Raw genomic sequence first — 72,089 nt, forward strand, 5'->3', positions numbered from 1 at the left:
GCGAAAGACCATTTTTTCTAAAGACTGACTATTTCTAATCATACTTGATCCAGGCAGTCTATTGTTTTACCCACATTGTCAACATAAGCCTTTTGTTGCCCCATTTAACCTAGACCTTGTGGAGTTGCCTTTTCTGTGATTTCTACTCCGGGATTGAACTTTATAGTTATCATTATCATGAGGAAAGGTGTATCACCTATAAGCTTTCAGTGTCAGTTCACTACCTTTGAAGAAGTGTCCTGTATCTTTAGATTTGTCTTTGAGCGTACATCAACTTTCTTCTCTCTAAGTTGAAAAAGTTCAGTCATGTGGATGTTAAAAGAAAAAAAAAGAAGTCATGTCTGTCAATCTTTCTTATATGGAGTCAGTATTCTGTTTTCTATCAGAACTGATGAAGAGCCCAATGAGGTGTGTCAAAAATCATCAATGTACTTACAGTCCTCAATTCAATAAAATTATTGATTTCGTATCTTTGATACTCTATGATTCACTCTTAGATCTAATGTTTAAACAACTAAAGACCCCCTTCTCGGATGAGAATGCAGACGAAATTCACCTCGAGATCTGAAAGATGGTCGAACGAGAGGAAGAGCGTCGAGCATAGCCACTTAAAGAAGAAATCAAAGCCATTGATAGTGGTATCGAAATCCGAAACTCGGGATGGATGGATTGGAAAAACTTTATCTCCTAAGGAGCGCAAAGAATTGATAAACCTGTTTAGAGGGGTTTGAGGTAGTTTTGCTTGATCCTATAAAGGATAAACCAGGGGAATGCCCTGTCGTTGATCAAAGCAAGACTTCATCTGCTTTAGACATCCAGTTGAGGAATAAAATTTTAAAGAGATAAGCGTCAGGCATCCTGTGGAGCTGATGAGATATTGAGAGAAGATTTTCAGACAGAGTTGTGGAATCTTGAGCATAAATTCAAGATCTTTGAGACGGGAGTGGAGCACAGTGGTTGAAGTTTTGCCAGAAAACCACCAGACTCCTCAAAAAAAAAAAAATTTTCAAAGGCTTTGAACCTTAAACAAAAGGGCTTGTACATCAAATACATCAGGAGGCCATCCTTGATCGTTTGAGCTTTTATAGCCAAAATCCTAATGTTTTAAAATCCATTTGTAAACCCTTTGGGCCAAAAGCAAAATTAAAACAACTTCTTTTCAAACACATTATAAACCCGGGGCATTTATGCACCCGAACTACGTCGGACCTGATCCCCATTTCTTCAGGGGTACGTAGGCAACTTGATTAATTCAAGTTCGGTCAAACCTTGGGATAAAATTCCTTTTCAAAATTTTGAAGCTAAATGCTAAACCATTCTTTGAAAAATCCCAAAGCGAACTACGCGGACCTGATCCTCCATTTTTGGGGTACGTAGGTAGTCTGGCTAGACCAGATTCGGTTCAAATCTTTAGAACCTTAGGTATTCAACCCTTTGGAACCCAAGCTCACCTAGAAAGTCCTTCTGGTGAAACAAGCAAAGGTTCGAGGCGAATGAAAAGAAAAACAGAAAGAAAAGAATGAGAGTCTGAAGACCCGCTAGGTTGAAAACCCGAAAGGGCGGCCTAGAGAAAGGTGAAAGTCATTTTTCTTGCTAAGTCAACAAGTAAAGGGATTGACTTACCAAAAAGTAAGGGTAGTGGTCTGCTGGATTGAAAACTTGAAAAGACAATCTAGTCAGAGGCAAATACTTCCCATGAAAAGTTGAGTTGAATAGAAGCAGAAGGAGTTCATCAGTTACGTAGAATTCCCAAGTTTGAGTACAAGCAAAAGTTGAGATAAGTAGTCTTTTAGACTGAAAGCTTGGAAAGCAAAAGTTGAGATAAGTGGTCTTTTAGACTGAAAACTTGGAAGACATTAATTTTGACTTCTTCCGAAAAGAGAAATCAAGGAGGCGGAGAAGCAACCTCTACATAGGGTAAGATCCTGGAATCCGAGTAGTGTCAACAAGACTTACTTTAATATCTTTTTAAACTAGGGGCATTGAAACCGAGCAATCCGAAGGTGGTAATAACCATGACGGAGATCCCGATGGAGGAAACTAGAGCCTCTTGGCATGGTTTTTGAGACTACTCTAAGAGTGGCTGACCTTACCATTTAAAAAATAACACATTTTATCTAAGGATGAATCAGAATTTAGTCAAGTCCCTTTAATATTGTAAGTCTTCTTTGAAAGAGTCCTCAGGAGTCTGTTCCTTGTTTATCATTATTTTCTTTTAGAATCAAAAGTGTTTGGCACTGAAGAGAATGGGTGTACACCTTCCAAAATGTAAAGAAAAATCTAGAGTAGATCCTGGTTTAAGAATCAAAGAAGGGCAAGAGATTTTTTATTCTGACCTGCCTGAAACATCAAAGCCTCAAACACTGAGCAAAATGAAGAATTCTTACGTTCAGCCTTTGTAGAGTTGGTTTTACCACTATACCAAAGAAAGAACCCATACAAACTCACATTTTTCCTACTTACCTTGGTTCTGCCTTCTTAAGACCTTGTCATGGAAGCACATCATACTAGGGGCATCTTTTATGACTTGCGTCATAAAAGATATTACACAATGATAACTAGGATATCTATTCTTAGCAAATAGAAACCAGAGAAGCTTGAGCATACTCTTTGAGTTGAATTCCTTGATCAAATTGTTTCTTTTGGAGTCAGTTTCAAAAACTTCAATTTTCAACGGAGTATAGAATCTACTCCTGCATCCTTCAAAATTCATCAGGATGTTTTCACCTGTTAAAGAGAGTCGGCACCTGAAAATCTCATCAATCTACTTGAGTTTTGCTTTCAGCAAAGATCATGCGCTCCTAGTTATTCTCGGTAAGAGATGACTGGCCCATTATTGAAATCAATCAAAGATGGTAAATTCTTCATTCCTTTTGAAGGTTTTTAGTAAGGATAGAAATTGATGGTTCCGTGTTCCACGGTTTGGTTTTTCTTCCATGGTTTTAGAAAGTTTTCAATAAAGGAAGAAATTACTATATTCTGTGTTATACGGTTTGATATTTTCTTCCATCATTAAAAAAAAAAAAGAACTCTTTGAGTGATTAGTGTGTACTTATATGATTTGGTACTCTTTGAGTGTTTGATTTTGTTTGCTTTGACAAAGTTTTAATTCAAAAAAAAAAAGAAAAAAGAGAAAAGAAAAAAAAAAAAAAACTCTTTGAGTGTTTTTAAGAGATGAGCATTACCGAACCTGTGTTACACGGTTTGGTCTTTTTGAAAGGTTTTAATAGGGGAATATTTCCGATCCTGTGTTACACGGATTGGTCTTTTCTTCCTTCTCCCGGGTATTTAGTACCCTGATGATTAGTATTGTAATGTCAAGAAGTGACTTACCTAATCATCGTTCCGCAATGTGCAGCTTCTTAACGAGTTAGGAGTCATGTGTATCTGCGAAGAGGTTTGTAGGGGACTGTTTAGCAGGACCTACGAATTTGGGTTTATGTGGAACTGTTTAGCAGAACCGCGTGATCCAGAGTGATTCGCTACCTTGAAAGAGAGGAGTCAGAGTTACTCGGATAGTTAAACAGATTTATTTTCAGTAATGATCTGTATAACTATCGCTAGGCTTGAGACTTAGTCTCGCCTCTGGTACTTAGTACCCAGATGATTAGTAGTGTAATGTCAAGTGGTGACTTACCTAATCATCGTCCCGCAATGTGCAGCTTCCTAACGTGTTAGGAGTCATGTGTATCTGCGAAGAGGTTTGTAGGGGACTGTTTAGCAGGACCTACGAATTTGGATTTACGTGAAACTGTTTAGCAGAACCGCGTGATCCGGAGTGATTCGCTACCTTGAAAGAGAGGAGTCAGAGTTACTCGGATAGTTACACAGATTTATTTTCAGCAATGATATGTATAACTATCGCTGGGCTTGAGACTTAGTCTCGCCTCGGGTATTAGAAGTTTGAGTTTAGCTTGAATATTCGATTACCCTAATAATTGGTCGAGTCTTTGACTGATCGGCATGATTTAAAAAAAAAAAAAAAACTCTTTGAGTGTTTGGTTTTGAACTTGTTTTGGACGAGTTTCAATACATTGGTCTTTGGCCTATTTTTGCAGGTTTCTAAAAAGAAAAAAACTCTTTGAGTGTTTGGTTTTGAACTTGTTTTGGACGAGTTTCAATACATTGGTCTTTGGCCTATTTTTGCAGGTTTCTAAAAAGGAAAAACTCTTTGAGTGTTTGGTTTTGAACTTGTTTTGGACGAGTTTCAATACATTGGTCTTTGGCCTATTTTTGCAGGTTTCTAAAAAGGAAAAACTCTTTGAGTGTTTGGTTTTGAACTTGTTTTGGACGAGTTTCAATACATTGGTCTTTGGCCTATTTTTGCAGGTTTCTAAAAAGGAAAAACTCTTTAAGTGTTTGAGTTTGTGCTTGTCTTAGACAAATTGCAACGTGGTTTCTAAGAAAAAAAAAATGAAAGCTCTTTGAGTAATTGAAGTGATTGGTTTGTTTGTTTGGTTTGTGCTCTTTGAGCAATTGTTATGTTTACTTTGGCTTAGCCTGATATATAAAAAAATGGAAACTCTTTGAGTAATTAAAATGATTATTTTGTTTGTTTGGTTGATGCTCTTTGAGCAATTGTTATGTTTACTTTGGCTTAGCCTGATAAAAAAAAAATGTGTGTTTGTGTTTTTTGCAATCGTTCGTTCGTCTTTTGTTAACTAGTTTAGATAGTTGAGTCATGAGTATTAGGGAGAGACTATCTCTTTGAGATGTCTTAGTTACAGAGTTAAGAGTCAGTGAGAGGCTATCTCCCTATTGTTGGTAGAGTTTTATCTTTGTGAATATCGTTTTAAAACTGAAAACCTAAAAATTGGCTTTGTTTTCGGGTCAGTCAAAATGTGTCGTCTATTCAGCTTTGCCATTCGCGTGTTGCACACGCTCTGCCAAAGAGGGGCATCTGTAGACACCCCATTTTGACCGGACCCAAGTTCGCTATGATTGGGAGAAACCCTATCCGATCATTTCCGCCATGTTTCGCATTTTTCCGTTTAGTGTTGAGAGGTTGAGAGAGATTATTCATAAGAATCCAAGCGAGGGAGAATTTGGACCCGTTTGGTGGGCCCGCATTGAACATTTGTTTAAAATTCGAATCAACCGAGGGCCCACATTGTGGGGCCCACGTTGTGGGGCCCGCGTTGTGGGGCCCACATTGTGGGGCCTCAGTAGGGCCTCTTGTGAGGCCTCTTATGAAGAACAATAATGATGGATTCTCCACTAAAGAAACATGATGGGCCCTCCACTAAGAACAATAATGATGGATTCTCCACTAAGAAACATGATGGGCCCTCCACTAAGAAGAATGATGGTGGATTCTCCACTAAGAAACATGATGGGCCCTCCACTAAGAAGAATGATGATGGATTCTCCACTAAGAAACATGATGGGCCCTCCACTAAGAAGAATGATGATGGATTCTCCACTAAGAAACATGATGGGCCCTCCACTAAGAAGAATGATGATGGATTCTCCACTAAGAGGGACAACATGATGAGCTCTCCACCAACACATCTCTCTCTCTCTTTCTCTCCCTATATATATCTTCCTTCCCATCCATAAAAAAGAGGAGAAAAAAAGGAGAGATTTATCTTCCATTATCTTTTTCTCTTCCATTATCTCTTCCAATCACTCCCTCCAATCCCTTTCCCTATATTCTTCTTCCATTAGCTCTCCCAATCACCTCCCAATCCTTCCCTCTAAGAGAAAGTGAAGACGGCGGAACGGATCGGCGGCAACATTTTCTTTGCTAATTGAAAGGGTAAGACAAAGCGTATATCCGAGGATTACTTACCCTAGAGACAAGGAGAGCTAGCAAGGTTGGTATTCCAAAACCCTCTTTCATATATCTTAAACTAGAAGCATGCTAGGATTGAATTTGTGATTTATTTTTATTTTTTCTTATTGTTATTCAAAATATGTTTTTTTCAATCTCTGAGTGTTTTGAACATTAAGAAGTGTAGAAATCTGGAATTTCGAAGAATTTTGACTTCGTTTTGACCGTAATTTGACCTTTTGAACTTTACCCTCAAAGGGGTAAAATTCTAAAGATTGAATTTAAGAAGATGTCAACATAGATCCAAAATCAATGAAAATTTAAACATAACATAATTGTAAGATTTTGAATTAGTACGAATTTCTTTATGAATTCTTGATTTGATTTAAAGGGTTTAAAAATTCATTTAACTCTAGGGGTATTTTTGGAAAAAACCAATTTTCAAAAACTCTATAATGTTTTCAAAAGTGAAATTTGGATGAGATGCAAATTAAAGCTAATCTAATCTCCCGTGAATTTTTCAAGATTTTTGGTTTCTGTTGGATATTTGTTTATGATTTTTTACGTAAAATCATGCATGCTGTATTAAATCTGATAAAAATAGTAAATTGCAATGAAAACTTCTGAAAATATTTGTTTGATAATTACTACTGGAATTACATGTTTTCATAAAGTTTAAACTGATTTGGATTTGATTTACTATGTGTTTCTTTGTTAATTCATAATCTGGATGGATATTTGTAAAATCGTAAATTAATAGTAAATCATTTTTAAAATTTATGAAACTTTTACAGTAATCCTTTCTTATTGTAATACACATACTATAGAAATTTCATATTGTTTTGAATTGATTTGCTATACGTTACTGTGTTAATTCACAATCTGGACAGAAACTTTCAACATTGAAAAACTAATAGCAAATCACATTTAAAATCTATGAAATTTTTATTATAATCTTATATAATTAAGGAGAAGTTACTGTAAAAATTTCATCTTGTTCTGAAAAGATTTGTTATATGTTGATGTGTAAATCTACAATCTGAATTGAAACCTTTTAAAATCCTTGAGTAAATTGAATTAAAATCAAATTGTTTTAAAAATTTCCAGATCATAATATTCCATCACATATTCAATCATTAAATTATCAAAATAGAAACCTTAGGAATCACTGATTTCCTTTGTAAAATCCTGATGCTGTGATTAGTTTGTATGTTTTATTTTCTCATCACATTTACTCAAACTTAATCTAACAAAACCTGAAGGCATCATAGATTGCGCGAACTTATTGCACACACTTACATCACTTGCATCTAAACCCCTGCATCTCACATGCACACACGTCCTATTTTAGGAACCCGGAGTGTTATCTAGCATGGTTGACTGGGATTTCATCACCTGGTGCCTCTGTGCTAGAGAAGCATTCCACCCTTAGCCTAGTACCTTTATGGTACGTAAACGGATCTCTTGTTCACGTACTGATACGCCGGACACTGGTACAGTATATCGAACATGGATTCGCGCTAAGGGAACTCTTGGCCTTACCCCTAGATTAACCCACACATGCATGTAGTATACGAACACATGTGCATCACGTGTGTGAGCCTAGTTTAGGATATCCTACCCATTTGTGTCTAGATTAGGCCGTAGTCCATCTTCCAATGGCTACGATCGGTCCTAGGTACACAAACAAAGTCATGAGTCGAGATCCTTTCTCCACTCCGCTAGATTAGGGTTAGGGTTGATGCCTTCAGGTAACACTGATAAAATGTGTGAAGATTAAAAAACTTTTCCTTTGGGGTTAGGATGTAAATCCCATTCATTTCCAAAGATCTCATAGGATTAGTCATTCATGATCCATCCGTTGAAAGCAATCTTATGCTATCTCATCTCATCTTGATCACAGATTTTCAATCTTCTATTATATGATTCGATCGCGTTTCCATATCTTTTAGAGAGTCTTTTGACTCATCTGTCTTTAGCTGTTGTCAGTGGAGTCTTTGACTCGTGTTTTCTTTTCCTTTAGAGAGTCTTTGACTCATATATCCTTTAGTTGGTGTTAGTGGAGTCTTTGACTCGTGTTTTCATCTCTTTTAGAGAGTCTTTGACTCATTTATCCTTTAGTTGGTGTTAGTGGAGTCTTTGACTCGTGTTTTTCATCTCTTTTAGAGAGTCTTTACTCATTAATCCTTTAGTTAATGTTAGTGGAGTCTTTGACTCGTATTTCTTTTCTTTTAGAGAGTCTTTGACTCATTCGTTCTTTTGTTGTATTACTAGGAAGTCTTTGACTCATTGGTTCTTCTGTTGGCGTTATTTGGGAGTCTTTGACTCATTCCTCCTCTAAGTTGTAGTATTAGAGAGTCTCTGACTCATTTGTTCCCCTCTTTAGTGTTGTTAGTTCGGAGTTTCTCCTTTAGAGTTGTTGATTACTTCGCTTTTGATTAGAGGCTAACTCAGTCTTATTAGAGCTTTGCTTGCTTGGGATCTTGGATCGTTTTCTCTCTTCTTGGGACGCTATCTTTCTTGTTGTGGTTTGTCTCTTTGAGACGCTAGTTGCTTATTCGGGGTTTCCCCTTTTGCTTTAGGGCTTTGCCCTAGTTTATGGTATTACTTGCGTGTTCCCTTTAAGATTGAAAATATTTTAAGGTCCTGAGCATTGGAAAAGCTTTAAAATCCAAAAAAAATTAGAAATTTAAAACTCAAAAAACATTTGAAAACATCAAAAACCTTAAAAAAAAATCTAAAGTGTTGAGTGTTTTCTTTTATAAGCGTAGTTTGAGAGTTCGTTTCGAACTACGTTGGCTTGATCCTCTTCCACGAGGTACGTAGTGCAGCTTGGGATCCACATCCCAAGTCCAGCCAAACCTTTAAAAATAAAAATTTTAAATCTTTCAAAGTTACAAAAATATTCAAACCATTTTCAAAAAGATCTTCCTCTAGAGTTAGAAGTATGTCCTAGCTGTTTAGGTTGTGTTCTAGAGTTAGGAGTTTGTCTTGATTTGTATTGATATGGTATGTCCTGTCGTGTGAGTGTCCCTAGAGTTAGGAGGCCTCGAGTCGATCGGTTAGACATTTAGTCGAACCGATGGCTAGACTAGGCATATAGTCAGCCCGTGGTTTTCATTAGGTTGCACAGCCTAGTTACACATAGGATTGTAGGAACCACCTGCATTAGCCTAAGGCTAATCAACTTGCATTAGTTAGGGCATATAGGGTGTCCTAAAATCCACAATTCACTGGAATTTTAATAATCATACAAGAAGCTTTAATAACTGGTTCGGTCTTTTAGATCGAGTCTAGGATAGAGGGCTAGATGTCTTAGGCATCATAATTTAGAATAGGGCATCGAACTACGTGGGCTCCGATTCTTCCCGAGGCCGGGATACGTAGCGCAGCTAGGATGGATGGCCATTCTGGTCCGAGTCCAGTCCTGCATTAGAGTTAGGACTTGTCTTGTCCCGTCATACATAGCATAGATTTGTGTCTCATGTTTTGATATGTTTTCTTACTTTCTTGTACTGATACTATACCTTTGGTTGTAGCTTGCATGTGCGTGTCCACCAGAAACTTAGACACCCATTAGGCATGTCACTCATAACCTAGCTTTGCTTAGGTGACACATTTTTCATTTCATTTTACGTGTTTATTTCTCTATTCTCAGGAAATGCATGCTTAGGTAGACGATTCCTGAGGATTGTTCCCATTTCACATGATTTTTACTCAAACTTCTTTGGAATTAATGAAAATGGCATAAGAGACCAAGTGCTTGCACTCGGGCGAATTGGGGGTGCTCTCAGACCTTCCCCATTCGTAACCAGGCACGAACCCATATATATTTCTGGTTATCCATTGCACAGAGGATTTGATTTTAGGGTTCCATGGCCTATCCATGGATGGCGACTCTGAGTTATTATAGGTATGTCTCGGTTTCGAACCCCGGTTCCGGATCAAGACATATCCCTTTTTTTTATATCGCCACTCGTGCTATGCTATGAGGGTGGCATCCGTTTTGAGAGTTCCTTGGCAGAGCTCTCCTTCACACGTGGATGATCCAGAGGACGGTGCAGGGGCCTGTCTCCTCACCTCATCGTCCTCTCCGGATCGGGGTCCACACTTGCCAAAGGTCGTTTTGATAGTAAAAACATAAACTTAAGATCTAGTTTTTTATCATCTCTATTTTCATATAATAATGACGAAGTGTACAATGTGTACAAATTAACTTAAATGAGATCATCCAGCTCAATGTGTACAAACTCTTACGACTCTTCAACAAAAACAGTTGGCATGACTTGGTAGAGCACCCGTATTTTTAAAAAATGCTCTAACTCAACTCAACTCAACTAAACCTTTGTCCCAAACTAGTTAGGGTCGGCTAATAAATCCTTTAGAAAATTTTCATGAAGAAGGTGAAAGGATTTACCCGGCTCAAATTGACTAAGTCTAATCCCGACACTAGTTGAGTTTGTCTATAGGGATCATTTTCTGCATTTCTCTCCTATCCAATGTCATGCTCTCTGTTATGTTCCTAACCCTGAAATATTTCCTCACTGTTTCTACCCAAGTTGTTTTTGGTTTGTCCCTACCTCTTTTTACTCCATAAACTTCGCACGAGTCACTTCTTTTCACTATAGCATCCAAAGGCCTACGTTGGATATGCCCAAACCATCTTAAGCGGTGTTCTTTCATCTTCTCTTAAATTAGTGTCACCCCCACCTTTTTACAAACGTCTTTATTTTTAATTCGATCTAACCGTGTATGGCCGCACATCCATCTAAGTATTCGCATCTCTGCTACATTCATCTTATATATGCACATGTTGCTTCTTGTTAGCTCAACATTCTGAGCCGTACAGCATGGCTGGCTTTACAACTGTCTTATAAAACTTTTCCTTCAATTTGGTAGGTATTTTACAGTCGCATAGAACTCTCGAAGCATGCTTTAACTTCAACCAACCTGCTCTAATTCTTTGGTTAACATCCTCTTCAATCTCTCCTTCCTTATGTAGGATTGAACCAAGATAGCAAAAGATATCCCTCTTAGGTACCTCCTGTCCAGTCATACACTTACTACATCCTCACCCTGCCTCTTTACATTACTAAAGTTGCACTCCATATACTCTGTCTTAGTCCTGTCCAATCTGGAACCTTTGGATTCCAAAGTAGTTCTCCATAACTCTAACTTAACATTAACTCCTGCTTTGGTTTCGTCAATTAATACTATGTTATCTGTAAATAACACACACCACGGCACCTCGTCCTGGTGACATCTGAGTTCCGCATTTTTTAATTGAAAAAATGCTCTAGTAGATTTTTTTTTTTTAACTCCAAAAAGAAATGATACATGCATCCTCTTTTCCCTTATTTCCACCCCTTTTGCTTATCTATTCCTGAAAATGACTTTAATTTAAGGGATTTGCTAGGCACCATCGCAGAAGGCATTCCGCGGCTGCCCTGTCGCATGTGAGAATAAGAAAAAATTAACACGCAACAGCCCAGCTGCGAAATGCATTTTGGGATGGTCCCTAGCAAATCCCTTGATTTTAATAAAAATTAACAAAACCGTGTAAATATAGCTTCTTTTAGAAAAGACAAACAAAAGATCTGAAGCTGTTGAGAGGGGTGGAGATATCAATTTCGAATTCAAAACAATAACCAAATAATTTCCGGAAATCCCAAGGTGTTAATAGATTTCGGTGGAGAGATTGTGGGGGCTACCTTGGTCGTATTAAAATCTGCGCAAAATTCAGCCTTATACTTACTGTGTGAAGGGGTGAGATGAAGAACTAATATTTAATGTTAGAATAAGTCTGACATTTGCTACCAAAAAAAAAAAAAACTTTTACGTGTGTACAAACAAACACTTACGTCAGAGCCTCCTTTCAACTGTCAAAAAGGATTCACCCACATAAAGGCTTTACTTCCTTGGTTTTCTTGGCTACTCAAAGCCTCCTTTCAGCTGTAATTGAAGACATGAATGGATCATTGTATCTTAGATTGTAAGGGCTGAAGCCCCGCCTGTCGGCCCTTATGTTCTGGCCTCTTGGCCCCCTTGTAATGTTTCTATCTTTTTAATGCTATCTGGTAAGGGTCTTGCCTAACCCCAGCTTACCTATCAAAAAAAAAAAAAAAAAAAACAAACACTTACGTGTGTGTTCGAACTCTCATACCTCTTCAACAAAAACAGTCAGCCCAGGACCTCTTCCCTGCTTACCTTCTGAGAATAAGTGACAATAAATAAACGAATAGTTGAAATTTTCCACCTACAATTTACCTATATAAGTAATACATTCACTCTCTGTTTTCTCATCGTCTTAGCTCTCATTTCTTCTAATCTTCTCCACCATCAGTAAGAGGAAAAAAAAAAAAAAACCATGGCGTGTGCAATCAACGTAGTATCGACCCTTGCAATTATCTCTCTCTTGTTCTTCAACAATGCAATGGCAGAGGATATGCTCTTCAGTGGAGAAACCCTCGACACAGGAGCATTCATTGAGAATGGGCCTTACCGGTTTATAATGCAAAACGATTGCAACCTTGTGTTGTACATAAACCAGACAAGGGCACTTTGGGCATCAGGCACTAATGGTAGGGGCACCTCATGAAGGGCTATCTTCCAAGATAATTGCAACCTTGTTGTATTATCAGGTAGTGAGACAGTGTGGAACAGCAACATCTCTGGTGGGGTGAACAGTTGCCGTTTGATAGTTCAAGGGGACGGAAATGTTGTCATCTATGGCGCTGCTCTTTGGGCTACTAACAGTGTCCAAAGCAAGAGACGTTTGCTCTAAGGATCTCTTTTTTTGTATGTTTAGTCTTTAAGATATTATCTGTTTTTCCCTTCGCGAGGTGGAAATAAGGTGTGATCTCAAGGTTTGCTGCCCTTGGAGGCAAGAAACCCGAAAAGTAAATTGTTTGTATATTTTTTATGTTGTTATTGAGGGAAGTTTTATATACTTTCATATATTGTTTATAAAAATAAAACAACTAAATTTGTCTTTATGAATTTTGGCTCCAACATTGAGATTAAGAGATTGACGAGCAATAGTAGTGACTATTATATAGTAGTGACTATTATATAATAGTAGTGACTATTATATAATAGTAGTGACTATTATATACGTATAAAGAAACCTACATTGGGATTAAGAGATTGACCAGCAAGACCATATGCTGTGTTGATGAAGGGAAATTATATGATGGGTGGCTCTAGAAAGCCCTATTTTTCAAAAAGTACTGTACGGCCCACTCTATAGGAGGATCCAAACCGTCCATTTGTTGGGAAACAACATCAATAGGTTGTGCCCCAAAAATCATTTCCATAGAATGATCCTAACCCTCCAATCTATAGATCGTTGGGTTAAGATCATCCTATGGAAATGATTTTGGGGCACAACGCATTAGCACTGTCGTCCCTTGCAATTCTCTCTCTCTTTCTCTTCAACAATGCGATCGCCGAAGATATGCTCTTCAGTGGGGAGAGCCTAGCCACTGGGGCATTCGTCGAGAATGGGCCCTACCGGTTTGTAATGCAAACGGATTGCAACCTTGTGTCGTACATAAACAAGAAAAAGGCACTTTGGGCATCTGGCACGAACGGTAGAGGCACTGCCTGTAGGGCAGTCCTCCAAAACAATTGCAACCTTGTTGTGGTATCAGGTTCCGAGACAGTGTAGCAACATCTCTCGTGGGGGGAACAGTTGCCGTTTGATTGTTCAAGGGGATGGAAATGTTGTAATCTATGGTGCCGCTCTTTGGGCTACTAACACTGTCCAAAGCAAGAGACGTTTGCTCTAAGTATCTCTTTCTTTGTATGTTTAGTCTTTAAGATATTATCTGTTTTCCCTTTGGGAGTTGGAAATAAGGTGTAATCTCAAGGTTTGCTCTGTTTAAGTATATTTTTTTATATTGGCATATATCGAGGAAAGTATTTAAACCATGAAGTGTAAATTGTGGGCACCATTACATTAAAATTCGCGGTGTAAATTGTGGGCGCCATGTAATGCATGGGATAGGGGGAGATTGTGGGCCCCACCTAATTCCTCTGTCAACACCTTCCTATAGATATGATTTTTCCTCTTAGATCGAGGAATGTTTAATTTCAATAGGGCACAACCACATTATAATAATTCTATGTGGCGCACCTATATTAAGGCAGTTGCCCCCTCTGTTTTTTATCTGAACCATCCATTTAATAGCCCTTGCTTTAGATCCTGTGTGAGTGGGGCATAGTGGGCCCGGCCCTCTCATTATTTGATATTACAATTGCATGATTGGATTTATTTTTGGGCAGTAAGAGATCCAAGGTTCTAGATCATTTGCTCTTCATTCGTGTCATCCACAAGTTGGGGTCCCTTAGATGAAGGATCATGGAAATATCATGTGGGTGTGCTGAGGTCGGTCTTCTCATGCCCTTTAAAACATCCATTTGACTCCTTCACCCTAGCATAAAACGTTCATGAGATCTTGATCAGTGTGTACAAACTCTTGCGACTCTTCAACAAAAGCAGATGACCAGGACTTCTTCTACGTATACTACTTATTAGAGGAACATAGACATAGACTTGCATGCATCTTTAAATATATTAGAAATATGAAATAGGCGCCAATAAACTAATGCAAAGTTGAAATGTTCCACCTACAATTCACCTATATAAGGAATACTTTCTCGCCTTGATTTCTCATCTTTCTAGCTCTCCTTTTCCTCTTCAACTTCATTACTATCTCCTTTCCATTCAGTCAGAGAAGAAGAAAAAAATCATGGCTCGTACAATTGATGTCATTTCGACCCTTGCAATTATCTCTCTCCTGTTCTTCAACAATGCAATGGCAGAGGATATGCTCTTCAGTGGAGAAACCCTCGACACAGGAGCATTCATTGAGAATGGGCCTTACCGGTTTATAATGCAAAACGATTGCAACCTTGTGTTGTACATAAACCAGACAAGGGCACTTTGGGCATCAGGCACTAATGGTAGGGGCACCTCATGTAGGGCTACCTTCCAAGATAATTGCAACCTTGTTGTATTATCAGGTAGTGAGATAGTGTGGAGCAGTAACATCTCTCGTGGGGGGAACAGTTGCCGTTTGATTGTTCAAGGGGATGGAAATGTTGTCGTCTATGGCGCAGCTCTTTGGGCTACTAACACTGTCCAAAGCAAGAGGCGCCTACTCTAAGGATCACTTTCTTTGTATGTTTAATCTGTCACGCCCCGAACCCATAATTCTAGGTAAGGCGCACGTGACAGCCGCCGCACGCCCATAGGGTCGCCCCCACAAGCATGCAAGGCTCCTTTTTCGATCAACTATTCTCAACAATCAGAGTAACTAATAAATGCGGAAATTTTAGTCTCATAATGAAATACAAATATAGATTAGGTCCATAAGTCTAAATCCAACAATAATTATTTCAAGACAATCACCTTAATAAAATATCAAAGGTTTCTAAATTGGAACAATGAAATAAAGAACAAATCTCCTAGGCTCCAATCCAAGTGCCTGATCTCAGCAAATCTACTGCCGCTCCTCTGTATCTGAAATTTGTTAAAACCACATAATGAGCTAACAGCCCAGCCGGTTTTCCAAATCCAAGCCAGCTAATAGGAAAACAAAAACAAACTTGTGCGGAAAAGACGTAGCATGCCATAAAATTTAGCCAATGCAGAAATTGATAAGAATTAAAAAGATCATTTCTACATAAGCTATATAAGAAAAATACATGTTTTTACAAAACAGTTCCAACCACTCGGTTATGCAGTTTTTCACTTGGAAATTAATGACAAGAATATATATTTTCAAACACTTGATTTTGCATTTTTCCACTTGGAAATCAAATACTTAACAGTAATATATTTTCAAACATAACAGTCTTCTCTGTGGCCAATTTCCAACCTTATTGGCAAGTAGCGTAACCCAAGGCGAACACTCGTTCGCAGAACTCACAGGTCCAAAAGTGCGCAATGTCACAATATCAATAGCCAGAGGACTCCCTACTGGCCGCCCGAGATCAACCTTACGGGTAGATAAAATTTGACCGGTCTACGTGATCACGTCCAGTGTACTCACCCACTGGTAGGTTGGGCACTAGATTCCCACCAGAGATCAACCTTACTGGCGGAATCCATTCCATACCAAGACTGTATACAAATATAGAGAAAAGCAATTTAATGTCTGTAATTCCATGCTATAAATTTTGTAGATGTTTCAAGCCATAGGGGACTCCCCCCATTCCAATCTATGAAAACCATATCGTAAACAAAGTGCTGTTCAAATTGTTTGCTTCATGAATTCTAGTTTTCAAAATCATGTTCTTCATAAATCTTTTTATGTATAGGGATGAAAACATGTCAAGACTAAAGGATACCATGCATAATGATATTCAACTATGTAGAATGACATACTAAAAAAACGTTCAGTAAAAATCTTCTCCAAAAGAAGTTCCAAGTCAAAGTAGATATGCAAAAATTGTAATAGAAAGCTTTCAACTTAGCAAAAAATAAATATTTGATAATACACTGACATAGGGTAGGATCACCTACCTCTTGCACGAATTTCTGACTTTGTTTTGTTTTCTCTAGGACGACGTTGACGTTGACAAAAACTCCTCTTTTTCCCCTTCACATTAGTAAGTAAACCAAGGTCATTTAACTATCCTAATGTGTAACAGTCCCTATTAAATAAGATTTCATATTTGATTGTGCCTCTAAAAAGAAAAGAAATTAGGACGGCTCTAAAAACTCATTTCTAACACATCGCACCTAAACTCCAATCCCATTTGCTCAACCAAATTTATTCGCACCTAAACTCCAATCCCATTTGCTCAACCAAATTTATTTACTTAAGACTACTCTTTTCCTCCTTTTTGTTCTTGTCAAGGAAGGGAATTTGCAAAGCTGAAACTAGAAGGTGACTGAGTAAGAATATGAACTTACAGAATTTTGGCAATTATTCGTGATGAAGATCCACCCAACCGTAGTTGATCTCAAGACAAGAATATGAACTTACAGAATTTTGGCAATTATTCGTGATGAAGATCCACCCAACCGTAGTTGATCTCAAGACATATGTGATGGAATATGAGGTCTTGTAGGCCTTGATTCTTGGACACAAGGTTATGGCAACAAGATGGTGGAAAGTAGTTTATTTACCGGCAGCAATAGCAATTTGCAGAGGTTTCTAGGACTGTTTTGCAATGGCTTCTAGGACTGTTTTGCAATGGCTTCTAGGACTGTTTTGCAATGGTTCTAAAGTGGTGTAGAACTTGGTCTTGTAGGAGAGTTACAAGCATCCCAATGTAGGAGAGTTACAAGCATCTCAATGGCCTCAAACACCACCTATATTCCCTCTTTCTAAAGCCCACAACAACTACATCCAACACCTATATTTCTTCTTTCTAAAGCCCACAACAACTACATCCAACACCTATATTTCTTCTTTCTAAAGCCCACAACAACTAACCTTCATCAACACCACCCCTTTCTAAAGCCCACAACAACTAATCTTCATCAACACCACCCCTTTCTAAAGCCCACAACTACTAACCTTCATCAACACCACCCCTTTCTAAATCCCACAACAACTAACCTTCATCCAATGAGAGAAGAGAGTGGAGAGAAAAAGTTGTAGGCAAGAGAGTGGAGAGAAAAGGTTGTGGTGAGAAAGTTGTAGAGAAGAGAGTGGAGAGAAAAGGTTGTAGAGTGGAGAGAAAAGGTTGTAGCCTCGCAAGGTTCCAAACATCCTACACATTTCTTTCTTTTTCAATATTGAAATGATTGCTACCTTAAGATAAAATATTGAAAATGATTGCATATTTGATTCCTAATTTAACCAACTAACCTTCATCCAATGAGAGGAAGAGAGTGGAGAGAAAAAAAAGAAGAAGGTTGTAGTCTCGTAAGGTTCCAAACATCCCACACATTTCTTTCTTTTTCAATATTGAAATGATTGCTATCTTAAGATAGAATATTGAAAATGATTGCATATTTGATTCCTAATTTAACTTTAGTCCATTTGATATTATTACCCATATCAAAGAAAATTCACAACTTTTATTTGATACTAACACCCATTTCTAACAATTAATCTTGGCTTAATTTTTTATAATGACACCCATTATAAAAAAAAATCATATGTTCACTTTGATAAGGATAATTACCCAAATACTTGGGACCGGGTATTACATCATACCCCCCTAAAAAGAATTTCGTCCTCGAATTTCACATACCTGGTGCTTGAAAAAGCTGGGGGTACTTTTCCTGCATCTCCTCCTCAAGCTCCCAAGTTGCCTCTCGCTCAGAGTGATTTCTCCACTGTACCTTGACATAGGGAATGGTGCGTTTTCTAAGAACTTGGTCCTTTCGATCAACGATACGCACCGGGTGTTCCTCATATGACATATCCTCTCTGAGTTGCAAAGGGGCCAATTCTACTACACGGTCCGGGTCCGGAACATACTTCCTCAGCATAGAGACATGGAAGACATTATGCACCCCAGCCAAACTGGGTGGTAGTGCAAGGCGATAGGCAACTGTCCCGACCCTTTTAAGAATTTCGTATGGCCCAACATACTTGGGATTCAACTTTCCTCTAATGCCAAATCTGACCACTCCTTTAGTGGGAGACACCCTCAAGAAAACACGATCTCCAACTTCAAATTCAAGCTCACGCCTCCTGACATCAGCGTAGCTCTTCTGCCTGCTTTGTGCTGCTCGGAGACGCTCTCTGATCAATTGAACCTTTTCTTCTGCCTGATGCACTAGCTCCGGGCCCAAAATCTGCCTCTCACCAACCTCATCCCAATGGATGGGAGACCTGCACTTTCTACCATAGAGGGCCTCATAAGGGGCCATCTGAATGCTGGATTGGTAGCTATTGTTGTATGCGAACTCCACCAAAGGTAACTGCCGATCCCAAGAACCTCTAAAATCCAAGGCACATGCTCTCAGCATGTCTTCCAATATCTGGATCGTCCGTTCTGACTGGCCATCGGTTTGTGGATGATACGCTGTACTGAAGTTCAACCTAGTTCCCAAAGCCTTATGGAAACTCCTCCAGAACTGAGACACGAACCTTGGGTCTCTGTCAGACACAATCGACACTGGCACTCCATGTAGCCTGACAATCTCCTCCAAGTACCACTCTGCCATCTGATCCAATGTCGAACCCACTCTATAAGCCAAGAAGTGAGCCGACTTAGTCAACCTGTCGACTATAACCCAAATGGCATCATTTTTCTTCAATGTCTTTGGCAAACCGGTCACAAAATCCATAGTGATGTGCTCCCATTTCCACTCTGGAATAGGGAGGGGCTCTAACTTCCCGGCAGGTCTCTGATGCTCTATCTTGACCTGCTGGCAGATTATACAACGAGCCACAAACTCTGCAATCTCTCGCTTCATGTTATTCCACCAGAAAATTTCTCTGAGGTCCCTGTACATTTTGGTGCTTCCAGGGTGCACTGAATAAGTAGAACTATGGGCCTCATCCATAATCTCCCTCTTGAGATCCGCATCAGCAGGCACACACAACCGAGTTCCGAACCTCAAGGACCCATCCTCATGGACTCGAAAATCTAATTGGGATCCTGCCTCAACTTCTGCCCTGATCTTATGGAGTCTCTCATCAGTACTCTGAGAAATCTTTATTCTCTCTAACAAAGTGGGCTGAACTCTCAGGTTCGCAATTTGCAGACCAGGCTCGTGCTGTCTTACCTCAATACTCAACCTCCTCAAGTCCTCAATGATCTGCCTTTGATTAGTTATCAAAGATGCCATCTTACCCTGGGCCTTTCTGCTCAAAGCATCTGCTACTACATTAGCCTTCCCTGGATGATAGCTGATGGTCAGGTCATAGTCCTGTAGCAATTCAAGCCATCTCCTCTGACGCATATTTAGCTCCTTTTGCGTGAACAAGTACTTTAGGCTCTTATGATCAGTGAAGACCTCACATGGCTCCCCATAAAGGTAGTGTCTCCAAATTTTCAATGCAAACACTACTGCTGCTAACTCTAGATCATGCGTCGGATATGAGCAGGGATCCTGCCTCAACTTCTGCCCTGATCTTATGGAGTCTCTCATCAGTACTCTGAGAAATCTTTATTCTCTCTAACAAAGTGGGCTGAACTCTCAGGTTCGCAATTTGCAGACCAGGCTCGTGCTGTCTTACCTCAATACTCAACCTCCTCAAGTCCTCAATGATCTGCCTTTGATTAGTTATCAAAGATGCCATCTTACCCTGGGCCTTTCTGCTCAAAGCATCTGCTACTACATTAGCCTTCCCTGGATGATAGCTGATGGTCAGGTCATAGTCCTGTAGCAATTCAAGCCATCTCCTCTGACGCATATTTAGCTCCTTTTGCGTGAACAAGTACTTTAGGCTCTTATGGTCAGTGAAGACCTCACATGGCTCCCCATAAAGGTAGTGTCTCCAAATTTTCAATGCAAACACTACTGCTGCTAACTCTAGATCATGCGTCGGATAGTTCTGCTCATATGGCTTCAACTGCCTGGAGGCATAGGCCACTACCTTTCCGTGTTGCATCAACACACAACCTAAACCACTCTTAGAGGCATCACTATATATGGTGAATCCTCCACTCTCAGATGGTATAGTGAGGATTGGGGCCGATACTAACCTTCGTTTCAACTCTTGGAAGCTCTCCTCGCACTTATCAGACCATTCAAACTTGGTTCCCTTATGCGTTAGACGGGTCAGTGGTACGGCAATCCGTGAAAATCCCTCTACGAATTTCCTGTAATATCCCGCCAGACCTAAGAAACTGCGAATTTCGGCGACATTAGACGGCCTGCTCCAATCCACTACGGCCTCAATCTTTTGGGGGTCCACAGACACTCCATCCTTAGAAATCACATGCCCCAGAAAAGCCACTCTATCAAGCCAAAACTCACACTTCTTGAATTTCGCATATAGCTGCTCTGCTCTCAATACCTGCAACACCTGCCTTAAGTGATTTTCATGCTCTTCATGGCTCTTTGAGTAGATTAGGATGTCATCTATGAACACTACTACAAATCTGTCTAAGAATGGCTTGAACACCCTATTCATCAAATCCATAAATGCCGCGGGTGCGTTAGTCAAACCAAATGGCAACACTAAGAACTCGTAGTGTCCATATCTAGTCCTGAAAGCTGACTTGGGCACATCTTCTGGCTTGATCTTCAACTGATGGTAACCCGAGCGAAGATCGATCTTAGAGAATACTTTAGACCCCTGTAACTGATCAAATAGATCCTCGATCCTGGGCAATGGATACTTATTTCTCACAGTTACCTTGTTTAGCTCTCTATAATCGATGCACAACCGCATACTCCCATCTTTCTTCTTCACAAATAGCACTGGTGCACCCCAAGGAGAAACACTAGGTCTGATCAACCCCTTATCAAGAAGTTCTTGCAACTGCCCACTCAACTCCTTAAGCTCTACTGGAGCCATTCGATAGGGAGCCTTAGAAATGGGACACGTGCTAGGTACAAGATCAATGGAGAATTCGATCTCTCTATCTGGAGGCAACCCCGGCAAGTCTTCAGGGAATACATCAGGGAAGTCTCGTACAATTGTGATGTCCTCTAGCCTGAGGGCCTCCTGACTGACTTCTGATATAGAGGCAAGAAATCCCTCACAACCCTTCCTTAACAATCTGCTAGCCTTGCAAGCCGAAATGATTTGGGTGGGCGCACCACCAGGACTACCAATAAAACTGAACCTTCGCTGTCCTGGCATCTGAAAAGTCACTAACTTACTGTGACAGTCTAGGCTGGCATGATTAGCAGCCAGCCAATCCATCCCAAGAATAACATCAAAATCCTTCATCTCCAAGACTACCAAATCAGCGGGTAACTCCCTGTCACCGATCTTCACTGCACACGACTTGCAAATCCTGTCGGTAATCAGGCTACCTCCTACAGGTGTGTCTACACATAACTCTACATCTAAAGGCTCATGAACTAATCCATGCTTCACAACAAACCGGGATGATATAAAAGAATGTGAGGCACCCGAATCAAATAATACACATGCATAGACCGAAGCTATTGGAAGGGTACCTGTCATAGGTTAACCCATTCCCACTATTAACTAAGCAAACATAGGTTAACCTATTCCCACTATTAACTAAGCAAACATCAAAATGCAATACGTTGAAATTTTATAGACATTTATATGAATAAGAATATCAACAACTAACTAATGACATACCTGTCACCACTGCATTAGAGGCCATAGCGTCCTGCTCGGTTAGTGCATAGACTCGGCTTGGGATCCTCTGCTTCTTATTCCATGCCTGATTCTCTCCTGTGGGCGGGACTCGCACCGCTGGAGGTGCCCGATTCTCTCCTGTGGGCGGAACTCGCGCTGCTGGGGGTGCTCCTGAAAACTGAAAATTTCTCTTCCGAGGACAATCTGCTACCTTGTGACCCAACTGGCCACACTCAAAACATGCCCCAGTGATCCATGGGCAATCCTTTTCTGCATGATGTTTCTTGCATTTGGCACACAAGCTAGACCTCTGACCAGCACTCTGATGCTGCGGGCGATGGTCGCCTGACCTCTGCTGTGATCCACCTCCCTGGCGGTAGGAATTAGGCCTCTTAGATGGCTCTCCTGAAATCTGGCCATCCTGCTGACCTCCTGCCCTGAATCTCTTCTTCTGCTGGTCCCTATGCTGTTGGGACCTGATGACTCCTTCCTCAACCTGTAAAGCCTTACTCAACACATCTGCATAGGTTTTAAGCTGGAAATCTTTTACTCGATGCCTGATAGGCTCCCTGAGTCCGTCTTGGAAACGGCGAGCAAGAAGCCCGTCGTCCTCCATGACCGATATGGGTGCAAACATCCCCAATCTCGTAAACTCTGCCTCATAATCTATGACAGATCTGTTCCCTTGCTTTAAATTGAAAAAATCATTTTCCTTAAGAATCCTCACACTATCAGGAAAATATTTGTCATAGAAAGCTGTAGAGAATTCATCCCATGCAATGATAGCGCTCCCCCTGACACGCTTCTCCATCTTCCACCAAGCATCTGCACTTCCTCTAAGCATGAACGTGGCAGCTACTACTTTGTCCGGCGCTGCCATCCCCAGAAATTCAAAGATTTTCTCGGTCTCTTGCAACCAAAATATTTGATAATACACTGACATAGGGTAGGATCACCTACCTCTTGCACGAATTTCTGACTTTGTTTTGTTTTCTCTAGGACGACGTTGACGTTGACAAAAACTCCTCTTTTTCCCCTTCACATTAGTAAGTAAACCAAGGTCATTTAACTATCCTAATGTGTAACAGTCCCTATTAAATAAGATTTCATATTTGATTGTGCCTCTAAAAAGAAAAGAAATTAGGACGGCTCTAAAAACTCATTTCTAACACATCGCACCTAAACTCCAATCCCATTTGCTCAACCAAATTTATTCGCACCTAAACTCCAATCCCATTTGCTCAACCAAATTTATTTACTTAAGACTACTCTTTTCCTCCTTTTTGTTCTTGTCAAGGAAGGGAATTTGCAAAGCTGAAACTAGAAGGTGACTGAGTAAGAATATGAACTTACAGAATTTTGGCAATTATTCGTGATGAAGATCCACCCAACCGTAGTTGATCTCAAGACAAGAATATGAACTTACAGAATTTTGGCAATTATTCGTGATGAAGATCCACCCAACCGTAGTTGATCTCAAGACATATGTGATGGAATATGAGGTCTTGTAGGCCTTGATTCTTGGACACAAGGTTATGGCAACAAGATGGTGGAAAGTAGTTTATTTACCGGCAGCAATAGCAATTTGCAGAGGTTTCTAGGACTGTTTTGCAATGGCTTCTAGGACTGTTTTGCAATGGCTTCTAGGACTGTTTTGCAATGGTTCTAAAGTGGTGTAGAACTTGGTCTTGTAGGAGAGTTACAAGCATCCCAATGTAGGAGAGTTACAAGCATCTCAATGGCCTCAAACACCACCTATATTCCCTCTTTCTAAAGCCCACAACAACTACATCCAACACCTATATTTCTTCTTTCTAAAGCCCACAACAACTACATCCAACACCTATATTTCTTCTTTCTAAAGCCCACAACAACTAACCTTCATCAACACCACCCCTTTCTAAAGCCCACAACAACTAATCTTCATCAACACCACCCCTTTCTAAAGCCCACAACTACTAACCTTCATCAACACCACCCCTTTCTAAATCCCACAACAACTAACCTTCATCCAATGAGAGAAGAGAGTGGAGAGAAAAAGTTGTAGGCAAGAGAGTGGAGAGAAAAGGTTGTGGTGAGAAAGTTGTAGAGAAGAGAGTGGAGAGAAAAGGTTGTAGAGTGGAGAGAAAAGGTTGTAGCCTCGCAAGGTTCCAAACATCCTACACATTTCTTTCTTTTTCAATATTGAAATGATTGCTACCTTAAGATAAAATATTGAAAATGATTGCATATTTGATTCCTAATTTAACCAACTAACCTTCATCCAATGAGAGGAAGAGAGTGGAGAGAAAAAAAAGAAGAAGGTTGTAGTCTCGTAAGGTTCCAAACATCCCACACATTTCTTTCTTTTTCAATATTGAAATGATTGCTATCTTAAGATAGAATATTGAAAATGATTGCATATTTGATTCCTAATTTAACTTTAGTCCATTTGATATTATTACCCATATCAAAGAAAATTCACAACTTTTATTTGATACTAACACCCATTTCTAACAATTAATCTTGGCTTAATTTTTTATAATGACACCCATTATAAAAAAAAATCATATGTTCACTTTGATAAGGATAATTACCCAAATACTTGGGACCGGGTATTACATAATCTTTAAGATATTATCTGTTTTTCCCTTTGGGAGGTTGGAATAAGTTGTGTGATCTCAAGGTTTGCTGCCCTTGGAGGCATGAGACCCGACACCAGTTGTTGTGTTTAAATATATTCTTTTATGTTCGTATTGAGGGAAGTTTTATATATAGAAGAAATAAAACAACTACATTTGTCTATGAATTTTCTCTATTAAATATATTTAAATTATTGCAAATGAATCATCTACAGATGAGAGTGTTAGAATCATCATATGGAGACGATTTATTACGTACGATTTATCACATTTTGCTATTTAATGTGCCCGTATCTAACAAATCAACTGTATTGAAAGAATTTATATAGCGGTGTCTAAATATATGAAAATATTCTATTCATTCCAACAAAATCTCATAAAAACTTAGTTTTTTAAACTGTAGGATTTATATTGGGAAATGATAAATCTTCCCCTTTTCTTTTCATGGACAGCCACTCCAGTGTATGATACAATCAGGCCCCTTGAATCCTTCTCACGTGAAGTATATCAGCCCCTCTGTAGCCATAGATACACCAGAGATGGCTGTACCTAGTAAAAAAAAGAGGGCCAATGACACTTCCCTTCATATTGAGATGGAGAGAAGAACCTCCAACCGAGATGGTAATAAAAAAAAATACAGAAACTCAAGGAGGAAGATGATCAAATATCTCCAATCTCGCCCTCTATATTAACTCCCTCTCTGGCTAGCCAATCTGCTTCCCTATTCGCAGAACAAAGGACATGTTGAAACCGGACAGGATGACAATCCATAGAAATTTTAAAGTCAATGTTTCTTTTTGAACTTAAAATTTGAAGCGAAGATTCAAAATTGAAATATCGCTCTTGTTTTCAAAAGCTCTTATCTTTTGTGTTTTAGTGTGGACGTGAAGTCTGTTGTTTTTCAAAACCAACCTTGTGGCCCACTTCATAGGTCGATCCAAACTATTCATTAGTTGGGCCACAATGTAAATAGGCTGCAGCCCGGCCCTTAAATCATGGACATAGCCGCAGGGGGATGCAATTGCCTCCCTGAAATCTGGGATTTGTTGGGCCACAATGTGAATAGACTGTAGTATTTTTCATCTATAGTAAAAAAAAAATTTCAAAAAAAGAGTAGGTCCCAATAAGTTGGCCAATCTTTGATAGGGAGTTAGAGTCGGCATCCCGTTTTCTTGAGCTTTTTGATGGGTGTTACATTAAAATGAACGGTTTGGATAAAAGAATATGGACCCCGGAATCTTCGGGCATCTTCTCCGTCAAATATTTCTATCTTATCTTAATGCCTAATGGTGTATCCTCCATCTCATCCAAGGTATGGAAATCTCAATGTCCACCAAGAGTTTGTTTCTTCGGGTGGGCAGTAAGCCACGATCGGATTCAAACAGTTTAACTTCCTATGAAAGCGTGATATGTTGCTTATTGACCATTGCCCTCTATGCTTGGAAGATGGAAAATCTGTGGCTCATCTTTTCATGCATTGTTCATTTACGCGTCAGATATCTGCTTTCCTATCTATGAGATTTGGTATTGCTTGGGTGTTGCCATTCTCTATCCCAAGTTAGCTGCATCAATAGGGTTGTGTGCCATGGAGTAAGAAAGGAAAAACTTTGTGGAATATATGTTTGCTTGCGGTGTGGTGGGTGATTTGGAAAGAAAGAATTTCTAGAGTTTTTGAAGGGATTGCTAAATCGCCTCATTGGCTTTACTTGAAAATTATTGCCCTATCGATATCTTGGGTGAAATGTCTCCCATCCTTCTGATTTGTATCGGCATTTGATCTATGGGAGGGATGGAGGGTAGTTTGCTTAAGTAGGAAAAATCGGCATCGGATTATTCAGCATTGGGAGGCTCCTCCTTTTGGGAAATGGAAATTGAAATTTGATGGTTCGAGTTTTGGAAATCCGGGTCCAGCTGGAGTTGGCGGGTTGCTTCGTAATGAAAGTGATGGAGTTGTGTGGGCCTACTCCGGCCCTTTGGGGAGATGTGATGCCTCAGAGGCAAAAGTGATGGCGGCGTATCATGGTATTAAAAGATTAGATAGTGAGTGTTTGGATAATACCATTGTGGATGGTGATTCCCTCAATGTGATTCGATGGTTGAAAAGAGTAGTGTTGCCTCCTTGGAGATTTTTATCCTTTTTTGATGAATTGAGGATCTAATATTGGGTTCATCTATTACCTTCGATCATGTGGGGAGGAGTGCTAATAGGAAGGTGGATGGGTTGGCTAGAAGTGGGGTTGACCGTTTGGAGTTGGAGTGCTTCGATTTTCTCCCTCCGTAGTTGATTTTGCTGTTTTCGTTTTTTTGTTATTTTGTTATTTTTCTCTTTTTCTTTCCGTGTATTTTGGGTGCAGTCCATCTCGGTCCCCTTCCCTTTCATAATATACTTCTGCCATTTCAAAAAAAAAAAAAAAAAAGTAGTTCCCACTTCGTATGATGAGCCAAACTGTTCATTTGTTAGGCCACAACGTAAGTATTTAAACCACTGGCATTCTTAGGCCATGATGTAAATAGTTGGTCCCATCCATCAAAACCTGAAGTGTAAATAGTGGGCACCATTACATCAAAATTCGCGGTGTAAATTGTGGGCGCCACATAATGCATGGGATAGGGGGAGATTGTGGGCCCCACCTAACTCGTCCGTCAACACTTTCCTATAGATATGATTTTTCCTCTTAGAACGAGGAATGTTTAATTTGACTAGGGCACAACCACATTATAATAATTCTATGTGGCGCACCTATATTAAGGCAGTGGCCCCCTCTGTTTTTTATCTGAACCATCCATTTAATTGCCCTTGCTTTAGATTCTGTATGAGAGGGGCATAGTGGGCCCAGCCCTCTCAATATTTGATATTACAATTGCATTATTGGATTTATTTTTGGGCTGTAGGAGATCTAAGGTTCTAGATCGAATGACTAGGAATGTTTGCTCTTCATTCGTGTCATCCACAAGTTGGGGTCCTTTAGATGAAGGATCATGGAAATATCATGTGGGTGTGCTGAGGTCGGTCTTCTCATGCCCTTTAAAACATCCATATTTGACTCCTTCACCCTAATGAGATCTTGATCAATGTGTACAAACTCTTGCGACTCTTCAACAAAAGCAGATGACCAGGACTTCTTCTACGTATATTACTTATTAGAGGAACATAGACTTGCATGCATCTTTAAATATATAAGAAAAATGAAATAGGCGCCAATAAACTAATGCAAAGTTGAAATGTTCCACCTACAATTCACCTATATAAGGAATACTTTCTCTCCTTGATTTCTCATCTTTCTAGCTCTCCTTTTCCTCTTCAACTTCATTCAACTTCATTACTATCTCCTTTCCATTCAGTCAGAGAAGAAAAAAAAAAAAATCATGGCACGTACAATTGATGTCATTTCGACCCTTGCAATTATCTCTCTCTTGTTCTTCAACCATGCAATGGCAGAGGATATGCTCTTCAGTGGAGAAACCCTCGACACAGGAGCATTCATTGAGAATGGGCCTTACCGGTTTATAATGCAAAACGATTGCAACCTTGTGTTGTACATAAACCAGACAAGGGCACTTTGGGCATCAGGCACTAATGGTAGGGGCACCTCATGTAGGGCTACTTTCCAAGATAATTGCAACCTTGTTGTGTTATCAGGTAGTGAGATAGTGTGGAGCAGTAACATCTCTCGTGGGGGGAACAGTTGCCGTTTGATTGTTCAAGGGGATGGAAATGTTGTCATCTATGGTGCCGCTCTTTGGGCTACTAACACTGTGCAAAGCAAGAGACGCCTACTCTAAGGATCTCTTTCTTTGTATGTTTAATCATTAAGATATTATCTGTTTTTTCCCTTTGGGAGGTTGGAATAAGTTGTGTGATCTCAAGGTTTGTTGCCCTTGGAGGCATGAGACCCGACACCAGTTGTTTTGTTAAAATATATTCTTTTATGTTGGTATTGAGGAAAGTTTTATATATAGAAGAAATAAAACAACTACATTTGTCTATGAATTTTCTCTCTTAAATATATTTAAATTATTGCAAATGACATTTCAATTGATCATCCCTTGGCGAATTCATAGAGCCCTCGTTTTGAGAGTAATTGCCATAATAGTAGTAATTCTTATGAATTAAGAGACCTACATTGGGATTAAGAGATTGACTGTAGCAAGACTATATGCTGTCTTGATTAATGGAAATGGCCATAAGACAATGTATCGGGAGCGTTGATCTGATGCACCATAACAAGCGACTCATCCTGATTTGAAAATAATCAATGGTAGGAAACATCTTTGAAGTACATTTATTTCATGTTTCATCGAGGCTTTGATATCCACGCTCTCCTTGCTTGTCTTTTAGTATTTAATGGGCTTTGTGGGTGCTTTTTGGGAACTGTAATAACATGTTGACAGCCTTTAAATTACTAAAAGACAAGCTAGTAGAGCATAATATCAAAACATTGGAGTGTTGATATCATTTCCCATTATATATTTTTTATTTTTCAACATTGATCCGAGGGTCAGTGTCGCATGGGACAAAGGTCATGTAGGTTGTCTCATGGGGATCCACCAAATCAATGGTAATTATAACAAATGGATATTATGTCAGACCAAGGTTGAATATTAATTAAGATCATATTTTGGCAAAGATTGTTTTGATAATAAAAAGATAAACCTATGCTCGGTTTTTATCTCTATTTTACCTTACAGTGGCCGTGGTTGAAGTCACATGTGAATAAACAAATCCTTTGAACCAGTACTGCGAATTAATAAGTCTAGCCTATTATTGTTAGTAACACATCTTTCTGGGTTGATCCTGGAACCGTGATCGAATAAGATACCTTTAAGAGCCTGCCAAAAGAACCTAAACTGTGGATTTTTATCAGTGTTTATCTAAGAGATTAGATGTGCATGTTGCACTGGAACTGGATCATGTAAGTGCCTCCATGCGGATCCACCAAATCAATGGTCTTGATCTCCCATGTTGGCTGTGTTAAATTTAGAATAATACCTCAATAGATACGTAGATAGCGAATGATACATAAATCTTTTAGAAGCGTCTAATTGCTGACCACTTTGATCTAACTCCATGTTCAACTTTCAGATCGATGTTGCTCAATCTCTAAATTTTAGAGATTGCTCAATATTCCTCACTATATAAGAATGAGATCTTAATAGATTTCATAGGTCTCGCTTAAATCCTAAACCTGTTTGTGTAGTGAAGTAATAAGCTCTCAATTATAGTGTAATGAAGTCATAAATTTAATTAAGCTCTCAATTATATTGTCTCTACTTTTACTTAGCGGTGCAACTCGGGTCGGTTTTTGGGCATTTGGGTTGAGCTTTTACCTTAAATTGGGTCGGGTTCGGTTTGATTCCAATTCATTTTTTTACCCAAAGCTCAACCCGACCTGACCCAAGTTGCACCCCTCCTTTTACCTCATAAAAACTTAGATATGAAAGTAAGTTTATTTTTTTTGCAAAAATCATGTTTGCGGAGAATTAATGTTGTTTTCTAGTCTTTGATTTTTAAAATTTTCAAAACCCATGATAACATTACTGACATCTCTCTACATATTATTTACCCTCCATTTCATAGACTCTATCACGGAGATGATTGCATTTATGGAATAATCCTAATTGTCCAATCAACAGCTTACAAATAATGTTCATTTGGAAAAAGAGTAATGCTTGGGAAACCGATTTTACATCTAGGAAACCTATCAAATCAGTTAATGCCAATACATCGAAGTGACTAAAGCTGTTCGTTTTGTTCGGGCCCGTTTGTTTTAGATTGTGAGAACCGATTGTGTGTCCCAAACTTATTATTGGACTAAAAATTACGTTTAATTTCGGGTCTAATAATAGATTTTGAGACTCTCATTCGATTGTCACAATCTAAAACGAATAGGAAAGGCCCTAGTCGTTCCGTTCGTTTTAGATTGTGACAACCGATTTAGCCCCAAACCGACTATTGATTTGGAATCCAATAATCGTTTACGCCCACAATCTGCTGTCAATATCTAAAACGAACAAGACCTTAGGAAAAACTCTCCAAAAAGCTGATTTTTCACGTCGCACAATTGTTTTTTTTTTGTCCCAATCAGTCTTGCTCTGGTTACTATATCATTTCCCCGAGTGGCTCCTTCGGAGTATATTTGGGTTATAATTCGAAACACATATATAACACCAAAGGAATTTATAAACTAGTTGAGCCACAAGAATACGACAGCCACAAGAGTTCGACATTTTCATGTTGGGTCCCTCGTATGAATGGTTTTGGATCATAGTAATATTTCTGAAAAAAAAAGGTGGCCATTGTGGGTCCCATTAGTTTACACCAAGAACCAGTTGTGTTGCATGGGTCCCTTGGTTATGTGAAACAATGGAAATGCCAGTGAACCTCATAATGGATCCTTCCCAGCTGACCCATTCCCATCACCAGGCTTGCATCGCATGTATGATGGAAGCTGTCCAAATTTATCTTTCCTTCTCTTCAATTTTTTCCTTTTTTTAATTTTAATCACACTTATCTTTTACTATTTTTCAAAGTTCAGTCAAAATAACACGTCAAAGTGAATATTCAAGGGTGAGCAGTCAACACTTCCCATCGCGAACCGTTCCAAATCCAATTTCTTGATTATAAAATTGTTAACTTCTAGGCATGGTTTTAAATTTTGGCCTAAATCCGAAACCGAAATTTGGAAATTTCGGCCAAAATTTCGGAACTTCGAGAATTTCGGTCCGAAATTTCTAGAAAATGTAATTTAAAAAAAATGAAATGTTACAAAAATTTAGGAGTCCGAGACCGGTACCGAAACCGAAATTTTAAACCTTGCTTCGAGGAAAAATTATAGGGGATTTATATCGGCACGACCCTGTTTTAGTCATGGTACAGCTCTCGGCAAGTCACGCATTTTAGACCAGCTATCGAAGGCTATTACAATTACCAAAAAGCTCTTAGCAGCTAATCAGAAAAGTGTAAATCAAAGTGATTAGAGCCACTATGAAAACCAAGTAGTGCTGGTATCAGCCCCCAAAACTATAATCTCACGGATGTCTATTTCAAAAAACCTTTTAGGAGGGGTTTTTTTTTTTTTTTTTTTGAAATGGCAAATATTATAAAAGGAGTAGAAGGGACACCCGAAAGGGAATATCCGAAGTTACAAAACAAATAAAAAACTAATTACAAAATAGATAGGACATCAAAGAGGGAATTGATCAGACCAATTCATCGAGTTGCATACCACCCCTCTTCTAGCCAACACATCCACTTTCTCATTAGCAATCCTCCTAACATGAATCAACTCAATATCTGATTACGCCAATATATCTTCCATTTCATCAAAAAGATCCAAAAACCTCGCGGATCCACCCCACACCTCAACCACTGAATAACATTTAACGAATCCCCTTCAACAACTACATTCTTCCAACAGTCCCTACACACTTTTTTATGCCAGTGAAAGCCGCTTGGACATCCGCTTCCATAGCGTCTGTCACACCTAAAGGGCCCCAAAAAGTCCAAAGAACCTTGCCGGCATCATCACGACATAAACCTCCCACCCCGTCTGGATCAGGATTCCCAAAGAAAGCACCAACAAAGTTTATTTTTAACACTCGCGGTGGTTCTCATCTCTGAACAACTTTATTAACCCACTCACTACTCAAACACACCACACGCCATCCTTCCCAAAGATCAAACACTGAGACTAACCGGAAAGATGGATGGCATCTCGTCCAATTAATAACCAATGCAATTATCCGGATGGCTGACTCAAACACACCACACGCCATTCTAGGAGGTTTTTTTTTTAAGTCTAAAAAGAAATGATATTTGCATCCCATTTTCCCTTCCCTTGCATTTCCACCCCTCATTTCCGCCCCTTTTGTTTATCTTTCCCCGAAAATGACTTTTATTAAAGTCAACAAAAAGGTGCTTTTAAGAAAAAACAAACAAAAGATCTGAAACTGTTGAGAGAGGGATGGAAATATCATTTCGAATTCAGAACAATAACAATAATTTCCGGAAATCCCAAGGTGTTGACACCATCATTATCTAAATTTGTAGTGTTAGTTGGTAGATCGATTTTGGTGGAGAGGTGGTCGAGACTAACTTGTCGTATTAAAATCTGCAATAAAATCAGCCTTGTACTTATTGTGAAGGTCTAACATTTGTTACAAAAAATAAAATAAAAACTCTTACGTGTCTACAAACTCTTACGTTTGTATTCGAACTCTTATACCACTTCAACAAAAACATTTGGCCCAGGACTTCTTCTATGCGTACCATTTCAGAATGAATGACAATAAACAAATGAAAAGTTGAAATTTTCCACATGCAATTTACCTATAGAAGGAATACTTTCACTCTCTGTTTTCTCATCCTCTTAGCTCTCAGTTTCTTCTTTATCTTCTCCCCCATCACCTTATTCAGTAAAAGAGGAAAATAAAACCATGGCACGTGCAATCATTGTCGTATCGACCCTTGCAATTCTCTCTCTCTTGTTCTTCAATGTTGTGATCGCAGTAGATATGCTCTTTAGCGGCGAGACCCTCGACACAGGAGAATTCATTGAGAATGGGCCTTACCGGTTTATAATGCAGACAGACTGCAACCTTGTGTTGTACATAAACCAGACGAGGGTACTTTGGGCATCTGGCACTAATGGTAGGGGCACCTCATGTAAGGCTACCTTCCAAGACAATTGCAACCTTGTTGTGTTATCAGGTAGTGAGACAGTGTGGAGCAGCAGCATCTCTGGTGGGGGGAACAGTTGCCGTTTGACAGTTCAAGGGGATGGAAATGTTGTCATCTATGGCGCTGCTCTTTGGGCTACTAACACTGTGCAAAGCAGGAAACGCCTTCTCTAAGGATCTCTTTGTCTGTATGTTAGATTATTAAAATATTATTTGTTTTTCCCTTTGGGAGGTGGAAATAAGGTGTGATCTCAAGGTTTGTTGCCTTTTGGAGGCATGAAACCATACACCAGTTGCACTGTTTAAGTATACTTTTTTATGTTGGTATTGAGGGGAGTTTTTTATACTTTCCATGTAGTGTTTGAAGAAATAAAACAATTTAATTTGTCTTTATGAATTTTGTCTCTAACTATATTGTAGTTATTATTATGAATTAAGAAACTTACGTTGGGATTAAGAGATTGACTAGGAAGGCCATATGCTGTGTTGATGAACGTAAACCAGACTAACATTCCAGGTCGAACATAGATCCTATTAGAAAGATTGGGGATTGCAAAGAATCAATGGTATTGAGGGAAACATCTTTTAATGAATTTTTTTTTGGTGGGTAAGCTGAGCTGTGGAAATTATTTTTTTTTAACAAGTGAATACTAGCCTATTAGGTACTAACAAACCTATGTGTATGTGCCTGCGCGCATTTGTATGAAATGGAATATTGATTTTATATATAATAGGAGATATTTTATATGGTGTCTGCACATGAAGTCCAGTATTTTTCAGAAACTACTGTGGAGCCCAATTCATAGGATGATCCAGAACGTTCATTTGTTGAGCAACAACGTAAATAGGCTGTAGCCCATACTTAAATCATCTACAGAGGATGGTCAGATCTGTAGAGGACAGCACATAATAGGAATCTCAATTGATCGGTCGGTTAGGATCATATTATGTGGATGATTTACAGGGTACAGCCTATTTATATTTCCAATTAAGAAATGAACGGTCTGGATCATCATATGAATTGTGTCTTTTGAAAAATACCGAACTTCAAACGCGCACAGACTATAAGAACTCTATACATAATAGGAATGCTAAATTGAAAAGCACCCTTGTCGCTGGGTTTTTGAAAGGGCACCCTTCAATTTAGCATTCTTCTATATATTATATTATAGGAAAATATGGGTGGTCGTGGACAAAACCTTCAGTTTTTTAAAAACTACGTACGAATTTAAATTTACTTATAGCGATTAAATACCTTATGATTGCGAGTTTATTATAGACATTGATAAATGTAAATGTTATTGCTGCTATTGAAAGCATTCATGTAGTGGTATCTAAATATATTAAAAAATTCTACACATTGCAAAAAAATCTTGTAAAAAAATTGGTAGTCTAAATATCCCTTAATCTAAATCCAATGATTTTTTGTCACAAACAAAAGAAAGGATTGCTCTAAGCCTCTAAATTTTTGTGGAAATGCGGCACTATTATAAGTCTAGCTAGCCTATTGCATTTGGTTCGTTTGGAAGCAGCGTAATTGGATGATCCTAGAACCTTGACCAGCAAAGTGTATTGACTCTCGAGAAACCCAACAAAGGAAGCTAAATTGTTCTTTTTATTCAACATTGATCTTACTTAAAGAGAATCCATGTTGCATGGGACCAGGATCATGCGTCCGTGTAGCATGGGACCGAGATCGTGTAGGGTTGCCTCATGGGGATCCAACAAATCAATGGGGTTTATGACACATGTCTAATATGTGAGATCCAAGGTTGAACTTTAAGATTATATCTTGACAAAGGTCGTTTTGAACGTAAAAACATAAACTTAAGATCTAGTTTTTTATTATCTCTATTTTAATATCATAATGACAAAGTGTACAATGTGTACAAACTTAAATGAGATCATCCAGCTCAATGTGTACAAACTCTTACGACTCTTCAACAAAAACAGTTGGCATGACTTGGTAGAGCACCCATATTTTCAAAAAATTCTCTAACTCAACTCAACTCAACTAAGCCTTTGTCCCAAACTAGTTAAGGTTGGCTAATAAATCCTTTAGAAAATTTTCATGAAGAAGATGGAAGGATTTACCCGGCTCAAATTGACTAAGTCTAATCCCGACACTAGTTGGGTTTGTCTACAGGGATCATTTTCTGCCTCTCTCTCCTATCCAATGTCATGCTCTCTGTTATGTTCCTAACCCTCAAGTATTTTCTCACTGTTTCTACCCAAGTTGTTTTTAGTTTGTCCCTACCTCTTTTTACTCCATAAACTTCGCACGAGTCACTTCTTTTCACTATAGATTCCAAAGGCCTACGTTGGATATGCCCAAATCATCTTAAGCGGTGTTCTCTCATCTTCTCCTAAATTAGTGCCACCCCCACCTTTTTACGGACGTCTTTATTTTTAATTCGATCTAACCTTGTGTGGCCGCACATCCATCTAAGTATTCGCATCTCCGCTACACTCATCTTATATATGCACATGTTACTTCTTGTTGGCTCAACATTCTGAGCCGTACAGCATGGCTGGCCTCACAACTGTCTTAAAAACTTTTCCTTCAATTTGGTAAGTATTTTACGGTCGCATAGAACTCCCGAAACATGCTTTAACTTCAACCAACCTGCTCTTATTCTGTGGTTAACATCATCTTCAATCTCTCCTTCCTTATGTAGGATTGAACCAAGATAGCAAAAGATATCCCTCTTAGGTACCTCATGTCGAGTCATACACTTACTACATCCTCAACCTGCCTCTTTACATTACTAAAGTTGCACTCCATATACTCTGTCTTAGTCCTGTCCAATCTAGAACCTTTGGATTCCAAAGTAGTTCTCCATAACTCTAACTTAACATTAACTCCTGCTTTGGTTTCGTCAATTAATAATATGTTATCTGCAAATAACATACACCACGGCACCTCGTCCTGGTGATATCTGCATTCCACATTTTTTAATTGAAAAAATCCTCTAGATGATTTTTTTTTTTAACTCCAAAAAGAAATGATATATGCATCCTCTTTTCCCTTTTCCACCCCGAAAATGACTTTAATTAATTAAGGGATTTGGTAGGCGCCATCGCAGAAGGGATTCCACGGCTGTGCTGTCGCATGTGAGAATAAGAAAAAATCTGAGCTTGTGTGGCTGCTCTCACACGCAACAGCCCAGCCGCAAAATGCCTTTTGTGATGGTCCCTAACAAATTCCTTGATTTTAATAAAAATAAAAATTAACAAAACCGTGTAAATATAGCTTCTTTTAGAAATGACAAACAGAAGATCTGAAGCTGTTGAGAGGGGTGGAGATATCAATTTCCAATTCAAAACAATAACCAAATAATTTCCGGAAATCCCAAGGTATTGACACCGTGTAAGTTGATAGATTTCGGTGGAGAGATTGGTGGGGTGGGGGACTAACTTGGTCTTATTAAAATCTGCACTAAATTCAGCCTTATACTTACTGTGTGAAGGGGTGAGATGAAGAGATAATATTTAATGTTAGAATAAGTCTGACATTTGCTACAAAAAAAAAAAACTTTTACGTGTGTACAAACAAACACTTACGTGTGTGTTCGAACTCTCATACCTCTTCAACAAAAACAGTCCGCCCACGACCTCTTCCCTGCTTACCTTCTGAGAAAAATTGACAATAAATAAATGAAAAGTTGTAATTTTCCACCTACAATTTACCTATATAAGTAATACTTTCACTCTCTGTTTTCTCATCGTCTTAGCTCTCATTTCTTCTAATCTTCTCCATCAGTAAGAGAGAAAAAAACCATGGCACGTGCAATCAATGTCATATCGACCCTTGCAATTCTCTCTCTCTTGTTCTTCAATGTTGTGAACGCAGAAGATATGCTCTTGAGTGGGGAGACCCTCGACACAGGAGAATTCATTGAGAATGGGCCTTACCGGTTTATAATGCAGACAGACTGCAACCTTGTGTTGTACATGAACCAGACAAGGGTACTTTGGGCATCTGGCACTAATGGTAGGGGCACCACATGTAAGGCTACCTTCCAAGACAATTGCAACCTTGTTGTGTTATCAGGTAGTGAGACAGTGTGGAGCAGCAACATCTCTCGTGGGGGGAACAGTTGTAGACTGATAGTTCAAGGGGATGGAAACGTTGTCATATATGGTGCCTCTCTTTGGGCTACTAACACTGTCCAAAGCAAGAGACGTTTGCTTTAAGGATATCTTTCTTTGCATGTTTAGTCTTTAAGATATTATCTGTTTTTTTCCCTTTGGGAGATGGAAATAAGGTGTGATCTCAAGGTTTGCTGCCCTTGGAGGCAAGAAACCCGACACCCATTTGCTGTGTTTAAGTATATTTTTTATGTTGTTATTGAGGGAAGTTTTATATACTTTCATATATTGTTTGAAAAAATAAAACAACTAAATTTGTCTTTATGAATTTTGGCTCCAACTATATTGTAGTGACTATTATATACGTATAAAGAAACCTACATTGGGATTAAGAGATTGACCAGCAAGACCATATGCTGTGTTGATGAAGGGAAATTATATGATGGGTGGCTCTAGAAAGCCCTATTTTTCAAAAAGTACGGTACGGCCCACTCTATAGGAGGATCCAAACAGTCCATTTGTTGGGAAACAACATAAATAGGTTGTGCCCCAAAAATCATTTCCATAGAATGATCCTAACCCTCCAATCTATAGATCGTTGGGTTAAGATCATCCTATGGAAATGATTTTGGGGCACAACGTATTAGCACTGTCGTCCCTTGCAATTCTCTCTCTCTCTTTCTCTTCAACAATGCGATCGCCGAAGATATGCTCTTCAGTGGGGAGAGCCTAGCCACTGGGGCATTCGTCGAGAATGGGCTTTACCGGTTTATAATGCAAACGGATTGCAACCTTGTGTCGTACGTAAACAAGACAAAGGCACTTTGGGCATCTGGCATGAACGGTAGAGGCACCGCTTGCAGGGCAGTCTTCCAAAACAATTGCAACCATGTTGTGGTATCAGGTTCCGAGACAGTGTGGAGTAGCAACATCTCTCGTGGAGGGGAACAGTTGCCATTTGATTGTTCAAGGGGATGGAAATGTTGTCATATATGGTGCCGCTCTTTGGGCTACTAATGCGTGTTTGGCGTACCATTTAAAAATCCGTTTGGCATTTGAAACACCGTTTTGGGGTCAAACGGCCGTTTGGGAGTGTTTGGGTGCGCAACCACCATTTGAAACGCCATTTGAAACACCGTTTTGAACCATTAAAATGGTGTTTTGCAAATGGAGGGGGGGAGGTCCGTTTGCAAAATGCCGTTTTGAACGGAGTTTTTAGGCTGTGGATTTTTACCTGTTTGCCCTCACCAAAACTCATATTTACACCATTTTTTTTCTCCAACCTCTCTCTCTCTCTGGAACTTCCCTAAAACAATGCCCTTTTTGGTCATTTTACCACTAAAACTCCGTTTTGGGGCATTTGCAACCAAACACACAATACCTCCGTTTGCCGTTTAAAACACCGTTTTGATCTGGCCAACCAAACATGAAAACGCCGTTTGGCAAAACGCTGTTTTGAACCAAAACGCCATTTTGCAAAACGGCGTTTCAAACGCTATTTCAAACGGTACGCCAAACACACCCTAACACTGTCCAAAGCAAGAGACATTTGCTCTAAGGATCTCTTTCTTTGTATGTTTAGTCTTTAAGATATTATCTGTTTTTCCCTTTGGGAGATGGAAATAAGGTGTCATCTCAAGGTTTGCTCTGTTTAAGTATTTTTTTTTTTATTGGCATATATTGAGGAAAGTTTTATATACTTTCCATATATTGTTTGAAGAAATATAACTGCTAAATTGTCTTTATGAATTTTGTCTTAATTAACTGTATTGTAGTGATTATATGAATTAAGAAATTTACATTTGGATTAAGAGATTGACTAGCAAGTGTTGGGACAAATTGGTGGAGATGGAAATGGCCAAAGAAACACAAAGAGGGTTAGAAATGGGAGTTAGAAAAATGAGAGGTAAGCAAGGTAGCTACCATGAAATAAATCCCCAAGATAAAATGCCAACACCAAGAAAAAGGGCTCTGACCTGAGTTCAAGACAACTAGTCAACCCGCACTTAGAGAAAAGGAAAAAGTGAGAAAGGAGGGAATCATATTAACAATTGAGACCTTACTCCTTTTATAGAACATAAAAATATATGAAGGCACCCTTTCAATTGAAAGTATCAATTCATTTAAAATAACATTTCACATTTCACAAAAGAAGTTTCTTTTTGAAAAAAAAACTCATTTTCCAAATTTTAAAAATAAAGTATTCTGAAAATATCCAACAGCGAGACCATATGCTGTGCTGATGAACCGAAATCACAATAACAGTCAAGGTCAACAGAGATCTTATTAGCAACATTGGGGGTTGCAAATAATCAATGGTAGGGAAACATCTTAAAAGGACATTCTAATTTATATTTTTTTGGTAGGAAAGCTGGGATTGCCCTTTCCACCTCACGTTGACCATTGAGCTAGAGGGCCCACCATGGGGCCCACTAGGATCTCATACAATGTAGATGAATTACGATCGCATTAGCCAATTTAGTGGCCCCCACCAGGACATTACCCTGAAGAAGACCATTGGATCTATGTGAGGATCCCACTCACAACTCGCTAGACCCTTAAAGGATAGGTGGACAATCGGGGTTCCAGATTTTATTGCGCGCGAGGAATGGATTGGATCCCATGTATGAGATACACGGAGGAGACACCATACATAAGGTGCATACACACTTAATAGAAGAAGAGACACACCATAATATGTTGGGGTTATGCTTAATCAACATGTGCTCAATAAATACTTAAATCCTATTAGTTGGGGGTTTAAGTTAAAAGCTTAAATTCTATTATTTGGGATTTAAATGATTTATTGTGCATTTGCTCAATCCCTCATTGTGAGATTAGGATCATTCAATGCACAGGTAGGATCAGGGTAATGGAGCAGGATGACAAACACAATTCACACGCCCAATCACATTTCCCATCATGGTGAGAACTGAGGAAATTAATTTTTATAGGGGAATGATATTTCCCCCCGTCTGACGGATAAAATCCCACCCTTTAACGTTATTCGTTAAGTTTAAAAGGCAAACAACATCGTTAAAAGTGGTGAATTTAACCTCTAGCTGTGAACCATTTCACAGAAACAGTCAAAGGGGGGATTTTATCCTTTTTTTTGGGGGGGGGGGGGGGATATCATTTCCCTTTTTTATATGATTAATTAGCAAAATGGAAGTGAATAGCCTATCAGGTATTGAAAACCCGTGTATACACTGCATGCATTTATTTTGAAATAGACTAATCGTAGTCAAAAGCGATTTGCTTGTACTTCATCATTTCTCTAGGAAATTAGCTCTTGGATATTTTATAAAATGAAAAGTATCTGATGCAAGCCTCTCCTAGGCTTCTTGGACTAAGGATCGGGAGAGTGATAGACACACACTCAAATACTCAAGAATTCGGATTCAAGAAAAACATATTTGCGCAAGTTCGGTAAAATGAGCGTATCTCCCTCGATATAGGTCGGAATGAATTGATTCAAAAGCCAAAATTTTAAGGACTCAAAGATCTACAACGTTGCTGAAAAAAGTTTGCTCAGAAAAATACTGGAAAGGGCTTCAAATGGTGATGGAAGTGGATGAATGCGAATTGATAGGTTTTTGGAAATAGAGGGGGCAAAATAGAGAAAGATAACTTCAATGGCTACTCTTCTAGGTTGCCAAGAAAGATAGGTAACATCAATTCTTCTAGATTGATGGTTGCAACTCTTCAAGGATGCAAACAATAGGGGAAAGCTCCTACTCTTCAAGGAATGAGTGAAACTCTTATAGGTTTCAAGGAAGAACTCTTCAAGGTTCAAGGAAAAATGCACTAAGCAAATTTTCATTCAAATATTCAACTAACTCCATTACATATGTTTGATACTATTTAAATAGAGAAATACATGAGAAAATTTGTTCAAACTAGTCCACTAACTAGTTTAGGGACTCACATACATCATTAATAGTTTAGGAACTCTAAACACATTAACTAGTCAAAGCTAGCAAACATAATCTACCAAAATAGCCATAACTCTTCAATCACTGAGCCAAATTAGGACCATGAATATCTGTTGGAAAGATAATTCAAAGACCTCAACTTCCTAGTTAAGCATTTTCTCTGATTCATCCATCTAGAGGTCCAAAAACGGAGTCCAAAAGTGGTCAGACTCATTAATGCGGGACTCCAGCTCGATCAGCGTGTCCATGATGGTCTTTATGCTTAATGGATGCAAGTTGGACATGGGCCTTGTGTTGGGCTTGGATGCGGGCTGACCTTCTCACTTGCTTAGGATGGTTCATCTGGGCTTCAAACTTGTCAACCTCATGGGTGTGGGCTGCATCATTCCTCCATTGTTTGAAAGAATTCGTCTCTGAATTCGAGGTATCATCATCAGTGGAATCTCCCATCTAAGGTGTCAAATGGTGGACGTTAAACACATCATGTATCTTCATATGGGAAGGAAGCTTGAGATGGTACACATTGGGATTGATGCGTTCAAGTACTTCAAGTGGACCAAGCTTTCTATCACTAAGCTTGTTGAAGCTTCCAACGGGGTGACGTTCTGGTGGCAAGTAAGCCCAAACAAAATCGCCTGGTTCAAATATGACTTCACGACGCCTCTTATCAATAGCCTTCTTATAGGTCTCAGATTTACTTTCCAGCTTACGATGAACATCTTCATGTATAAGCTTCATTTGAGATACAAAATCTTCAACTTGGGCAATGGGCTTTTCAGCAAATGGAATAGGTGCAAGATCTAGTGCTGACTTGGGTTGTCGCCCATAGATAACTACGAAAGGGCTGCAACCTGTAGAACGGTTCACCGAACTATTGTAAGCAAATTGTCCAAGTGATAGGCGGTTTTCCCAAGAATGGAGATTGTCATCAATCAAGGTTCTCAACAAATTTTCCAATGATCGGTTTACAACTTCTGTTTGCCCATCAGTTTGAGGGTGGAACACAGTGCTATACTGCAGTGTGGTCCCAATACTCTTCCATAATTGACGCTAAAAGTGACTAAGGAACTTCGTGTCTCGGTCTGAAGTGATGGTATTTGGTACTCCATGTATTCTGAAGATTTCTTTGAAAAATAAGCTAGCAATGCGTGAGGCATCCATAGTCTTTCGGCAAGGTATGAAATGCGCCATTTTGGAAAATCTATCAACGACCACAAATATAGAATCCATTCTTCGGTGTGTCCGTGGCAATCCAAGGACAAAATCCATGGATATATCCTCCCATGGTGCATGTGGTATAGGCAAAGGCAAATAGAGACCGGCATTTGTAGTTTGTCCCTTACCAATTTGGCAATTTTGGCATCTCATAACATAACGATGTACATCCCGTTTCTGATGTGGCCGAAAGTACTTTGCTGAAACAAGTTGGAGAGTTTTGTCACGACCGAAATGACTTTCATTATGTATCTCACAAATCACCTTTTGCCGAAGAGAGCAATCCGGTACACATAAGCGATTTCCTTTGAAGAGAAAACCATCACATAAGGTGAAATCAACAAACTTCTCATCTTGAGCATATGATATGAGTTTGGAGAAGTATTCATCCTCCATGTATAGCTGTTGGAATGAGTCAAAGCCGAGCACAGTAGTGCGCATGATATTGAGCAAGCTTTTCTTTCGGCTGAGAGCATCGGTAACCTGATTTTGTACACCCGCCTTGTGCTTGATGTTGAAGGTGAAATCTTGAAGATATTCTGCCCATTTTGCACGCCGAGAATTTAGCTTTTGTTGACCTGAAATTTACTTCAATGCTTCATGGTCAGTGTACAAAATAAATTCTCTATGGATTATGTATTGCCTCCAATGCTCAAGTGTGCGAAACAAGGGATAAAACTCCAAATCATAGGTACTATATTTGAGTTTGGCACCATTCAACTTCTCACTGAAGAATGCAATGGGACGTCCTCTTTGACTTAGAACTCCTCATATGCCGGTTCCGGATGCATCACAATGAACCTCAAAAATGAGATCGAAGTTGGGAAGCGCAAGGACCAAGGCTGTACATAACTTTTCCTTGAGTTGTTCAAAGCTTCTTTGGGCTTCAATGGTCCACTCAAAAACACCTTTCTTCATACAAGAAGTGAGTGGGGCAGCAATAGAGCTGAAGTGTGCAATGAATCGTCGGTAGAAGGAAGTTAGGCCATGGAAACTTCGAACTTCATGCACGTTTATTGGGGTTGGCCATTCTTGGATCACATTGATCTTGGCATCATCAACTGAAATCCCTACTCTTGAAATGTTAAATCCAAGGAATAGGATTTGTGGCACCATGAAGTAACACTTTTCAGGGGCTGCAAATAAGCGTGCTTGCCTTAGCAAGCATAACACATCTTGAAGGTGCTGCAAGTGCTCATTAGTAGTCTTACTAAAAATCAAAATATCATCAAAATAAACAATCACAAAACGTCCAAGATACGGCTTTAGAACCTGTGTTATGAACCTCATGAAGGTGGAAGGTGCATTAGACAATCCAAATGGCATGACTAGCCACTCAAATAGTCAATTTTTGGTCTTGAACGCCGTCTTCCATTCATCTCCGGGCTTGATTCGGATTTGATGATATCCTCTCTTTAAGTCTAACTTTGAGAAGATGGTGGTACCAGAAAGTTGGTCCAAGAGATCATCAAGACGAGGGATCGGAAAGCGGTATTTGATGGTGATTTTGTTGATGGCTCTACTATCAACACACATTCTCCAAGTACCATTTTTCTTCGGCACCAAAAGGGCTGGAACGACACATGGGCTTGTGGACCCCGATCCGAGAGAGAGGTGGGGGACGAGCCCCCAGCGGCCTCTAGGATCATCCACGTGTGAATGAGAGCTCTACCAAGGAACTCTCGAAACGGATGCCACCCTTATAGCATAGCACGAGTGGCGATATAAAAGAGATACATCTCGATTCGGGAAAAAGTCCGGATTCAAAACGTATCTAAACAAGCTCTGAGTCGCCATCCATGGTATACGGCCATGGATCCTTAAACAAAATATGCTCTGTATACCATGGATAACAAAAAATGAATAGGTTCGTGCCTGATTACGAATGGAGAAGGTCTGAAGAGCACCCCCAATTCGTCCGAGTACAAGCACTTGGTCTCTTATGCCATTTATTATTAACTTTGAAGAGTTTCGGGCGAAAATCATATGAAATAGGAACAATCCTCAGGAATCGTCTACCTAAGCATGCATTTCCTGAGGATAAAGAAATAAGCATACACAAAATGAAATGAAAAATGTGTCATCTAAGCAAAGCTAGGTTATGAGTAGCATGCCTAATGGGTGTCTAAGTTCTGGTGGACATACACATGCAAGTTACAGCTAAAGGTATAGTATCAGTACAAGAAAGTAAGAAAACACATCAAAACACACAACACAAATAAACTCTATACACGACAGGATAAGACAAATCCTAAAACTCTAATGCAGGACTTGACTCGGACCAAGATGACCGTCCATCCCAGCTGCTCTACGTATCCCGACCTCGGGAAGAATCGGAGTCAACGTAGTTCGATGACCTATTCTAACTACGATGCCTAACCATCTAGAACTGCTATCCTAGACTCGATCCACTAGACTCGACTAATTTTTTTAAAGCGTTTTATACGATTGTTTAAATTCAAGTGAATTGTAATTTTTAGGACTCTCTCTATATGCCCTAACTAATGCAAGTTGATTAACCTTAAGCTAATGCAGGTAGGCCCTACATCCTATGTGTAACTAGGCTATGCATCCTAAAAAAAACCACGGGCTGACTATATGCTTCCTAGTCTAGCCATCGGTTCGACTAAATGTCTAACCGATCGACTCGAGGCCTCCTAACTCTAGGGACACTCACACGACATGACACACCATATCAATACAAATCAGGACAGCCTCCTAACTCTAAAACACCCGAAACAGCTAGGACATACTCCTAACTCTAGAGGAAGATCTCTTTGAGAAAAGGTTTTGAAGAAGTTTTTGTATTTTTGGAAAGTTTGACAAATTTATTTTTAAAGGTTTGGCTGGACCTGCGATATGGATCCCAAGCTGCACTACGTATCTCGTGAAAGAGGATCAAGCAAACGTAGTTCGGAAATAAATTTTCCTAACTACACTCAAAAAAACTTAAAGCTTCCAAATGTTTCAATGCTTCTGAATTTTAAGATATTCAATTGTTTTTGGGTTTCAAATTTCTAAAGTTTTTGTGATTTTAAATGATTTCAATGCTCTTGTGATTTTAAGATTTCAATGGTTTATGGATTTTAAAATTTTAAATGTTTTCACCCTTTTGGTCAAAGGCCAAAGGGAACACACAATGCACCACCCTAGGGTAAAGGGAAAACCCCAAACCAACAAACTAGTATCTCAAAACAAGTTATAACAATCCACAAACAAGTAAACGAACGTCTCAAGAACAATGAAAATGATCTAAGATCCAAAATAAGCAAAGCTCTAATAAGACTGAGTTAGTCTCTAACCAAGATGAATGATAACAACTCTAAAGGATAAACTTCTAACTAAAACACAAAAGGAAGGGGTGCAAATGAGTCAGGGACTCTCTAATAGCACTACCAAAAGAGAAGGGAAATAAGTCAAAGACTCGCTATTAACACTACCGAAATAGGGGCAAAAATGACTCAAAGACTCGCTAAAAGATGGGGCCACTCTAACATGTGGCTAGGTAAGCCTCCTAAAGGGGAAACTCTCTAAATGAGACAAGGCTTGTCTCCAAATAGGAGCTCTGTAAATGAGGCAAGGCATGCCTCCTAAGGGTAAACTCTACCAAACTAAAATAGACTCCCAAAGGGGGAGGCTCTAAACAACAAGGCTTGTCTCCAAGGGAGAAACACCTTAATGAGACTAAGCATGTCTCGTAGAAGGGGACTCATGGAACTTGGAAGGTCTAGACATGATTTGGAAGCGATCCTAGAAGTTTAGATGTCTAGGTTGACATATAGCACGGGTTCCACTCATTTAGGATAAAAAATAAAAAATAAAAAAATTGAAAGCACTCTGCAGAACATGTAATTTTCGCAAATAAGGCTCTAAAATATAAAGTAAATCATGAAAATTGATCAATATATGATTTGTGACTTGCTAGCATGCTCATCATATCCCAATACAAGCATTAGAATCAATATAGGCTCAAAACAATCTAAAAAATTAAAAAAAAAAGGTGAAATTTCCACCCAACATGTAATTTTCACCAAAAATGGTCAAAAATGCCAAACAAATTATGGGAATGATTCAATATATGATTTGTGACTTGCTAGCATGCTCATCATATCCCAATACAAGCATTAGAATCAATATACGCTCAAAACAATCTAAAAAAGAAAGAAAATATGAAATTTCCACCCAACATGTAATTTTCACCAAAAATGGTAAAAAATGCCAAACAAATCATGGGAATGATTCAATATATGATTTAAAACTTGCTACCAAGCTCAAAACATCTCAAACACTCATTAAAATTGAATAGAGCTCATATTGTCCATGATTTTCAAGAAATGACACAGTTATGTCATATAATGTGAAAATTGTAACTTTGCACTGACTTTTAGACTCCTCAAACATCAAAACCATAAAAAACTCTTCTAATCAAAATTGTAGATCTCAGCATAATAGACACTCTCTTAGTTGACCATTTCGTTTGGATCTGGCCAGAAGTGGCCGGAAAATGGCCTCTTCCGATCCATCGCCATTAAAAGACATATTAGTGTTTTTATTGAAAGTTCGGGCTCAGTTTTGACAATCAAAACATCGCTTCTGGAAAAAAAATTTCAAGGAGAAAGTAATAGAAAATCTTGTGAAGAACATTTTTACCTTTTACGGCTTTGGACGAAACAGACCTGAAATAGCCTAAAAATGGCCAACAAGCTGTTGTTGCAGAAATGACAGTTTTTTCAGAAAACTGAAGCTTGTAAGTATTTTTTTGACATATTAAAAAACCTTTATGGAAAAATTTGGTCAATAAGACAGTTTTAGAAAATATTATAGCGAACACTTTTTCAGTTGACAGTTTTGAACAATTCCGAGTAGTAGCAGCCCAAAAGTTACTCGACACGATAATTTCTAAAAAAACTTCAAACAAAAACTTCATTATGGATTGAAAACTTTAAACGGGCATAACTCTCTCGTCTTTTGGCCAAATTTGGGCCGCCATATGTCGAACTGACCAGCTTGACGAGATCTACAAAATTGATATGTTTATTTTTGGTGATTTTAAGCTTTAAAAATCCGAAAATAGAAAACAAAGGGCTGGACAGCAAGCATTTAAGGGTATTTTCTAAGCATACAAAGTGAAATAAAAGAAACATTCACTTTCATTGTATGAACAAAATGACACTCAAGCAAACACGAAAACAGGGATGATGCTAATATCATAGCCATATGTTGAGGCATGCATTTTAACCCAATGTTCAAACGAAGTTTGGTTAAAAATTGTTAGGGACAAACGATTAGATGAGCTAAGCTTGTGCCATTATAAGAAACAATGCCAACATTAATAATCCAGGGTCCTTACCACTCCTAAAAAAAGATTCTCACAAAATTCATCTAGAATTAATAGAAACATCACCAACTCATAAGCAAAAATTGAAAGAAAACAGCGTAGGGCTGCTATGGGCATCGCCATTATCAAGGTTTAGACTTTCAAAATCAAAGGTATAAGGGTTGCTGCTATCAAATGAGATGAAGGGATGCTACTATCAAATGAAGCGGGGGCTGCATTAATGAACTAAATCATGCCAAAACAGGGCTGAATCATTGAGCTGAACTGTGCCAAAAACAGGGCAGAGTTGCGGGTTAAACTTATGCAGAAAATGGGACAGATTTGGTGGACAAAATCTGCACAAAACGGGGGCCGATTCGTGCTTAAAAATGAGATTGAATTGGGGTAATAACAGGGGCTGAAATAAGGGACTGACTTAAATAGGAGCTGAAACAAAGGCTGACTTAAATAGGGGCTGAAATGAGGGCTGATTCAAACAGGGCTGAAATGAAATGAAATTCTGCAACTTACCTGTCTAGGAACTTGGCTGCTAGCATAGACATTGAGTAGATGGCTACATCAGATGATTGAAAGCTTGTTTTTACTATTTTTGCAGCAGCACCTGTGGTAGTTTGATGCTACTTCTGATGTGGCAGAGACATCTTTACTAACAGATTCCAAGAAAGAACTAGTGGCTTTATTCGGCACACATTGCTCTCAAATTTAAGCACCCAATATTCCTCATTTTCTAGCACAGTAAGTTCTTGGCACATTAGAAACCAAAGGTAATTTTGCATCTAATGAACTTAATATGCTCTTGCTACCCCAGAATTGTGATAGTCTCAGCCAAACCAGCGAAAAACCTTGGTATATGAACAGCGCCTGCACTTTTTGAGCAACTCATTTTGGCCGCACACTTGAAGTTTCAAAAGGCGAGAAAAAATGCTCTTCCATAGCTCAAAACTCTTGCACTAGCTGTGTTCTTCGAAATTGCCTTTTCTTGCTCAATGATGAAAGAAAATTAGCACCGAATCACTCCAACAAATGAGTATATGTTCAAACCTCAGCAAAACCTCCTTTCCAGCTATGATTTCAAATCCTGAGCACAATATGCTTAGAAGTAGATAGGTTTCCACAATCTTGCTGATGAAGAAAATCACTCGATCTTTTCTTCTTCGATGATGATGATAAAGATTAGATTGTTGCAAAAGGTGCAGCCGAAATCTTTGTCAATCTCTAAGATTGGATAAATTTTGGCCGGAATCCGGCGAAGCTTGCCGGAGAAGAAAGCTAGATCTACTTTCTCTCACTAGGAATCTCAAAGCTTCTCTCTCTAAAGGTGCTAAAAAAACCCTAGAAAATGAAGATTTTTTTAAATGAGCTTTCTCACTCTCTATTTATAGAATTCAGACAAATTTTTTGAAACCCGTTAGTTGACGAGGCACCCCCTTTTATGTATTTTAAACTCAGTTTCGGTTTGAAAAAGGTGGTCTCTGAGTAAAAATTTTAATGAGATAAAAAAAAAAATTCGTGCTTCTCTGGTTACCCAGGGACACCCTCCTGCAGCAAATTACCCATGCTTTATTCCCACCAGGTCACCTCCTGGTCAAGATAATGCACACCCCTTCTGCAACTCTAAATTCACACAACACTACTTACCCCTCTCGTTTGCAATGCAAACCGCGACGGATTTTTCTGAAATTTTAGAGGGACCTAAATGGGACCCTGACCTATGCTAGGACTGATTTTGGGACATCATATTCACCTATTTAAATGATTTTTTAACAAAAGCAAGGGTTTAGGGTTCAGTCAAAATGGGGTGTCTACAGGGCTGAGGCTCTCCCTTATGAAACCTTTGTTCAATAGTTCCATGATTTGCCGTTGTAGTTCTTCATGCTCCACTGGACTCATCCGATAGTGAGCTAGGTTGGGTAAAGATGCACCGGGCAACAAGTCAATTTGGTGCTGAATGTCTCTCATGGGGGGAAGGCCAGAGGGAAGGTCTAATGGAAATATATCTTTAAATTCTTCCAAAAGAGGCTTGACTTGGTTCGGAATGATTGGTGCAACCACATCTTCAATATCTGACTTGTTAAGTAAGATGTATAAAACACTAACCCCTTCCATAGCACTCTTTACATCTTTCATCACAAGAAAATTAGAGGATGGGGAGTTTTCAACCAAAGGAGTTTGAATTGGCTCTTTACTAGGTGCTAAAGTAATCTTCTTTCCTCCATAGTCAAAAGAGTAAGTGTTGCGATACCCATCATGGATTGTTTTCTTATCAAATTGCCATGGACGGCCAAGGATGATATGACTACAATCCATAGGTATAACATCACACCATATCTTGTCAAAGTAGATGGAAGCAATAGAAAGATTGACAAGACAACGTTTGGAAACGGTTACCTCCATACCTCGCTTTAACCAAGACATCTTGTAAGGGGTTGGATGTTCTTTCAACTCCAATTTCAGCTTGCTTGCCGCCACCTCAGAAATTACATTTTCACAACATCCGGAATCAATGATTAATCGACATACCTTTCCAGAAACAATGCATGCCGAGTGGAAAATGTTGTTGCACAACCAACGATTTTCAGCTTCTTGTTTTGGAGTTAGAAAAATTTTCCGCATCATAAGGAACTCACCGGTATCGGCATTAAGCACTTGCTCATCCTCCAAGTTACTCTCATCATCCTTTGGGTCAATATCAGTGTTTTCCACAAGTAATGCTTTACCCGCTTGTCGCTTCCGACAATTGCTAGCACGATGTTCTATCTCACCACATGAATAACAACGCATACCGGTTGTAGAGCTTTGACCGGTAGGAGGGGGTTGATTAGAACCCTTGGGTGGGGCATAGGATTTTTTTATGCTATTGGTGTGTGCACTTGTGTTTCCGGCTTTGTTGGTGCCAACCGCACCTTGAACTGCTCGATTTGTGAAGGATGTGGATTGTTGCTTTCGAGAGCGCGAACGCTCCACCTTGAGAGCTCTTTGGTGTGCATCTCCCAAATCCCAGATGTCAAGAACATCAAGGGTGTCTTGGATATGAAGTTGAAGGCCTCCCAAATACTTGTTCACGAGCATCTCCTCCGGATCTTGAATATTGTTGCGAATTACCAACTCATTGAATTCATTGGTGTATTGTTCCACCGATCGCGTACCTTGCCTCAAATTTTGGTACCGTTGGTACAAATCCCTCTTATAACCTTTGGAAAGGAAGTACTTGCGGATCTTGTCCTCCATCTTTCTCCATCGAGTGATAGGATCCTTACTGGCGGAGTGGCGGGTTTGCTTCTCACGTCTCCACCAAGCTATGGCCTTGCTTCGGAATCGCATGTCAATGATGCCAATTCGACGCTCTTCCGGGACATTTCTATGATCAAAAACTTCATTCACAAGTGTTAACCAATCAATGATTTCATCAGGGGAATCAGTTCCTAGAAATTCTTGAATGTCTCTCTTGATTTTCTTTTCCCAATCCGGTTCTTGAACACCTTGTGTGTGGGGTTGAGGGCGCCTACCTTGTCGCAAAGATTGAACACTTTCTGAAGAAGAAGAATCACCATTGGTTCTTCCGGATCTGGAATGGGGTGGAGGATTGTTTGCTTCATGTGGGACCCGATCCCGCGAGAGGGGTGGGGCGCGAGCCGCCGCGCTCTCTCTCTTGGTCTCCCGTACCCACGCGATTGGCGTGTGCATTTAATTATTGATTTGAATTCGTCTTTCATGTGAACTTGGGATCACTAAGGCAATCCGAATTCCACACGAAAGAGACTGACAGAGTCGCCACCTAGATGTGGGATCTAGGACCCGAAATTAACCAGAAATCTAGACTCGCTACCTGGTTACGAGAATGGAAGGTATGGAGAGTTATCCGCCACATGCACCATTCCTGCCCGATAATCGGTCTTCGATTCCAAAAGCTAACTCTTTTAAATTTATTTTAAATGGCTCATTCAACTCTATGTTAATGTGCGAACTAAGTGACATGCATCCTATGATCTAATTTCAATGTGAATCCTAAATGTGTATCTTGATTTATTAATTTGTCTGGATTCAATCTAAGTGAAAGTTGTCATAGAATTCTAATTTCATGGAAAGCCCTAAATGATTTGATTAAGCATTTACGAGAAAGTTAATATACAAAACACCACAATTTGTTGTGGTGCCGACTCGCGGATGGTATGCCATCAGACATCCAAGCTGCCTACGTACCCAAGCCTCACTGGGATCAGAGTCGACGTAGTTCGATGCATTTAAGCTAAGCTACATATGCCTAACTCAACTAGGACACCGATCTAGACGGGATTGACTGTTTCAACAGTTTTAAGAGAAGTTATTTAATTCAAGTTGAGGATTTTATTATCTTAGGATTTCATCGAAGATGCTATATGATCCTATCTAAATGCAAGTTGTCCCTTAGACTAATGCAGGTTAGCCTACATCCTAGTTTACTAGGCTTGTCCTATGGAAAAACTGGATGACTAGTGTAACTTGACCTATGGCACGGTTGCTATACATAGCAAGCGTCCGTGATGAGGCTGGACTCCTAACTCTAGGACTCCCTAAAACTTAGGACACAACACGACACGACACCATTGTTCCTAAATTGGGCTCTAAGGGTTCTTACGACGGAAACCATAATCCAATGGTTCCGAGAGACACGAGATGAATCGAGATGATGAATAGTGTGAGGGAATGGGAAAGATAGAGAAAGGTGCGACTGAACTTGGGAGTGCCAAATTGCCTACGTACCCCGTGATGGGGATCAAGCCACACGTAGTTCCACTGGCGAGGTTGCTTGGATTTTGGAAGACAGAATTGGTATTTGTATCTGGAATCGGGTTTGCATTTGAGCATTGGACTTGAGATTCAGAAACATTGATCTAGCAATGGGATTTTGGAATTGGGAATTTGCATCAAAGAATTGAGCATATAGGAATCATCAAGGGTTTGAATTTTCGGAATTCAAAGTGGGCGGGCTTATGAGATTCGGCCAAATGGATTCAGACATGCGACTCGGATTGTATTGGGATATTACTTGGTTGGATTGGGTTAATGGTTAGGGTCAAGTGAGTCGGGTCTAAGTTAGGAGCAAACCCGAGACTAGCCATGGTCTAACTAGGAGGAAGCAGGGTACAAACCAGGGTGCGGACCAGGGTGCACCAGGGTGCGAACCAGCAGGGAACCAGGGTGCGAACCAGCAGGGGAACCTGGGTGCAACCAGCAGGGAACCTGGGTGCAACCAGCAGCGAACCTGGGTGCGAACCAGCAGGGAACCAGGGTGCGAACCAGCAGGGGAACCAGGGTGCAACCAGGAGGGAACCTGGGTGCAACCAGCAGCGAACCTGGGTGCAACCAGGGTCTAACCAGAGTGCGAACCAGCAGGGAACCAGGGTGCGAACCAATATCGAACCAGGGTGCGAACCAGTAGGGAACCAGGGTGCAACCAGCAGGGAACCAGGGTGCAACCAGTAGGGAACCAGGGTGAAACCAGCAGGGGAACCAGGGTGCGAATCAGTAGGGAACCAGGGTGCAACCAGCATCGAACCTGGGTGCAACCAGCAGCGAACCTGGGTGCAACCAGCAGCGAACCTGGGTGCAACCAGGGTCTAACCAGAGGCTAACCAGGGGGAAAACGGACCCTACATGCTTCCTAACATGGTTTTTCTTTTAAAGTAAAAGATATGCATGAAAACAGACCCTACATAGAATTGAAATAAATGCCTACCTCTTTGGAAACCCACTTTGTGTTTGATTTTTCTTTGATGTTAATTCCTTGAAGATGATTCCTTGCTTGATAATGACTGCTTTTGATATATATCACCCAACGTATAAAATCACCCGATCCGGCAAGGATGGCCGAACCCTTGAAGAGATGAGGGAGAGGGATGAATTTTCTAAGAGAGGGGTTCTTTTTTCTTTCTTCTCTTCTTCCTCCTCCTTTGGATGGTGGGATGAGAGGGTATTTATAGGAGAATGGGATAGGAGGTTAGGTGAGGTTAGGTGAGGTTAGGTGAGGTTAGGTATGGTTAGGTGAGGTTAGGTGAGGTTAGGTGAGGTTAGGTGAGGTTTGGATGGTTAGGATGAGAGGAGATGTTAGGTGAGGTTAGGTGAGGTTTGGATGGTTAGGATGAGAGGAGAGGTTAGGTGATTTTGGATGGTTAGACCCAGGTCAAGATCTGCCATTGATCTAACGATTTACGGAAATCGGGTCTCGGAATGGAATCAGGGTCCGGGCTATGAAGTGACCCTAGCTTATTTTGTCCCGATTGATGATCCGTAAAGTCAGATCAAGATATTAATGACCTAAAACATATAAATCAATGATAGAGGGGGTTCTCACATGGATTTAACACACTAATTTCTTTGTTGATTAAAACAAAACAAAATGGGGTGTCTACAGATGCCCCTCTTTGGTAGAGATGACGTAGTCATTGAATACCAAAGCAAAAAATGACAAAACCATTTTGCGTAGCTTTAATCGACAAAGAACTCTCTCGACACAATGTACCTTAACATAATGCAACCTTCACATAATGCAATACCCTAGATGAAATCCTGGAATTTGGAATGCAAAAAAAAAAATCCCGCTGCGGTGCCGCTCACAAACGGGCAACGAGAGAAGATGAGACCATTCACAAATGGATTCAGAAAATGAGATACCGTTCAGAAACGGGCTCAAAGAGGATAGGAGGCCATTCACAAATGGATTCGGACAATGAGATATCGTTCACAAACGGTCTCAAGGAGGATAAGAGACCATTCACAAATGGACTCGAGAAATGAGGCACCGTTCACAAACGGGCTCAAGGAGGACATGAGACCATTCCCAAATGGACTCAGAAAACGAGACACCGTTCACAAACGGGTTCAAGGAGAAGACGAAACCATTCACAAATGAACTCGAGAAATGAGGCGCCGTTCACAAACGGGCTCAAGGAGAACACGAGACCATTCACAAATGAACTCGAGAAATGAGGCGCCGTTCACAAACGGGCTCAAGGAGAACACGAGACCATTCACAAATGGACTCAGAAAATGGGACACCGTTTACAAACGGGTTCAAGGAGAAGACGAGACCATTCACAAATGAACTCGAGAAATGAGGCGCCGTTCACAAACGGGCTCAAGGAGAACACGAGACCATTCACAAATGGACTCGAGAAATGAGGCACCGTTCACAAACGGGCTCAAGGAGAACACGAGACCATTCACAAATGGACTCGAGAAATGAGGCACCGTTCACAAACGGGCTCAAGGAGAAGACAAGACCATTCACAAATGGACTCGAGAAATGAGGCACCGTTCACAAACGGGCTCAAGGAGGACGATACCATTCACAAATGGATTCGAGAAAAGAGGCACCATTCACAAACGGACTCAAGGATAAGACAAGACCATTCACAAATGGACTCGAGAAATGGGGCACCATTCACAAACGGGCTCAAGGAGAAGACGAGACCATTCACAAATGGACTCGAGAAATGAGGCACCGTTCACAAACGGGCTCAAGGAGAAGACGAGACCATTCACAAATGGATTCGAGAAATGAGGCACCGTTCACAAACGGGTTCAAGGAGAAGACGAGACCATTCACAAATGGACTCGAGAAATGAGGCACCTTTCACAAGAGGGCTCAAAGAGGACATGAGACCATTCACAAATGGACTCAGAAAATGAGACACCGTTCACAAACGGGTTCAAGGAGAAGACGAGACCATTCACCAATGGACTAGAGAAATGAGGCACCATTCACAAACGGGCTCAAGGAGGACATGAGACCATTCACAAATGGACTCAAAAAATGAGACACCGTTCACAAACGGGTTCAAGAAGAAGACGAGACCATTCACAAATGGACTCGAGAAATGAGGCGGCCCCCGTTCACAAACGGGCTCGAAGAATTTAGAGATTTTTTATGAACTTGAATTTGACGTAGGATTGGATTTTTTATTTTTTATTTAATTAAGGATTTGGATTTGATAATTTTTTTTTTATTTTTGGAAAATGAGGTACCGTCCGCAAACGGGCTCAAGGAGAAGATGAGACCATTCACAAATGGCCTCGAGAAAAGAGGCACCGTTCACAAACGGGCTCAAAGAGGACATGAGACCATTCACAAATGGACTCAGAGAATGAGAAACCTGTTCACAAACGGGTTCAAGGAGAAGACGAGACCATTCACAAATGGACTCGAGAAATGATGCACCTTTCACAAAAGGGCTCAAAGAGGACATGAGATTTTTCATGAACTTGAATTTGACGTAAGATTGGATTTGTTTGAATCGGGGATTGGATTTGATGAATTTTTTTTATTTTTGAGAAATGAGGTACCGTCCGCAAACGGGCTCAAGGAAAAGACGAGACCATTCACAAATGGCCTCGAGAAAAGAGGCACCGTTCACAAACGGGCTCAAAGAATTTAGAGGTTTTCATGAATTTGAATTTGACGTAGGATTGGATTTTTTATTTTTTATTTAATTAAGGATTTGGATTTGATAATTTTTTTTATTTTTGGAAAATGAGGTACCGTCCGCAAATGGGCTCAAGGAGAAGATGAGACCATTCACAAATGGCCTCGAGAAAAGAGGCACCGTTCACAAACGGGCTCAAAGAGGACATGAGACCATTCACAAATGGACTCAGAGAATGAGAAACCTGTTCACAAACGGGTTCAAGGAGAAGACGAGACCATTCACAAATGGACTCGAGAAATGATGCACCTTTCACAAAAGGGCTCAAAGAGGACATGAGATTTTTCATGAACTTGAATTTGACGTAAGATTGGATTTGTTTGAATCGGGGATTGGATTTGATGAATTTTTTTTATTTTTGAGAAATGAGGTACCGTCCGCAAACGGGCTCAAGGAAAAGACGAGACCATTCACAAATGGCCTCGAGAAAAGAGGCACCGTTCACAAACGGGCTCAAAGAATTTAGAGGTTTTCATGAATTTGAATTCGACGTAGAATTGGATTTTTTTTTAATTAAGGATTTGGATTTGATAAATTTTTTTTATTTTTGGAAAATGAGGTACCGTCCGCAAACGGGCTTAAGGAGAAGATGAGACCATTCACAAATGGCCTCGAGAAAAGAGGCACCGTTCACAAACGGGCTCAAAGAGGACATGAGACCATTCACAAATGGACTCAGAGAATGAGAAACCTGTTCACAAACGGGTTCATGGAGAAGACGAGACCATTCACAAATGGACTCGAGAAATGAGGCACCTTTCACAAAAGGGCTCAAAGAGGACATGAGATTTTTCATGAACTTGAATTTGACGTAAGATTGGATTTGTTTGAATCAGGGATTGGATTTGATGAATTTTTATTTTTGGGAAATGAGGTACCGTCAGCAAACGGGCTCAAGGAGAAGACGAGACCATTCACAAATGGCCTCGAGAAAAGAGGCACCGTTCACAAACGGGCTCGAAGAATTTAGAGGTTTTCATGAATTTGAATTTGACGTAGAATTGGATTTGATGAATTTTGGATTTTTTTTTTTTTTTTTTTTTTTTTGAACTCAATGAAATCGGGGACATTATAGATCGCGCCCAGTAAAGACAGTGGAAACCAAGACTTTGACGAATGATGAGACGACCAACCTTATGAACGAAGAACCATTAGTAACAAGGATGGATTAGGAACACTTTTATGAAACTTCAACAAGATTTTTCTCAATGAGACTGTTGGTCTTGTCTTCTGGGGATTTTGATAACTGAAACCTTGAACAAGACATTTGAGATTGGTAATTTAGAACAATGGCTCTCTCGGATATAATCATGGAAAAGTGGGATTTGCCTCTTGACAGGTGTTTAGATAAACATTTCTTGACCAGGATAGTATTTAACAAACTGGAAGGAGATTCCGAATTTTAATGGTTCGTCTTTCTGAGAAATTGGCTCAAACACCATTGCATCTGGGGCTCTTCCAAGCTTAAGGTGCCTTCCTGGGGTATGATCTTTTTACGGAAGCTGGGCTTTCTGATGTTTCTACTTCTGAACTCTTCTGAGTTGATCTTCTTTGAAATGTAGCTGTTTGACTAGATTCTCGAACCCTTTCAGGTATAATTGCAGGGAGCTGCCTAGGCCGGGCCTCCTTCACCAAGACAGTTACATCATTTGGACATAGGAACGACGATTGACTCTTTCTAAAGAGAAAACTTAGATGAAAGGCACTACTCAAAGGATTGAGCAGCCCTGAAGGAGTGAACTTAGAATAACAAAGATTGACTGACTATACTGACAAACACAGTGATGCTTCTGACTTAGTTAACGTTTTATTTGGTAAATCTATCATTTCAAGGAATTTTTTTTTTTTTTTTTTTTTTTTTTTTGAAATCGTAAACACTGGACTTCTTCCTCGAAACAGTAATGCCTCAAGAATTTAATTACGACCCCTAAGATTGCTTAGCTTCAATGCCCCCAGTTTTGAGGATATCACTTGAATTTGCTTGAACTTCAGTTGATCTTCAGTCTTGATACCGGCTGTTGCCTTCTTATACTGATTCTCTTACCGTGACCAAGTCACCTCTTCAGGGTTTTTAACTTGGCGGACCGCGCTAGCCTTAACTTTTGCCTGAACCACCTTTCTAGGTTTTCGATCCAGCAGGCTATCCCCTTAGCTTTTGCCTAAGCCGCCCTTTCGGGTTTTCAACTTAGCAGGGGAATGATCTTAAATTTTGCCTAGACCGCCCTTTCAGGTTTTCAGTCTAGCAGATCTTCAAACTCCGTTATTTTTCTTATTCATCATCATTTCATTTTTTTATTGTATCTCAGGACCTAGCTCATTAGTTCTGAACACCAGAAGGACTTTTATAGGTAGGATAGGGCTTTTCAAAGAATGGCTTAAGGCTCAACAAAGATTTCGACCGAACCTGTGAACATGTCGCCTACATATCCCAAGGTAGAAATCAGGTCGTGTGTAGTTCAGGGCGAATGCCCCTAGTTTGAAGATAAATTGTTTGATTTTTTTTTTCCTTTTTTCTTTTCTTTCTGGAACAATTAACTTCTCTTCTTTTGGAACTTGTCCCTCTCTTTTTTTTTTTTTGAAAGGATTGAATTTCTTTTCCTTTTTGAATCGACCGAACTCGGTTCAACCGAGTTGCCTACGTACCCCAGTATAGGGATCAGGTCTCGCGTAGTTCGGGGAAATGCCCCGAGTTTGATGGGTTTTCAAGAAAATTTGATTCAGGCTCGGAGGGTTTGCAAACCGGTATTCTTTTGACGTTGGGTTCTGATTTTGGGATTTATTCGGCCAAAGGAGGCCTTCCGATGTTCAGAATGAGAATCGATCTAGGTTACTAGAGTCTCTCTGGTACTGATTATTTATTTATTTTTCTTTTTTTTTTCATGGAGTTTGACGGCATTTCCAGGTAAGAGATAATGTATCTTCTTCTTCCAAGATTCTAATGCGTACTTTCGACTTTCATAAAGCGAAACTTGTTCTTTGACATCCTCCATCTATGGATTTTTAACTCTTGATATCTGATGATCACTTTTCAATGCTTGCTCTTGAACTTCTTATCTTGAATTTGTTGGCTTTATGTTATGAATTTGAGAACCAAGGTCATTGATTGGAAATATGAAAGTTGTTTCCACTCTATGCCCCTTGTATAGCATATATCTTCTCACTTTCTTCATTTTCTTTGAGCTTTCCATCTATATCTTGCCCCTGGTATCGGTTGTAGCTTTTCTAGACAATCTTCTTATTCTTGAAATAATTTTATCAATTCTTCACACTCTTTAGAGGGTAATGTATTTTCAATCGGCATTCACTGAATCAAAGTTTCAGTGCCAGTGTTTACCACTTCAATTTCATCTTTGAAAAGCTGGGATTGGCGCTCCTCCTCTTATTCAAGTAATTGCTGTGACTCAAGTGGAGTTTCGTCAATTTTGTCCTCATTTGAGGAGGGAGTCTTACTTTAAGATCAGAAGCAAACTTAAGAAACAGACACAAGTGAATTATTGGACACGACCTATCCTGAACATGCTCAGGATTCACAACTCTAAATAAAAAAGAGAGATGAGTTGCCTGGACTAGGCATTGACCTTGAAATGTAAGACCGGACTCAACAATTGTACTGACCATGATGACTGATTCGCATAGGGGAATGCCCCTAGTTCAAGGATTATGATAGTGAACTCTGAAGGACTTAGCAAAATATTCTTGAAAAAGGTTGCCCTTAGAGTAAGAAAGGACCAAGGGTACAAGTAAGATTGGATCATCTGGACCAGGCATGATCAGATCATGAGATTGCATAATCGAAAGATTGTGAGATTCTGCTCCTGCCAGTTAGGGGATGGCATGAAGATACGATCGAATCGTATGACAGGAGAATGAAAGACGCACGATCAAGAGATTAGATGAGATAGCATAAGATTGCTTTCAACGGATAGATCATGAATGACTAATCCTATGAGATCTTTGGAAATGATGGGATTTATATCCTAACCCCAAAGGGAAAGTTTTTAATCTTCACACATTTTATCAGTGTTACCTGAAGGCATCAACCCTAATCCTAATCTAGCGGAGTGGAGAGAGGATCTCGACTCATGATTTTGTTCGTGTATCTAAGGACCGATCGTAGCCATTGGAAGATGGACTCCGGCCTAATCTAGACACAAATAGGTAGGATATCCTAAACTAGGCTCACACACGTGATGCACATGTGTTCGTATACTACATGCATGTGTGGGTTAATCTAGGGGTAAGGCCAAGAGTTCCCTTAGCGCGAATCCATGTTCGATATACTGTACCAGTGTCCGGCGTATCAGTACGTGAACAAGGGATCCGTTTACGTACCATAAAAGTACTAGGCTAAGGGTGGAATGCTTCTCTAACACAGAGGCACCAGGTGATGAAATCCCAGTCAACCATGCTAGATAACACTCCGGGTTCCTAAAATAGGATGTGTGTGCACGTGAGATGCAAGGGTTTAGATGCAAGTGATGTAGGTGTGTGCAATATGTTTGCGCAATCTATGATGCCTTCAGGTTTTGTTAGATTAAGTTCAAGTAAAATGTGATGAGAAAATAAAACAAGACAAACTAATCTAACAAGTATAGAGTTTTTATGAGCCAGTTAAATTAAATTCAAATGAATTATCTTTTGAAATTTTAATGAAGTTAGGTGATCCCCAGCAGAGTCGCCAAACTGTGGGACCCGATCCCGCGAGAGGGGTGGGGCGCGAGCCGCCGCGCTCTCTCTCTTGGTCTCCCGTACCCACGCGATTGGCGTGTGCATTTAATTATTGATTTGAATTCGTCTTTCATGTGAACTTGGGATCACTAAGGCAATCCGAATTCCACACGAAAGAGACTGACAGAGTCGCCACCTAGATGTGGGATCTAGGACCCGTAATTAACCAGAAATCTAGACTCGCTACCTGGTTACGAGAATGGAAGGTATGGAGAGTTATCCGCCACATGCACCATTCCTGCCCGATAATCGGTCTTCGATTCCAAAAGCTAACTCTTTTAAATTTATTTTAAATGGCTCATTCAACTCTATGTTAATGTGCGAACTAAGTGACATGCATCCTATGATCTAATTTCAATGTGAATCCTAAATGTGTATCTTGATTTATTAATTTGTCTGGATTCAATCTAAGTGAAAGTTGTCATAGAATTCTAATTTCATGGAAAGCCCTAAATGATTTGATTAAGCATTTACGAGAAAGTTAATATACAAAACACCACAATTTGTTGTGGTGCCGACTCGCGGATGGTATGCCATCAGACATCCAAGCTGCCTACGTACCCAAGCCTCACTGGGATCAGAGTCGACGTAGTTCGATGCATTTAAGCTAAGCTACATATGCCTAACTCAACTAGGACACCGATCTAGACGGGATTGACTGTTTCAACAGTTTTAAGAGAAGTTATTTAATTCAAGTTGAGGATTTTATTATCTTAGGATTTCATCGAAGATGCTATATGATCCTATCTAAATGCAAGTTGTCCCTTAGACTAATGCAGGTTAGCCTACATCCTAGTTTACTAGGCTTGTCCTATGGAAAAACTGGATGACTAGTGTAACTTGACCTATGGCACGGTTGCTATACATAGCAAGCGTCCGTGATGAGGCTGGACTCCTAACTCTAGGACTCCCTAAAACTTAGGACACAACACGACACGACACCATTGTTCCTAAATTGGGCTCTAAGGGTTCTTACGACGGAAACCATAATCCAATGGTTCCGAGAGACACGAGATGAATCGAGATGATGAATAGTGTGAGGGAATGGGAAAGATAGAGAAAGGTGCGACTGAACTTGGGAGTGCCAAATTGCCTACGTACCCCGTGATGGGGATCAAGCCACACGTAGTTCCACTGGCGAGGTTGCTTGGATTTTGGAAGACAGAATTGGTATTTGTATCTGGAATCGGGTTTGCATTTGAGCATTGGACTTGAGATTCAGAAACATTGATCTAGCAATGGGATTTTGGAATTGGGAATTTGCATCAAAGAATTGAGCATATAGGAATCATCAAGGGTTTGAATTTTCGGAATTCAAAGTGGGCGGGCTTATGAGATTCGGCCAAATGGATTCAGACATGCGACTCGGATTGTATTGGGATATTACTTGGTTGGATTGGGTTAATGGTTAGGGTCAAGTGAGTCGGGTCTAAGTTAGGAGCAAACCCGAGACTAGCCATGGTCTAACTAGGAGGAAGCAGGGTACAAACCAGGGTGCGGACCAGGGTGCACCAGGGTGCGAACCAGCAGGGAACCAGGGTGCGAACCAGCAGGGGAACCTGGGTGCAACCAGCAGGGAACCTGGGTGCAACCAGCAGCGAACCTGGGTGCGAACCAGCAGGGAACCAGGGTGCGAACCAGCAGGGGAACCAGGGTGCAACCAGGAGGGAACCTGGGTGCAACCAGCAGCGAACCTGGGTGCAACCAGGGTCTAACCAGAGTGCGAACCAGCAGGGAACCAGGGTGCGAACCAATATCGAACCAGGGTGCGAACCAGTAGGGAACCAGGGTGCAACCAGCAGGGAACCAGGGTGCAACCAGTAGGGAACCAGGGTGAAACCAGCAGGGGAACCAGGGTGCGAATCAGTAGGGAACCAGGGTGCAACCAGCATCGAACCTGGGTGCAACCAGCAGCGAACCTGGGTGCAACCAGGGTCTAACCAGAGGCTAACCAGGGGGAAAACGGACCCTACATGCTTCCTAACATGGTTTTTCTTTTAAAGTAAAAGATATGCATGAAAACAGACCCTACATAGAATTGAAATAAATGCCTACCTCTTTGGAAACCCACTTTGTGTTTGATTTTTCTTTGATGTTAATTCCTTGAAGATGATTCCTTGCTTGATAATGACTGCTTTTGATATATATCACCCAACATATAAAATCACCCGATCCGGCAAGGATGGCCGAACCCTTGAAGAGATGAGGGAGAGGGATGAATTTTCTAAGAGAGGGGTTCTTTTTTCTTTCTTCTCTTCTTCCTCCTCCTTTGGATGGTGGGATGAGAGGGTATTTATAGGAGAATGGGATAGGAGGTTAGGTGAGGTTAGGTGAGGTTAGGTGAGGTTAGGTAAGGTTAGGTGAGGTTAGGTGAGGTTAGGTGAGGTTAGGTGAGGTTTGGATGGTTAGGATGAGAGGAGATGTTAGGTGAGGTTAGGTGAGGTTTGGATGGTTAGGATGAGAGGAGAGGTTAGGTGATTTTGGATGGTTAGACCCAGGTCAAGATCTGCCATTGATCTAACGATTTACGGAAATCGGGTCTCGGAATGGAATCAGGGTCCGGGCTATGAAGTGACCCTAGCTTATTTTGTCCCGATTGATGATCCGTAAAGTCAGATCAAGATATTAATGACCTAAAACATATAAATCAATGATAGAGGGGGTTCTCACATGGATTTAACACACTAATTTCTTTGTTGATTAAAACAAAACAAAATGGGGTGTCTACACTTCAGCATGAAGAAGGTCAACTTCTTGAGTCAAATCATTGATTTGTTGTTGCATATGCTGCTGCAAGTTTTCAGCAAGTGTGTGTACTTCATTCAAGGGGATTGTTCTACCACCTCGACGTCGGGCTTGTCTTGGAGGCATTGTCCTCTCCTCCAAAGCTCTGATACCAAAATGATGCAAGCCTCTCCTAGGTTTCTTGGACTAAGGATCGGGAGAGTGACAAACACACACTCAAATGCTCAAGAATTCGGATTCAAGAAAAACAGATTTGCGCAAGTTCGGTAAAATGAGCGTATCTCCCTCGATATAGGTCGGAATGACTTGATTCAAAAGCCAAAATTTTAAGGACTCAAAGATCTACAATGTTGCTGACAAAAGTTTGCTCAGAAAAATACTGAAAAGGGCTTGAAATGGTGATGGAAGTGGATGAATGCGAATGGACAGGTTTTTGGAAATAGAGCGGGGCAAAATAGAGAAAGATAACTTCAATGGCTACTCTTTTAGGTTGCCAAGGAAGATAGGTGTAGACACCCCATTTTGACTGGACCCAAGTTCGCTATGCTTGGCGTGTAGACACCCCATTTTGCTCTGCCTTAAGAAATTAGGGTTTTTCCATCGGTTTTCCAATGTCCTTCCTTCCCGCGTCCGTTTGTTACATTTCTAAATATTTTTGGTCGTTTCCGTCATGTTTCGTATTTTTCCGTTGAGTATTGAGAAGGGTTATTCATGAGAATCCGAGCAAAAGAGAATGTGGGACCCGCTGGTGTGGGACCCGTTTGTGTGGGACCCGCTAGTGTGGGACCCGTTTGTGTGGGACCCGTTTGTGTGGGACCCGCTAGTGTGGGACCCGTTTGTGTGGGACCCGCTGATGTGGGACCCGCTGGTGTGGGACCCGCTGATGTGGGACCCGCTTGTGCGGAACCCACAAAGTGGGACTCACCATTAGCATGACTTAACTTTCTCTACCATTTCCACTAACTTCATTTTTCCCTTTAAAATAACATCATTATCTCCATTACCATTATATATTCCATTATTCCCACCACCATTCCCACCATTACCATTATATATTCCATTATCCCCACCACCATTCCCACCATTACCATTATATATTCCATTATTCCCACCACCATTCCCACCATTACCATTATATATTCCATTATTCTCCACCACACCCACCATTCTCATTATTTATTTCCACCTCTCCACTAAGTTTTTCACTATATAAAGAGAGGTGATGAGAAGGAAAAAGAGGGAGAGAAAAAAAAAGGAGAGAAGGAAGAGGGAAAAAAAAAAGAAGAGAAAAAAAAAGAGGAGAAGGAAAAAAAAAAAAAAGAAGAGAGGGAGAGAAAATAAGAGAGAAAGAGAGAGAGGAAAATATAAAAACAAAGAAGGAAGCGGAGCGGATCGCACGTCGGCCGGATTTTTGGATTTCTTCGGCTCTTGGATTCGGCGAGGAACTCATCACAGGTAGGTACACTGTTTTCGGAATTTTTTAGAATTATTTGGTATATTTTCGGATTTTTGCATGATTTTTAACAAAGAAAACTAAAAGATATACTAAACAGATTCCACAAATAATGAAATTTCGTGGGAAAATAATATGATAATGATAAATTCTACCATGAATTTGTGAGAATTTTTGGATTTTGTTTGGTATATTATTTTATGCATTCTTTGAAAATTATCAGATTTTGGGAGAATTGTTACTGATGTCAAATCACAGATACAATTCTCCAAATTTTTACAGTAGTCTTAAATTCTATACTTCTTGCTTCTGTAAAATTTTCAAGTGATTTTGATCTTGTTTCATATGAGCTGTAGTGTTAATTCATAATCTGGTTTGAAATTTAAAAAATCCGAAACTGATAGTAAATAGTTTTCTAAATTCATGGAAATCTTACAGCATGCTATTTTCACTTATATCTTACTAATGTAGAAATTTCATGGAATTTAGATTTCTATTTCTAGTAGTTTCTGTGTTATTTTTGTAATCTGGTCTTATTGTTGTTAAATCAAAATTAAATATGAGCTTAATGTACAAATCCACAAAATTCATCCCGTAAGCTGCATGGATACCCATCTTACTGCTGTAGAAATTTTGATTCATTTCGAATTCGTTTGCTACAGTTTCACTTGTAAAAACACTCATATGTTTAAAATTGATAAAATCCATTGAAAATCCGAAATTAATTGAAAATCATCTGAAAATTTCTAAAGAACCTTAAATCTCTGTCACATGTTAACTCATTAATCCATTGAAACAGAAATCTTAGGGTCTTTAGATTTCCCTCGAAAAATGGCCAGTGCATCCATAATCGTATCCCAATTGCAACCAATCTTTGACAATTTAGATATTTAAGCTATAACATGTTATTGGCTCCGAGGTTACTGTCCACGGAAATCCTGAGATCTGCCAGGCAATAAGATGCTATAACCTAAGTATTAAATTGCGCAAGGAAAGAGCGCACGATTCCCTCCCTTGGATGCCATTCTGGGCCGAAATTGGTGTACCCATAGGAGGCATGCTTTGCCTCATATAAAAGTCTTTGACTCATTTGTTTGTGTGATGTTGTTGTCAGTGAGTCTTTGACTTGTGTTTCCATCTCTTTTAGGGAGTCTTTGACTCGTCTATCCTTTAGTTGTTATCAGTGGAGTCTTTGACTCGTTTTTCCACCGCTATTAGAGAGTCATTGACTCATTTGCTCATTTGTACCCTTCTTTAATATTTTTAGTTAGGAGTTTCTCCTTTAGAGTTGTTGATTACTTCGCTTTAATTAGAGGCTAACTCAGTCTTATTAGAGCTTTGCTTGCTTGGGATCTTGGATCGTTTTCTCTCTTCTTGGGACGCTATCTTTCTTGTTATGGTTCGTCTCTTTGAGACGTTAGTTGTTTGTTCGGGGTTTCCCCTTTTGGATTTAGGGCTTTGCCCTAGTTTGTGGTTGTTCTTGCGTGTTCCCTTTAAGATTGAAAACATCTAAAGGTCCTGAGCATTGGAAAAGCTTTAAAATCCAAAAACATTAGAAATTTAAAACTCAAAAACATTTGAAAACTTTAAAAATATCAAAAACATTTGAAAATATAAAAAAACCTTAAAAAATCTGAAGTGTGAGTGTTTCTTTTAGAAGCGTAGTTTGAGAGTTCGTTTCGAACTACGTTGGCTTGATCCTCTTCCGAGGTACGTAGTGCAGCTTGGGATTTACATCCCAAGTCCAGCCAAACTTTTTTGTAAATAACTATTTTAAACCTTCTTAAAAAACCTTTAAAATCTTATTTTCAAAAGATCTTCTTCTAGAGTTAGGAGTTTCTCCTAGATAAAGAGTTTTAGAGTTAGGGTTTTTCTTTTGATAGGTTGTTTGATTGATTGTTTGCTGTGTGCTTGTTTTAGAGTTAGAGGTCTGTCCTAGAGTTATAGGAGCGCCTCCGTCCGGTCAGTCGGCGATCCATATCGCCGAGTGATGACTAGAGTAGGATACGCTAGTCCACCCTTGGTTTTCCGTAGGAAATACAGCCTAGTCACACATAGGTTGTAAGAACCACCTGCATTAGCTTAGGGCTAATCTGCATTTAGTTAGGGCATATAGGGTGTCATAAAATCCACAATTCACTGAAATTTAAATAATCGTACAAGAAACTTTAATAACCGGTTCGGTCTTTTAGATCGAGTCTAGGATAGAAGTCTAGGTGTCTTAGGCATCCTAGCTTAGAATAGGCGCGAAGAACTACGTTGCCTTGATTCTCGTGGAGGCGGGGATACGTAGGCTTCTTTGGATGAATACCAGATCATCTGAGGACTCGGGCTAATCACTTTTTAAAACTGTTGAAACAATCAAATCACTTAGGATTTTCCATGAAATTAGAATTTTAGGAGAACTTTCACTTAGATTGAATCCAAACCAATTAAGAAATCAAGATACACATTTAGGATTCACATTGAAATTAGATCATAGGATGCATGTCACATAGATAGCACATTAACAGAGAGTTGAATGAGCCATTAAAAATGAATTTAAAAGAGTTAACTTTTGGAATTGAAGACCGATTATCGGGCAGGAATGGTGCATGTGGTGGATAAATCCCCATACCTTCCATTCTTGTAACCAGGTAGCGAGTCTAGATTTCTGGTTAATTATGGGTCCTAGATCCCACATCTAGGTGGCGACTCTGTCAGTCTCTTTTGTGTGGAATTCGGATTGCCTTAGTGATCCCAAGTTCACATAAAAGATGAATTAAAATTAATAATAAAAGGCACACGCCAATCGCGTGGGTACGAGAGACCAAGAGATAGTGCGTGGCGGCTCTCGCGCCACCACCCCTCTCGCGGGATCGGGTCCCACAGACTGGCGACTCTGCTGGGGACAACCTAACTTCATTACAATTCCAAAGGATAACTCATTTGAATCTATTTCAACTGGCTCATGAAAACTCTATCTCTTTTATGCTTGTTAGATTAGTTTGTATGCTTTATTTTCTCATCACATTTACTCAAACTTATTCTAACAAAACCTGAAGGCATCATAGATTGCGCAAACTTATTGCACACACTTACATCACTTTCATCTAAACCCCTGCATCTCACATGCACGCACGTCCTATTTTAGGAACCCGGAGTGTTATCTAGCATGGTTGACTGGGATTTCATCACCTGGTGCCTCTGTGCTAGAGAAGCATTCCACCCTTAGCCTAGTACTTTTATGGTACGTAAACGGATCTCTTGTTCACGTACTGATACGCCGGACACTGGTACAGTATATCGAACATGGATTCGCGCTAAGGGAACTCTTGGCCTTACCCCTAGATTAACCCACACATGCATGTAGTATACGAACACATGTGCATCACGTGTGTGAGCCTAGTTTAGGATATCCAACCCATTTGTGTCTAGATTAAGCCGTAGTCCATCTTCCAATGGCTACGATCGGTCCTAGGTACACAAACAAAGTCATGAGTCGAGATCCTCTCTCCACTCCGTTAGATTAGGGTTAGGGTTGATGCCTTCAGGTAACACTGATAAAATGTGCGAAGATTAAAAAAAACAACTTTTCCTTTGGGGTTAGGATGTAAATCCCATTCATTTCCAAAGATCTCATAGGATTAGTCATTCATGATCCATCCGTTGAAAGCAATCTTATGCTATCTCATCTCATCTTGATCTAATCATATTAATCTATAGTTGTTGATATCTATCATTCAGATTTTAGATCTGGCCCTTGACTCTACTTTTGTCATTCTTATGGCCATGGTCTATTATCTGAGCCATTGATTTTTCATTGATCAATGTTTACCTATCATATATCTTTTACCCTTGGATCATATCGAAATCATTGATGGAGAAGTTTGATCTTACCTGTATTCTTTGAGTGCATGATCGTTGCTGAGATCGAAACTTATTTTGATTAGGGATGTTTATCGTTCCTGACTCTTTCATTCCCAAAAGAAGAACGGTTATATCCAAAGAACACCTTAAGGAATAGATTGAGGATTCTTTCCAAATTAACATACCCGTTGATGTATTTCAAGATTACTCTTTTCTCTATTTGTTTAGAATTTTTATCCCATGACTATTGAGATAGTGTGATTGCTTCTAAGTCAAAAGTCTGTGTTCAACAAAAAGCCCCTCTTCCAAAAGACTGACCATTTCTGAATTCATTCGATACATCAGTCTATTGCTTTACCCACATTGTCAGCATAAGCCTTTTGTTGCCCCATTTAACCTAGACCTTGTGGAGTTGCCTTTTCTGGGATTCCTACTTCGGGATCGAATTTTGTAATTATCATTATCATGAAGAAAGGTGTATCACCTATAAACTTTCAGTGCCGGTTCACTACCTTTGAAGAAGTGTCCTGTGTCTTTAGATTTGTCTTTCATTGAGTGTACATCAACTTTCTTCTCTCGAAGTTGGAAAAGTTCAGTTATGTTGATGTTAAAAAAAGAAAAGAAAATGTGTCATGTCAATCAGTCTTTCTCGTTCAGAGTCGGTGTTTAGCTTTTTGATTAAATTCAATGTAGAGCCTACTGAGGCGCGTTCAAAGTCATCTATGTACTTCAAAGTATTTCAATTCAATAAAGCATTTGAGTCTGTATCTTCAATTTTTTATGATTCACTCTTGGATTAAATGTTTAAAACAACTACAAGACCCCCTTCTTGGATGAGAATGCAGACGAAATTCCCCTCGAGATTTGAAAGATGGTCAAACGAGAGGAAGAGCGTCGAGCATAGCCACTTGAAGAAGAAATCGAAGCCATTAATAGTGGTATCGAAATTCGAAACTCGGGAGAAATGGATTGGAAAAACTTTATCTCCTAAGGAGCGCAAAGAATTGATAAACCTGTTTAGAGGGGTTTGAGGTAGTCTTGCTTGATCCTATAAGGATAAACCAGGGGAATGCCCTGTCGTTGAGCAAAGCAAGACTTCATCTGCTTTAGGCATCCAGTTGAAGAGTACAATTTTAAAGAGATAAGTATCAGATATCCTGTGGAGCTGATGAAGAAGTGAGAGAAGACTTTCTCGAAATGAAGTCATAGATTTGAGCCCTAAAAGAAAAATTGGGCTGTGTATTTTCATTATGATTTCAAGGCAAGATGGGAGTGAAGCACAATGGTTGAAGTTTTGCCAGAAAACCGCCAGACTCCTCGAATAAAAATTTTCAAAGGCTTTGAACCTTAAACAAAAGAGCTTGTACATCAAATACGTCAGGAGGCCATCATTGGACGTTTGAGCCTTAATAGCCAAAATCGTAACGTTTTAAAATCCTTTTGAGAACCCTTTGGGCCAACAATTTAAAGCCAATGTTTCTTTTCAAACACATTATAAACCCGGGGCATTTATGCACCCGAACTACGTCGGACCTGATCCCCATTTCTTCAGGGGTACGTAGGCAACTTGATTAATTCAGGTTCGGTCAAACCTTGGGATAAAATCCCTTTTCAAAATTTTGAAGCTAAATGCTAAACCATTCTTTGAAAAATCCTTAAGCGAACTAGGCGGACCTGATCCTCCATTTTTGGGGTACGTAGGTAGTCTGGCTAGACCAGATTCGGTCCAAATCCTTAGAACCTTAGGTATTCAACCCTTTTGAACCCGAGCCCACCTAGAAAGTCCTTCTGGTGAAACAAGTAAAGGTTCGAGGCGAATGGAAAGAAAAACAGAAAGAAAAGAATGAGAGTCTGAAGATCCGCTAGGTTGAAAACCCGAAAGGGCGGCCTAGAGAAAGGTGAAAGTCGTTTTTCTTGCTAAGTCAACAAGCAAAATGATTGACTTATCAGAAGGTAAGGGTAGTGGTATGCTGGATTGAAAACTTGAAGAGACAATCTAGTCAGAGGCAAATACTTCCCATGAAAAGTTGAGTTGAATAGAAGCAGAAGGAGGTCCTCAGTTACGTAGAATTCCCAAGTTTGAGTACAAGCAAAAATTGAGATAAGTAGTCTTTTAGACTGAAAGCTTGGAAAGCAAAAGTTGAGATAAGTGGTCTTTTAGACTGAAAACTTGGAAGACATTAATTTTGACTTCTTCCGAAAAGACAAATCAAGGAGACCGAGAAGCAACCTCTATAGGGCAGGATCCTGGAATCCGAATAGCAAGCAAGGCTTACTTTGACACCTTTTTAAACTAGGGGCATTAAAACCGAGCAATCCGAAGGGGTATAACCATGACGGATGTCCTGATGGAGGAAACTAGAGCCTTTTGGCATGGTTTTTTAGACTACTCTAAGAGTGGCTGACCTTACCATTTAAAAATAACACATTTGATTTAAGAGTGAATCAAAATTTAGTCAAGTCCCATGAATATTGTAAGTCTTCTTTGAAAGAGTCCTCAGGAGTCTGTTCCTTGTTTCTCATTGTTTTCTTTTAGAATCAAAAGTGTTTGGCACTGGAGAGAATGGGTGTACACCTTCCGAAATGTAAAGAAAAATCTAGAGTAGATCCTGGTTTAAGAATCAAAGAAGGGCAAGAGATTTGTTATTCAGACCTGCCTGAAACATCAAAGCCTCAAGCACTGAGCAAAATGAAGAACTCTTACGTTCAGCCTTTGTGAAGGTGGTCTTACCATTATACCAAAGAAAGAACCCATGCAAACTCAAATTTTTCCTACTTACCTTGGTTCTGCTTTCTTAAAACCTTGTCATGGAAGCACATCATACTAGGGGCATCTTTTATGACTTGCGTCATAAAAGATATTACACAATGATAACTGGGATATCTATTCTTAGCAAATAGAAACCAGAGAAGCTTGAACATACTCTTTGAGTTGAATTCCCTTGATCAAGTTGTTTCTTTTGGAGTCAAAGTTTCATAAACTTCAATTCCCAG

At 39.8% G+C, this 72,089-nt stretch overlaps 6 protein-coding genes and 1 pseudogene across 6 annotated transcripts; 5 read left to right on the plus strand and 2 right to left on the minus strand.

The window, feature by feature from the left end:
• The first annotated feature begins 12,206 nt into the window (after nucleotides 1-12,206).
• On the plus strand, nucleotides 12,207-12,557 carry LOC143876920 (mannose-specific lectin pseudogene; annotated as a pseudogene).
• A 2,035-nt stretch (nucleotides 12,558-14,592) lies between these two features.
• Nucleotides 14,593-14,943, plus strand: LOC143876921 (mannose-specific lectin-like). The gene has a single exon (XM_077378599.1). It carries the CDS (start codon nucleotides 14,593-14,595, stop codon nucleotides 14,941-14,943), a length of 351 nt encoding a protein of 116 aa, XP_077234714.1.
• Nucleotides 14,944-21,319: 6,376 nt separating this feature from the next.
• Nucleotides 21,320-22,858, minus strand: LOC143876922 (uncharacterized). Its single transcript, XM_077378600.1, has 3 exons — nucleotides 21,979-22,858; nucleotides 21,488-21,827; nucleotides 21,320-21,377 (listed from the first exon to the last, which is right to left on the minus strand). Exons 1-3 carry the CDS (start codon nucleotides 22,856-22,858, stop codon nucleotides 21,320-21,322), a joined length of 1,278 nt encoding a protein of 425 aa, XP_077234715.1.
• A 5,173-nt stretch (nucleotides 22,859-28,031) lies between these two features.
• LOC143876923 (mannose-specific lectin-like) lies at nucleotides 28,032-28,382 on the plus strand. The gene has a single exon (XM_077378601.1). The coding sequence runs from the start codon at nucleotides 28,032-28,034 to the stop codon at nucleotides 28,380-28,382; it is 351 nt and encodes a 116-aa protein (XP_077234716.1).
• A 4,653-nt stretch (nucleotides 28,383-33,035) lies between these two features.
• On the plus strand, nucleotides 33,036-33,452 carry LOC143876924 (mannose-specific lectin-like). Its single transcript, XM_077378602.1, has one exon. The coding sequence runs from the start codon at nucleotides 33,036-33,038 to the stop codon at nucleotides 33,450-33,452; it is 417 nt and encodes a 138-aa protein (XP_077234717.1).
• A 3,606-nt stretch (nucleotides 33,453-37,058) lies between these two features.
• On the plus strand, nucleotides 37,059-37,475 carry LOC143876925 (mannose-specific lectin-like). The gene has a single exon (XM_077378603.1). The coding sequence runs from the start codon at nucleotides 37,059-37,061 to the stop codon at nucleotides 37,473-37,475; it is 417 nt and encodes a 138-aa protein (XP_077234718.1).
• Nucleotides 37,476-49,646: 12,171 nt separating this feature from the next.
• Nucleotides 49,647-51,086, minus strand: LOC143876926 (uncharacterized). Its single transcript, XM_077378605.1, has one exon. It carries the CDS (start codon nucleotides 51,084-51,086, stop codon nucleotides 49,647-49,649), a length of 1,440 nt encoding a protein of 479 aa, XP_077234720.1.
• Between the last annotated feature and the right edge of the window lie 21,003 nt (nucleotides 51,087-72,089).

This window comes from Tasmannia lanceolata, unplaced genomic scaffold (genome assembly GCF_043159265.1).
Source record: "Tasmannia lanceolata isolate RefF3 unplaced genomic scaffold, GAP_Taslan_0.1 ptg000005l, whole genome shotgun sequence".
NCBI lineage: Eukaryota > Viridiplantae > Streptophyta > Magnoliopsida > Canellales > Winteraceae > Tasmannia > Tasmannia lanceolata.

What these genes read in the sequence shown, in the direction of transcription:
- LOC143876921 (XM_077378599.1), top strand. Translation starts at nt 14,593, where the DNA reads ATGGCAGAGGATATGCTCTTCAGTGGAGAAACCCTCGACACAGGAGCA.
- LOC143876922 (XM_077378600.1), bottom strand. Translation starts at nt 22,858, where the DNA reads ATGGCAGCGCCGGACAAAGTAGTAGCTGCCACGTTCATGCTTAGAGGA. An exon ending in CTCTAATGCAGTGGTGACAG is followed by an intron (nt 21,828 to 21,978) that starts GTATGTCATTAG and finishes AACCTATGACAG; the next exon opens with GTACCCTTCCAATAGCTTCG. An exon ending in CAGATGCCAGGACAGCGAAG is followed by an intron (nt 21,378 to 21,487) that starts GTTCAGTTTTAT and finishes CCTCTATATCAG; the next exon opens with AAGTCAGTCAGGAGGCCCTC.
- LOC143876923 (XM_077378601.1), top strand. Translation starts at nt 28,032, where the DNA reads ATGGCAGAGGATATGCTCTTCAGTGGAGAAACCCTCGACACAGGAGCA.
- LOC143876924 (XM_077378602.1), top strand. Translation starts at nt 33,036, where the DNA reads ATGGCACGTGCAATCATTGTCGTATCGACCCTTGCAATTCTCTCTCTC.
- LOC143876925 (XM_077378603.1), top strand. Translation starts at nt 37,059, where the DNA reads ATGGCACGTGCAATCAATGTCATATCGACCCTTGCAATTCTCTCTCTC.
- LOC143876926 (XM_077378605.1), bottom strand. Translation starts at nt 51,086, where the DNA reads ATGGAGGACAAGATCCGCAAGTACTTCCTTTCCAAAGGTTATAAGAGG.